The sequence below is a fragment of the Bubalus kerabau genome, chromosome 16 (genome assembly GCF_029407905.1).
Source record: "Bubalus kerabau isolate K-KA32 ecotype Philippines breed swamp buffalo chromosome 16, PCC_UOA_SB_1v2, whole genome shotgun sequence".
Classification (NCBI taxonomy): Eukaryota; Metazoa; Chordata; class Mammalia; order Artiodactyla; family Bovidae; genus Bubalus; species Bubalus kerabau.
The window spans coordinates 30,357,471-30,429,559 of NC_073639.1; positions in this window are offsets into that span (position 1 = coordinate 30,357,471).

The following is a 72,089-nucleotide window of genomic DNA, read 5'->3' on the forward strand; positions in this document are numbered from 1 at the left end:
GACTTAATTATATGCACTAATTTTTCCTTTTTCAGGCAAATATATCCAAACAACTGGAATTTTTAATGAGTTTGCAATGATAGGTCACTTTGTGTATGGAGATGTAGCTGCTTAAGTTTCCTATTGTCAATGAAAATCATATTCTATAGAGAAGGAAGCTAATGATTATAGGCTGATTTCTACTTGCCTGCTATGAGTATGTAGACTTTATAAAAATAGAAATTACATTTGCCTATGAGTTGTGTAGAGTAGAAGAAATTATTTGAATAGGGAGAGCCATTTTTTATTTATTTTTTTTTTAATTGAAGGTTTGATGGCTTTACCATTCATGAGAGATCAGAGCTTCTCTTTCTGTTGCCCCATCCTTACCACATTTCCTAAAGTTTTGGTGGCTGATGTAGAGAAGTATAAAAAAATACATCATGGCAGAAACATAGTACAAGAAATGTTTTATTTATCAAATGTCCAGTATACATTCTCTTGGAGGGTTCTCATTCAAGGGGTGACCTGGACACACAGGATCACTTATCCTCCTGGAGCTGTCACCTCCAGCTTACGACACAATTCCTGAGCCTCACTTCTGCCCACAGTCCTTTAGTTAACATTATACCAGAATTCTTGTTCAAAAGGAAAGGGTGGGTTGAAGAGAAAAGGCACATGACAGCTGATCAACTGACTCCCTTTACAAAATCTACGACAGCTCCAAGGAACTGTCCCATGTGTTTCTTGGACCAACTGTGTGTGTGTGTGAGCCTGAGAAATGTATTTTTGTTTATTCTGTTTTTGTCTGGCCACAATGATAACCAGAATAAAGCTGGAACTTTTGAATAAGGAAGTGAGGAAAATGGATGTTCAGTAGGCAGCTAATATCTATGTCCAAACCACATCAACAGAGCTGGTTGTTGCCAAGACACCTCCATCTGTAAAATTAGGCACCTTCCTCTCTATTACTGTTGATGTCATCAGTACGTTATTGTTTCTCAGGCTAGTGATGCCTGCTTTATTTCAGGAGCAGTCAACAATTCCAATTTCCTAATGTATAGTTTAATTGTTCATAGTTTAACCTTTTACCCACTTGTAATGACAGAAAAAGGGCTATTGATCTTTGTGTAGGAAAATGAAGACTTGTAGTATGTCCCAGAAAATCTGTTTCGAAGATCATAGTATTCAATATTGGTTTACACAAAACTAATATATTGGCTCCTTATGACTCTCCATCCACCTTCATGATGAATTTGAGTAGGGTAGAAATATTAAAAGTAGCAATGGCATAGCAGAAAGAGCTGGCAAAAGTCAAAGGCACATGTTGCCAAGATAGAAATTATAAAGGAAACATAAACCAGGCAACAACTTGTCCTTTTGACTTTTGTCTAAGTCCCTCTGAACTTCTTAGAGTCCCTTTCTGAACAACAGTCCTCTGCCACACATATCTGGATGAACCTACAGTTCTCACAATGGTCATCATTACAGTGTTTACAAGCTCTGATATGCCAGACGGTTACAATTTTCCCTTTTTGAAGCCTCCTATTCAGGTGTTGGACAACATAGACTAAACATAATTGTAGCAGCTCAACTAGATTTTGGTGTATGGCTGTGAATATCAATCTTAACTCAGCCTAAAGCAAGGCTGCTCAGACTTTACTGTGAAAGTCAACCACTCTGGAGATCTTTTTAAAACCTAGATTCTGACTCATTATGTCTTGGGTTGGGAAATGACATTCTCTGTTTCTCGTAGGTACCCAGTTGATATAGGTGAGCTGATGAACAGAACATCCATTGGCCTGGTCTAATTCAAGATACTTAATTGGGTCTTGGAAAATGTGTTTTGTCCCATTTATTAAGAGATAAACACCAGTTTTTTTTTTTAATTTTTAAAAATTCAGATGTTTTATTAAAACTAGTTGTGTTGGTTTGCTAGGGATACCATAAGAGAGACACTGGACTGTAAAACAACAAAAAGTGTATTTGCTCACAATTCTGTAGGTCAGAAGTCTGAGGCCAAAGTGTTGGAAGGGTTGGTTTCTTCTGAGGCTTCTCTCTTTGACTGCTCATGGCCATCGTTCCCCTGTATTTTCACAAGGTCTTAACCTCTGTATCTGTATCCTCATCTCCTCATAAGGACATTGGCCATATTGGATTATGGCCCACACTAATAACCTCATTTTAATTTCATTACTTCCTTAAAGAACCTATCTCCAAATAAGTCATATTCTGAGTTACTGGAGGTTACCTTATAAATGTAGGGGTACACATTCATCCCATCATCAGTATTATTCAACTTCCCTGAACAGACAAAATCAAACACAGTTTTTCCTTTTGAGTAATCTTTCTATAAGTCTAAAAATCATATGCGTGCATGTGTGCTGAGTTGCTTCAGTTGTGTCTGACTCTGTGCAACCCTATGGACTGTAGCCTACCAGGCTCCTTTGTCCATGGAATTTTCCAGGCACGAATACCAGAGTGGGTTGCCATGCCCTCTTCCAGGGGATCTTTCCAACACAGGGATCCAACCTACACTTCTTAACGTTTCTTGCATTGACAGGCAGATTCTTTACCACTAGCACCACCAGGGAAGTAATAAAAATTATATATTCTTTTCAAATTAAGTATTAATATTTTATAATTGCCTTATAAAATGCATATTTTTAGGTTTTGACTATTTTAATTGCTAAATGAATTTGTCAATATTATTTAAGTTTGAATTTTTAAATTCCCATTTATTCTTGAGCTTAAATCCATATGAGATTGATAATACCTCCCACTGTGAAGTAGTAGAAAGAGTCAGATTTGCTGTCAAGATAATCCTGCTGTTTCATAAATAGCCCATGGTAGGCATGTAACTTCAACTTACTAAACTTCATGATATGCACTTTCAAATTTGAAGTGGTATCTACCTCACAGAATACAAAGGAGTCACAAAGAGAGCATACACATGATAATAAAATAGTTATATTTTCAGATTTTGGTAAAGGTTGAAAGACATATTATAGAATGAAAAGAGAATGGGTTTTTTCCTTAAAGCACTTCTGTCTAAATGTGGATAAGTCATTTTACTCCTCTAAGCTACTGTTACGCTTTCTATAAAGTGAAGATCATAGTGCTTAACTTGCAAAGATTCTGTAAGTTTATGTAATTGACTTTATACATAATTCAGTTCAGTTAAGTTGCTCAGTCATGTCCAACTCTTTGCAACCCCATGAATTGCAGCACACCAGACCTCCTTATCCATCACCAGCTCCCAGAGTCCACCCAAACCCATGTCCATTGGTTGGTGATGCCATCCAACCATCCATCTTCTGTTTTCCCCTTCTCCTCCGCCCTCAATTTTTCCCAACATCAGGTCCTTTTCAAATGAGTCAGCTCTTCGCATCAGGTGGCCAAAGTATTGGAGTTTCAGCTTCAACATTAGTCCTACCAATGAACACCCAGGACTGATCTCCTTTAGGATGGACTGGTTGGATCTCCTTGCAGTCCAAGGGACTCTCAGGAGTCTTCTCCAACACCGCAGTTCAAAAGCATCAGTTCTTTGGTGCTCAGCTTTCTTTATAGTCCAAATCTTACATCCATACATGACCACTGGAAAAACCATAGCCTTGACTAGATGGACCTTTGTTGGCAAAGTAATGTCTCTGCTTTTTAATATGCTGTCTAGTTTGGTCATAACTTTCCTTCCAAAGAGTAAGTGTCTTTTAATTTCATGGCTGCAATCATAATAGATAGTCAATAAATTTTACTTTTCATACCAAATCATAGCTTTTCTTGAGAAACATGCTAGATCTTTCCATTAGAATATTTTAGACACTCTTCCAATTGTATTATATGTGTGTGTATGCTGAATGTGCAAAAACAAAAATATGAAAATCAAGATGATAAATATATATTAAATAAACATAGTAAAATTCTGAGATATTAATGCAATTCCAAACCTCTGCAAAATACAAAACTTTACAAAGATTACCTGAAGTCCTTTTTGGTTCAGTAATTATCAGGGACATTTTCTATTCTCTACTGACATGGGAAAGTGAGTGTAGCAGAAATCAAAGTGGAAAGATGTTTTGTTTAAAGTTAATAAACTAAATTAACTGAATTTCAAAATGAGATAAAAATTGGGTTGAGGTGGCTAACTTGATAGGATAAATTTTGTATGAGATGTAAGAACTTGAGCTGTTCTGTTTCAAAAAACAGATTATTCTTATAAATAAGGAATACAATAGGTAAAGAAAGATATAACCCAGTCAACTTATAATAACTTGTTTTGGAGGAGTGACTAGAATTATTAGAAAAAATATAAATATGCTTCGTTGTTTGGTGAGATCATAAGTGCTCTAGTTTCCTCTGCCACAAGCTGATTCCTCAGAGAAGAGGGTGGAAGATAAAAACCCTAGATAGGTTTGGAGGAACTGAAGATAAAGACCTTTCCTCAATATCTGTATGAAGGCTGTGGATATGTTGAGTTTTGAGAGGGATTTTCCATGTTAACATTGCACAGAAACAGTGGCAAAGGGAGTCTAACCAAGAGTTTTGAGACTATCTCCTTTCAAAACCTTTACTTCTAATGCTTTGTGTTTCCCCTACTCCCAAATGGAGTATCTGAATTTCCGATAGCACATCCCAGTTTAGAGTCATTGGATGTGTCAGAAAAGTAGTGAAAATATAAAAAAGACATAGATGAAAAGATAGGATGAGTTTGTTCCCATTGTGGGAGGGAGAGAGTGTCTTTATACCAAGGGACTCTATGACTTAATGTTATATAATAGACAGCTCTCCCTCTAAAAATTCTGTGTCAACTAAGGGAGAATTAGGACAAGTTAACTGAATACCTTAAGTATTGGGGAAAACCGAATTTACCTTACAATGGCTAACTTACAATTTAAGATACAAAAATGAGAGTTTTTTGTTACAGTAAGAAAAATTTCAGAGAAATAGAGATTATTACAGTTATTTATACCCAAGTTCATGTAACTGTAAGACTTTGCCTACTAAATCTTACAGTTAACTTTTAAATTATTATCTTCAATGGTGGATACTCTGTATTAGTCTGCTTCAGCTGACCTTACAAAGTACCACAGTTTGGGTGAGTTAAACTACAGAAAATTATTTTCTCACAGTTCTGGAGGCTAGAAGTTCAAGATCAGGGTGCTGTTAGCCAGGCTTGTAAATGACCAGTTCCTTTTTGTGTCCTTATATATCCTTTTCTCTGTGCATGTATAAAGAGATCTTTGATATCTTTTCATCTGCTTATAAAGACAATTATGTTGTATTTGGACCCCATGCTATGACCTTTTTTAACTTTCATTATCTCCCTAAAGATCAAATATCCATAGGGGTAGAGAAGATTAGAATTCAGTCCATATGAATACTCCGAAGATTTTAAGGGTAAATTCTAAAGAAAATTTTTTACTTGCCTGATATAATTTCATTAAGAATCTGCTGCTCTGAAGATTTGCTTATACCTCATATTAAATTTATGGTACATTGAAATATCAGTGAGTCAAGATAACTGACTGAAATATAAAATTTCAAGTGTGGATTTATTATAATTAGTAACATAATAAAATACAATAATTATTGCTTCTGTGAGTATTTCAAATAAAGTCAAACTTCCTTTTCAGATATAATTACCATCCTTGTAAAATATAAATGTTAGACTATATTCATATATGTTGAATTAAAAATAATTTAGGGGGTACTTTTAGGGCTTATAATGCTATTTCCTACCAGAATTTTACTTAGCAGTGTTTCTCCCATTTTTATTCCTTTTGAGTAGCTCTTTGAAACCATTATGTCACTCCTTTTTGAGTTTTATTCACTGTGGACAATACTTAATGACCAAGTCTATTGAAGAGACAGATGAAATAACCCGCCTAGCCAATGAAAATCTGCATTTCAGAGAATTCCCTTCTTTGAATTCTGAGTGTCTTTGTCAGGGTTCATAGTGCTTTTAAGAAATATTTAAGTTTATACTGTTCTTCTGAAGTTCAAAATATACTCTGTGGCTATCAAACCACTGACGTACTTTTCTATCAGTATATTGACATTTGAATTGTTCTTTTTAGATTTTGATTTTACATTTAAGGACAAGCAATGATTACCATTAGAATGCCCAAAGTTTGCCACATCTTCAGTTTTGCAAATATGAGGAAAGAGAAAGATCATATAGGACTGGAAGACTAAATTGGCCTAAAGCTATGGCCAGAGGGTAAGGTATAAAAACAAATTATCAAGAATAACACAATAGAGGTGACATTGGGGTCATTTATTTTTGTCAAATCTTTGTAACAGCCTACCTATGTACTATATTATAATAAAACCACCTTTTATGTTGAAATTGGTACTTAGCAATGCTTAGAGTCTATGATTACTGAACTTACAAATAGCAGGTTCTTGATAGCAGTGATTAATCTTAATTCCAAACAAAAAAGAATTAGTTATTTCTATCTGAATGAATAGAGAACAAGCATATTGTCAGACTTTGAAAATTTGCAGCTAAACTTGCCGTTGAATTAGTATATCTTTGAGAATTGTTTTATATATAGTGATAGTCACACCATCTTAATGCCAAAAGAAGGAAAAACATGCCCTTACATCTAATTTAGATCTGTTTGTCCTACTTCTTACCATGAAAACGTCAAATAGGAAACAAAAATGATTTTTATTGTGAACATCACATATAATAGAAAATTATAATACAACTTGCTGATTAACAATGAAATGACATTATGATCTTTGAGTACAAATTAAAGTTGTATAAATGAAGATGAGTGGAAGCCACCATACTGACAATAACATATCTTACCAATTAGTAATTCTGAAAGTCTGTTCCAACTGTGTACTATATTTGTAAGCAAGCAAAGTATTTGAGGTAATGAGAAAAATATGAAATTCAAAATCATTACACATGGTTTTAAAACCATTACATATTTTAAAAAGTACTTCTTGACGTGGGATCTGTTTTAAAATTTGAATTGCCATGGACTCTAATAAACCAGAAGAAAATTTGCTTAACCATTTCTTTCAACAATGATAATTTTCTTATTGACAACCAAAAATGATATAGTGGATATCATATATTTAATATCCTTCAAGTTACATGGGGATTGCAACATGCATATGAATCATGTTTTCAGAGTTTGCATACTAATGAAGAGAAAGCAACCTTGGAGATAGAGTACAGTACTAACTGTATGATGTCACTGAATGTCTTATCAGTTCATGGAGTATTAAAATTACATTGAGAAACTAAAATAAGTAAACAGTATAAGTGTTAAAAGAATAGACAGTAGATATCCACTTTAAAAAAAAAAAAACTGAACATTTAAATTTTCTTGGCCGGGTTCATGATATATTTGAAACAAAAAATTACAATATATATTGTCTAACTAAAGCTTATAAATATACCACTATAATCTTTTTTCTTAGAATTAAGATAGAAGATGAGTTTTGAAAATATATCTGATTATTTATTAGCATGGTTAGAAAAACATGATCTGTTATACAAATATCTTTTTTATTCTTGCAGTTTATTCTCACTTGAGAACACAGCAGTGATCATTCTGATAGGCTAAACAAACTTTAAGTATTGCTTTACTTCACTGTGTTATCTCCTTCAAACCATAGATCATTAGGAAATAAAGCAAAGAAGCTATATCATTAATAAAATATCCTAACACAATTGTGGTAAGATGAACAATGGCCCCAAAGATGTTCCTGTCCTCATCCCCAGAACCTGGGAATATGTTACCTAATATGGCAAGAGGGATTTTTGAGATGTGATTAAGAATCCTGAAATGGGGAGATTATCCTCCTGATGGGTCCTAAATGTAATCATGAATGACTTTAGAACAGGAAGGCAGAGTGTACTACTTTTTGTGTGGTCCAGCTTTAATGGGTGATAACCCTCCTTCCATCACTTCACAATAATTCATGAGCTGCAACCCTTCTGATGCCCACTTCCACAAGCAAACTTCAGGTCTTTTTCAAGCGAAAGCAAGTTGAATACATTGGTGCAGAAGCTTCATGACTTTCTGGCACACTCATCAGAGGAATCTGAAGAAACAAGTTCTCCTCCAAGACTTGTGATGAACCAAAGCACAGAGAGAAGAAATACAGCTCCATCCACCAGAACATCGACACAAGCTTCCCTAACCAGGAAACTTTGACAAGCCACCTGTACAAACCCACACACAGCGAGGAAACGCCACAATAAAGAGAACTCCACAAACTGCCAGAATACAGAAAGGACACCCCAAACTCAGCAATTTAAACAAGATGAAGAGACAGAGGAATAGCCAGCAGATAAAGGAACAGGATAAATGCCCACCAAACCAAACAAAAGAGGAAGAGATAGGGAATCTACCTGATAAAGAATTCTGAATAATGATAGTGAAATTGATCCAAAATCTTGAAATTAAAATGGAATCACAGATAAATAGCCTGGAGGCAAGGATTGAGAAGATGCAAGAAAGGTTTAACAAGGACTTAGAAGAAATAAAAAAGAGTCAATATATAATGAATAATGCAATAAGTGAAATTAAAAACACTCTGGAGGCAACAAATAGTAGAATAACAGAGGCAGAAGATAGGATTAGTGAATTAGAAGATAGAATGGTAGAAATAAATGAATCAGAGAGGACAAAAGAAAAACGAATTAAAAGAAATGAGGACAATCTCAGAGACCTCCAGGACAATATTAAACGCTACAACATTCGAATCATAGGGGTCCCAGAAGAAGAAGACAAAAAGAAAGCCCATGAGAAAATACTTGAGGAGATAATAGTTGAAAACTTCCCTAAAATGGGGAAGGAAATAATCACCCAAGTCCAAGAAACCCAGAGAGTCCCAAACAGGATAAACCCAAGGCGAAACACCCCAAGACACATATTAATCAAATTAACAAAGATCAAACACAAAGAACAAATATTAAAAGCAGCAAGGGAAAAACAACAAATAACACACAAGGGAATACCCATAAGGATAACAGCTGATCTTTCAATAGAAACTCTTCAAGCCAGGAGGGAATGGCAAGACATACTTAAAATGATGAAAGAAAATAACCTACAGCCCAGATTATTGTACCCAGCAAGGATCTCATTCAAGTATGAAGGAGAAATCAAAAGCTTTTCAGACAAGCAAAAGCTGAGAGAATTCTGCACCACCAAATCAGCTCTCCAACAAATAATAAAGGATATTCTCTAGACAGGAAACACAAAAACGGTGTATAAATTCGAACCCAAAACAATAAAGTACATGGCAACGGGATCATACTTATCAGTAATTACCTTAAACGTAAATGGGTTGAATGCCCCAACAAAAAGACAAAGACTGGCTGAATGGATACAGAAACAAGACCCCTAAATATGTTGTCTACAAGAGACCCACCTCAAAACAGGGGACGCATACAGACTGAAAGTGAAGGGCTGGAAAATGATTTTCCATGCAAATAGGGACCAAAAGAAAGCAGGAGTAGCAATACTCATATCAGATAAAATAGACTTTAAAACAAAGACTGTGAAAAGAGACAAAGATGGTCACTACATAATGATCAAAGGATCCATCCAAGAAGAAGATATAACAATTATAAATATATATGCACCCAACATGGGAGCACCGCAGTATGTAAGACAAATGCTAACAAGTATGAAAGAAGAAATTAACAATAACACAATAATAGTGGGAGACTTTAATACCCCACTCACACCTATGGATAGATCAACTAAACAGAAAATTAACAAGGAAACACAAACTTTAAACGATACAATAGACCAGTTAGACCTAATTGATATCTATAGGACATTTCATCCCAAAACAATGAATTTCACCTTCTTCTCAAGTGCACATGGAACCTTCTCCAGGATAGATCACATCCTGGGCCATAAAGCTAGCCTTGGTAAATTCAAAAAAATAGAAATCATTCCAAGCATATTTTCTGACCACAATGCAGTAAGACTAGATCTCAATTACAGGAGAAAAACTATTAAAAAATCCAACATATGGAGGCTGAACAACACACTGCTGAATAACCAACAAATCACAGAAGAAATCAAAAAAGAAATCAAAATTTGCATAGAAACGAATGAAAATGAAAACACAACAACCCAAAACCTGTGGGACACTGTAAAAGCAGTCCTAAGGGGAAAGTTCATAGCAATACAGGCACACCTCAAGAAACAAGAAAAAAGTCAAATAAATAACCTAACTCTACACTAAAGCAACTAGAAAAGGAAGAAATGAAGAACCCCAGGGTTAGTAGAAGGAAAGAAATCTTAAAAATTAGAGCAGAAATAAATGCAAAAGAAACAAAAGAGACCATAGCAAAAATCAACAAAGCCAAAAGCTGGTTCTTTGAAAGGATAAATAAAATTGACAAACCATTAGCCAGACTCATCAAGGAACAAAGGAAGAAAAATCAAATCAATAAAATTAGAAATGAAAATGGAGAGATCACAACAGACAACACAGAAATACAAAGGATCATAAGAGACTACTATCAACAATTATATGCCAATAAAATGGACAACGAGGAAGAAATGGACAAATTCTTAGAAAAGTACAACTTTCCAAAACTCGACCAGGAAGAAATAGAAAATCTTAACAGACCCATCACAAGCACGGAAATTGAAACAGTAATCAAAAATCTTCCAGCAAACAAAAGCCCAGGTCCAGACGGCTTCACAACTGAATTCTACCAAAAATTTAGAGAAGAGCTAACACCTATCCTGCTCAAACTCTTCCAGAAAATTGCAGAGGATGGTAAACTTCCAAACTCATTCTATGAGGCCACCATCACCCTAATACCAAAACCTGACAAAGATCCCACAAAAAAAGAAAACTACAGGCCAATATCACTGATGAACATAGATGCAAAAATCCTTAACAAAATTCTAGCAATCAGAATCCAACAACACATTAAAAAGATCATACACCATGACCAAGTGGGCTTTATCCCAGGGATGCAAGGATTCTTCAATATCCGCAAATCAATCAATGTAATACACCACATTAACAAATTGAAAAATAAAAACCATATGATTATCTCAATAGATGCAGAGAAAGCCTTTGACAAAATTCAACATCCATTTATGATAAAAACTCTCCAGAAAGCAGGAACAGAAGGAACATAACTCAACATAATAAAAGCTATATATGACAAACCCACAGCAAACATTATCCTCAATGGTGAAAAATTGAAAGCAATTTCCTCTAAAGTCAGGAACAAGACAAGGGTGCCCACTTTCACCATTACTATTCAACATAGTTTTGGAAGTTTTGGCCACAGCAATCAGAGCAGAAAAAGAAATACAAGGAATCCAAATTGGAAAAGAAGAAGTAAAACTCTCACTATTTGCAGATGACATGATCCTCTACATAGAAAACCCTAAAGACTCCACCAGAAAATTACTAGAACTAATCAATGACTATAGTAAAGTTGCAGGATATAAAATCAACACCCAGAAATCCCTTGCATTCCTATACACTAATAATGAGAAAACAGAAAGAGAAATTAAGGAAACAATTCCATTCACCATTGCAACGGAAAGAATAAAATACTTAGGAATATATCTACCTAAAGAAACTAAAGACCTATATACAGAAAACTATAGAACACTGGTGAAAGAAATCAAAGAGGACACTAACAGATGGAGAAATATACCATGTTCATGGATTGGAAGAATCAATATAGTGAAAATGAGTATACTACCCAAAGCAATCTATAGATTCAATGCAATCCCTATCAAGCTACCAACAGCATTCTTCACAGAGCTAGAACAAATAATTTCACAATTTGTATGGAAATACAAAAAGGCTCGAATAGCCAAAGCGATGTTGAGAAAGAAGAATGGAACTGGAGGAATCAACCTACCTGACTTCAGGCTCTACTACAAAGCCACAGTTATCAAGACAGTATGGTACTGGCACAAAGACAGAAATATAGATCAATGGAACAAAATAGAAAGCCCAGAGATAAATCCACGCACATATGGACACCTTATCTTTGACAAAGGAGGCAAGAATATACAATGGATTAAAGACAATCTCTTTAACAAGTGGTGCTGGGAAATCTGGTCAACCACTTGTAAAAGAATGAAACTAGAACACTTTCTAACACCATACACAAAAATAAACTCAAAATGGATTAAAGATCTCAACGTAAGACCAGAAACTATAAAACTCCTAGAGGAGAACATAGGCAAAACACTCTCTGACATACATCACAGCAGGATCCTCTATGACCCACCTCCCAGAATATTGGAAATAAAAGCAAAAATAAACAAATGGGACCTAATTAACCTTAAAAGCTTCTGCACATCAAAGGAAACTATTAGCAAGGTGAAAAGACAGCCTTCAGAATGGGAGAAGATAATAGCAAATGAAGCAACTGACAAAGAACTAATCTCGAGAATATACAAGCAACTCCTACAGCTCAACTCCAGAAAAATAAATGACCCAATCAAAAAATGGGCCAAAGAACTAAATAGACATTTCTCCAAAGAAGACATACAGATGGCTAACAAACACATGAAAAGATGCTCAACATCACTCATTATCAGAGAAATGCAAATCAAAACCACTATGAGGTACCATTTCACACCAGTCAGAATGGCTGTGATCCAAAAGTCTACAAGTAATAAATGCTGGAGAGGGTGTGGAGAAAAGGGAACCCTCTTGCACTGTTGGTGGGAATGCGAACTAGTACAGCCACTATGGAGAACAGTGTGGAGATTCCTTAAAAAACTGGAAATAGACCTGCCTTATGATCCAGCAATCCCACTGCTGAGCATACACACTGAGGAAACCAGAAGGGAAAGAGACACGTGTACCCCAATGTTCATCGCAGCACTGTTTATAATAGCCAGGACATGGAAGCAACCTAGATGTCCATCAGCAGATGAATGGATAAGAAAGCTGTGGTACTTATACACAATGGAGTATTATTCAGCCATTAAAAAGAATACATTTGAATCAGTTCTAATGAGGTGGATGAAACTGGAACCTATTATACAGAGTGAAGTAAGCCAGAAAGAAAAACACCAATACAGTATACTAACGCATATATATGGAATTTAGAAAGATGGTAACAATAACCCTATGTATGAGACAGCAAAAGAGACACTGATGTATAGAACAGTCTTATGGACTCTGTGAGAGAGGGAGAGGGTGGGAAGATTTGGAAGAATGGCATTGAAACATGTAAAATATCATGTATGAAACGAGTTGCCAGTCCAGGTTTGATGCACGATACTGGATACTTGGGCTGGTGCACTGGGACGACCCAGAGGGATGGAATGGGGAGGGAGGAGGGAGGGGGGTTCGGGATGGGGAACACATGTATACCTGTGGCAGATTCATTTTGATATTTGGCAAAACTAATACAGTTATGTAAAGTTTAAAAATAAAATAAAATTAAAAAAAAAATAAAAAAAAGAACGGGAAGGCAAGAAGGTCAGTGAAAGAGAAAGCAGAGTGCCAATAAGAGCAATGATTAGAGTGATATGGCCAAGAGCCAAGAAAGACAGCAGTCTCTAGAAGCTGCAAGAGACAGGAAACCTTCAGAAGGGATCAGCTTGTCAACATATTGAGTTTAGTCCCTTAAGACTCATTTTGGACTTCTGACTCCCAGAACTGTAATGCAAAAAATTAGGGTTATTTTAAATCATTAAGTTTGGAATTGAATTTGGGACAACAGCAATAGAAAACTACTACAGGAATAGACACATCTTTTTTTTTTTTTTTTATCCATTTGGTTATTTGGTAATCACATTTAATCTGTCTTCAGATGTAATCACTGCTATAACATATGTGAAATGTTTCTGATGGCATGTATTATTAACTAATGCTAAATATTACCAAAGCTAGTATGATAAGCAGTGGTTAAAATATTCACCTCAGCTCACAATTCTAGGTGCAAGACTGACGTGATACTCCATAAAAGTGGTGCTCCGTGAAGTGAAATAATGCATTATCCTTACAGAAATGCACCACCCTGCTGTCTCCAAACCGTAGATTTGATGATTTACTTCCCCAGTTCCTTGCACCAGGTTTTGTATCTGTCATGTGATACCAACTGCAAATAACAGCAAATATAATTCACCCTGGATTAAATATTAAGGATATTTTTATCTATCATAAGCTGGAAAGCAGTTACTCAGCGTGTCATCAAGAACTCTGATTCTTGCTTCCTCTCCTGTCTGCTGTCCACAGTGACAGCTATTGGCTAAGGCCGGGTCATCTTGTCATAATAATATAGTTATCAATAGTGAAATAGATTAAATTTTTTCTTGTTTTCGTGAGGAGTGCATAAAAGAGGGTACTTTCATGTCCTAATACAAATCCTAACAGAAGTCTTTCCTTTGAGTTTGACTGTGTCTACTTAGGTTACATGTAAACTCTTAAAGCAAAGACAGTCTTTAAAATAAGTCTTATATTGTGTTTGAATTAAACCTTGGTTTCTTATATAAATATTATCAAGAAGATATTAACATGGTTATCAGAGGCTTATCTGACTCTACCCCTGGAACTGGGGTTGCCACCTCTGAGCCATGTGGGCTGCTTAGAAAGAGAGTGATTTTCTGCCCAATATTTTTATGTTATAAAGGCAAGGGAAAGGAGGAAAAGATGTTGAAAATACAAGATATGGCTCACTAAAGCAAGTTCAAACTGAGATTTCTTCAAAAAGCCTTTTCTTTTCCCTGTATCACGATTCACTCACCTAGAACTGGGAATAATGTATTACCCTTAAATTCTAATACCTCATTCCTGATCTTATGCATGCATCTATTCCAGGTTCTTGTCCTATAGTATAAGTCCTCTTGCATGTGAATTGACATCACACCTCATCACATTGTCCTGTAGAGAACTGGGTCATGGGGAACAGGCAATAAGATAACTTGCAAGTAATTGATTTGTCCCATGGTCCAGAAACAGTGCATTCCCCTGTCAGGATCAATACATTAATTAACTTACAATTTCAAAGACAAATATAGGATACAGTTGCACAAATATGACCTTCTCAAAAAGGAAAGATTAGTGACCCTGTGAGTCAACGTAAACAGGCAGTTGATATGTTGAAAAGTGTTTCATCATTGGAAAATGCATTTTGGTCCACCTGTTGCCTGTTAAGAATTGGGAAGGCAGTTGGAGGCCAACAACAGAGGATAGGGTGGAACAAGGAGGCTGAATAGTGCTTTCGTTTTTTGCTCTTTTCTCTAAGCAGTAGGAAACAAGTCTAGGAGTTTTGAGAGCCAGTGGGGCTTTGGTGAACCCATTCATTTTCAAAAGTGGAGAAATTTCCTATGTGCCCCTTTATTCTTTGTTTTGCTTCTATTCTGATCTCAGGAGATTTAAGGGTTGGGGGTGAGACCAAAGTGTTCACCCAAGGAAGACTGAAGGCCCTATACAGTCATCCAGCTATGTTGGGACTTCAGGGATAGGAGGGATTCAGAAGTTTATAGTTCTGTTGAAACAGACAGCCAACTCATGGCTCTGCCCACCTGTGGGCATAGAAATGGATGATGGTGCCATGAAATATAGGGCAAGATCCTGATCATACATAAATCATGGTGAGAGGTAGAAAGAGCCCTTGAGCCTGGGCACTGCTTAGGTACTGGTAAGTGAACAGGTATCTAGGCAAAGAGGAAAAAATTCTCTGAGTCTCCTAGAGCTGTGCCCACAATTTGCCTCTAAACCTTCTCCCCTAAGCTCCAGTACTTTCAAATCCCCATCTAGGATATAAAAGGATTTCCTGGGAACTATGAATGTAACCTCAAGAATGCTGCACTCAACACATAAAATAGAGCAAGACTTGCAGGGAAGAAACAAAAGAGATTTAAATGACTGTGTTGATTTTTGCTTTTATGTATGACTGTATGTTGACTGTATGTATAGATTTGATGTTGAATATTATCTGTCTAAAATTATCCATTTCATAAGAGACTGAGGGAACACTTTAGACAAGGAGAAAGCTGGGGATAGATGACTGAGTTAATGGGACAAACTCACCTTCCTTTTGCCACCAATAGTTTTGTTAGGATTTAGTATGAGCTTCAGTCAATTTGTTGGACCCTCTGAATGTTGCGAATAGGAGGTTTCTGTGGTGATCATTTTTGCTGATGGGGGACTTTCACAAAGGAAGAATTTATGAAATGATGAAGCACCTTGGCAGGTAATCTTGAGTGATTTGGACTTGGGTTTAAAGAGGTACTATGTACATTCTTTTATGGCATGCAGCTTGTGAATGAACTCTTGTTAAACTGGGAGCCTCAGCCATAGAAGCCTGGTGACTTTTAGTTCATGAGTCAAGTTGAAGTCTATGACCAAGAATCTAGAAAATGTTCCCACTGCATGTGGTCTAGTGATGACCATGGCCGACTTATCCCCATCAACTTCTTGGCTTCACATGAGAAAGTGACAGTGATCTTTGAGGGGAAAAGGTGGATGGCAGTGAGAGGAGATTATCTCATAGTCTATTGCCTGATATAAAGCCTAAGATCCTGGTCCTTTTGGAATCCTTGACCCATAGAATTTCCACTGAATGGCAGGGGCTGAATGACTGATTTTTAGTTAAGCTGAAAACTAATCGTGCCTGCTATAATTATCTTAGCCTCGGTAGCACATATTCCAAAGTGAAAGCAGAGCTAGTCATCCTGCTCAGGAGACAGAACCCAGACTCAAACTTGGGCAGATCAAGGACACTCTTTTGGGGGGACATGTCTGTGGAGTGTGGTTGAACTGCCTGGGTCAGCTATGTAGATGCAGGGGTCTGTTTTCTGATGAGATCAACTGAAAGTGAGATAGTGATAGGGACACTTTGTTTCTGAGAGAGGGTCAATAACTTCAAAAAAGCTTATGACTTCCACCAAAGATAGCCCCCTTTATCTCTGGGTTGTGGTTGTTGTTGCTGTTCCGTCACTAAGTCATGTCCAACTCTTTGCAGTCCCATGAATTGCAGCATGCCAGGCTTGCCTGTCCTTCACTGTCTCCCTGAGTTTGCTCAAACTCATGTCCATTGAGTCACTGATTCCATCAGAATATCTCATCCTCTGTCACCACTTTCTCCTCTTGCCTTCAATCTTTCCCAGCATCAGGGTCTTTTCCAGGGAGTTGGCTCTTCACATCTGGTGGTGAACATAATGGAGCTTCAGCTTCAGCATCAGTCCTTTGAATGAATTTTCAGGGTCGATTTCCTTTAGGAAATTGACTGGTTTGATTTCCTTTCTGTCCAAGGAACTCTCAAGAGTCTTCTCCAGCACCACAATTCAAAAGCATCACTTCTTGGGTACTCAGTCTTCTTTATGGTCCAACTCTCACATCCATACACAACTACTGGAAAAACCATAGCTTTGAATATACAGACCTTTGTCAGCAAAAGGATATCTCTGCTTTTTTAATAATCTCTAGGTTGGGGAAGCCGTATTGCACATATCACATGGAATACACCCCTGATATCTTCTGGCATATATGCTAAATTCATAGACTCAAAATTAAGGGGAACAGACCACATCAATTAAAGTCCATCTAACATCTTGTTAGATGATAAATAAACAGAGTCCCTTGAGAGCTACCTTATCCTATTTAAATTTATCACCAGAAATAGCTATTTTGCATTAGTAATGTTGATCAAACATACTGAAACTAAACACTTATATAAAAGATAATCCCTGTGGCGGATTCATTTTGATATTTGGCAAATCTAATACAGTTATGTAAAGTTTAAAAATAAAATAAAATTAAAAAAAAAAAAAAAAAAAGAATGAATAACAGGAAAAAAAAAAAAAATAAAGAGAATATCAAATAAGGTCAAAAAAAAAAAAAAGATAATCCCTTTTCTTCTTCACCCTTTTTCTTTTCTCTTATATAGCTGGTTGTCTACATCAATATGCAATTGACATGCCATTTTTTTACTCGCCATTGTTATGGGTTGAATTTTTGTGCATCCCCTATTTATATGTTAAAACCTGTAGACTGGAAAAAATGCACAATATAAGAGCAGCAAGTTTCAGTTTTATTCAAGGACTTAACAAGGATTATAGCCCAGGAGATAGTTTGTCAGATAGCTCTGAGGAAGTGCTCCAAAGAAGTAGTCCCCTACTAAGATCCAGTTTGTGTGTGTGTGTGTATGTGTATGTGTGTGTATGAATATATGATTTGGGGGGTCCTAGGAAATACATGTAGTCAAATATACATCTTGGTAAAAGATTATTGCTAATCACCAAAGACCCTAGACATCTCAAGTTAACGATTTCAGTGTTTTTCTATGTATGGGAAGATTCAAGCATCTAAGGTCTTTGAAATTCTCCTTAGATATGCCTCTTAATTCTTCAGGGGCCATATACCCCAAATACAGAACATTTCATTAGATTTTTCTACATCCTGTATTCCCCTCAGGGTGCACTGTCCATGGGTGACTTGCAGTATGTTGCTACTTAATCCTTGTATAAATAGATGTTGAGTGTTATACTTTCTCTTCTTTTGTTTACAAGCTCTGCCCACAACATGATACTATTTGGGGACCGGGCTGGGTTTGGGGGACAATCTTTGGCGAGATTATTAGGTTTAGATGAGATCGTGAGGGTAGGGAGTTAATGCTTTTGTAAGAGCAGGAAGAGAAATAAGAATGAGCTCTCTCTATATATATAGGCACAAAGAAGAGCTCATATGAGCACACACTGCACTGGTGGCCATCTGAGAAGGCAAGAATGAAACCTATTTCACTGGCTCCTTGATTTTGGACTTCTCAGTCTCCAGAACTGTGAGCAATATATTTTTTTTTTATCATTTCTATATTATCATTTTTATGGTATTTGGTTATTGTGGTCCAGGCTAACTAAGACAGTTACCTGTTGCCATAATCTCTTTGGCTGTCTTTTCCTCTCCACTGATGACATCGTTTTCAATTGAGTGGTATTGGTTCACAATAACTGGACAGGGATTTTTATATAGATGGTATTTATGTCTAAATCAGGTTATATTAGTTAGGTTATAGCATTAATAATATAACCAAAAATTTGATTCAAATTCTTGATAATTTTGTGGAAATGTGTGTGTTTCACTGTTACTGAACTCAGACCCAATTGCTTGCTGCTCAAAGGTTAATGTGAGTGTTGGTTGGAAAGGAAAGGTTTATTTATTCAGGAGGCCAGTAACCTGGGGAAAAGGTGGAACTCATGTCCAAAAGACAGCTCCCCACTGCTGATCAGGGGGCAAGAGCTTTTAAAGGGGAATTTCAGGGATGTATAGGCAAAGAGTGGCAGCTCTATGTAGAATAGCACAGTCAGCTCTATCATCTTGGTATTGGTCATGAGGTGGTCTGATTATCGTCATCTTGATTGTTTTAAATACAGTTAATCTTCAGCTCCAGGGTCGGTTTGTTTTAATTTTCTTGAGGCCAGTTCTTAGAATTGTGTAAGGTGGAGTAACATGTCATGGCTACAGTCTGATCATCATTGAGTTAACTTTGTCCACTTGGTGGGGATTTCAGTATCTGCAAAACAGCTCAAAAGACATGGTTCAGAATATTGTCTGTAGCCCTTGATGAGGAACTAAAGGTAATGACTAAACTCTTATTTAATCTTGTTTGACTGCTTTCCTTTGTGTTTGCATTTTGTGGCTTCTCTGATTAAATTTATTCTTTGGCTAATTATTTTTTTTTAACAGATAAGAGGCAGGTGGATGATATGGAATGTGGTTCTATCGTTGGAAGGCCCAATAGAGTCCTGCTTGGTTTTATCACTATTCAGAAAATATTGGCTTTAGAGCTCTAGCCATATGCTTCAAAACAGCAAGATTCTGAAATTATAATAGCTATAAGCTCTTTTGAAGTGTTTTTGGAAGTTTACTTCTTTTTAGATTTGTTGTTAAAATATAAGTTCACAAAAGCAAGAGTGTTTGTGTGGTTTTGGTGCTCTTTTGATTTCACGAGTTTATTCCTTTCTTATTTGTTTCTTCATTTTGAAGCCTGTCTTGTATTCTAATTATATTGCAGTTGTTTACATTATTCTTTGATTATCCTTGCATTGAAAAACTGGGTGGCCAATTACTAATGTTTGTGTTCTTCATGGGATTATACACAGGCTTCTGTCCTCTAGAGATGCTCACTGAGTGATTAGATTGGATAAAACCAAACAACAATATGAGTTTCTCAAATTATACTTGTATATTCATAGGTTTAGTGTGAAGAAGAGTCATGTGTTTATTGATTTTAAATAAAAGCATTTTATCATTAGAAACAGAATTAACATGTTTTGCCATGATTATAATCATCTACCCAAATGAAACTATTGGTAGCTTGTCTGATTCAGATAAGAACAAATGATTATGAAATATTTTGATGTATTATACAGCTACTTAAAAAATGAACAACACTATTTTTGGTTTAATTACAAATTTTGACAATATATTTTTTCTTTTTCTCATAATTGTAACATAGTACTTTCTTTTACTCTCATTCAACATAATCTAAAATGATTTTAATCTTAATAACTTTCATAATAACTAATTTTGGAACCTATCTGTATCATCCTTCTCTCTTCATTTCCCTAACTTGGGGTGATATTAATTTTTGTCACTCTTTGACTTCTCAGTGGCATTAGATGATTCAGCAATAGACAAATGGCATTTATGGATGCAGTCAGTTATTGCACATGAAATATGTCTTCTTATTTTCAAGAATGATAGTTTCGTGTGTTTGCATGCATTAAAATGTTGTAGCAAAAGTAAATCATCCACTATAATCAGCCTTCCACATCTTTACCACATACAACTACATAGAAATAGATTTATACACTTTTTAAAGTATAAAAAAATTGAGCTCACTGAGCCAAAGCCATTGTAGTGTTTTTATTCTATTTTGGATTAGTTACTTTGGTACTGACACTAAGGAAATAGTACAGTAAGGTACTTGTAAATCTAATGCAGGACACTTAAGCTGGTTTTCTACCTTGGAGATTTTGCCTCTCTATTGAAACTAAAGAGGCAAAAAAAAAAAAAAAAAAGTCTAAATAAATGTGAGCTAAATAAATTTATGAAGGCATGTCAATTGACTACAGCAATCCAACATTGCTACTGTCGGGGGAGTGTGTAATTTCCTTGGTTCTGTCTCATCACGACAAAAATTTGAAGTGACGGGCCAGTGTTAGAGCACTTGGACAGACCAGTGTTACAGCTCCGTGTGACAGCTCGGTTTCATTTAGAAAATAAAGGAAAATACATCCTCGAGGCATGAGGGCATGCTGACCCAAAGGGTGTGAGGAAAAGAGAGAGCAAGGGAGAGAGAGAGCCCCGGCCCTTTGGCTCCTGTTTTTATATGTTTTTTCCTCCTCCCCTGGACCTGCCCTATGTAAATTGGGCTAGCCAGGAGTGCTGTTTGTTCTACCTGAGGTCCTCACTCCAGTCCTCAGACCTTCCCTTGTTCTATTTTTGTGGGCTTTTCCCTTCCTTGTCTTTTAGCCACTGCCATTCTAGGCTCCTTCTTCCTATTCTACCTACCTAACATTACCAACTACACACCTCTATGGTTATTTAGGAAACATAAAGAAATCTGAGAACAGTCAAATTGGGACAATTTCTTAGTGGCCCTGATTTATGGGTTAATATGGAAAACTGTGTGGGTATAAGATTTCAAAAAGAAAGTGGCTATGAGGCTAATAAATCTCAGAAATATCTACAAAATGCTTTTTTTTTTCCCCAAGAGTTTCACTTTCATGGGAACATACAGTTACAGAAATTAAATTATACTACACAGGAGCACTCAGATTAATAAAAGTTTCAGATATCTAACAAAAAAGGGCTCAAAAGACTTAGATTCCATCCTGAAACTATCAAGTGTTCTTGACCAGACTTGACTTTGAGGAATAGTGGTTCTATACTTAGGACATATTTTAAGTCTTTTCTGGTAACTAAATTGAAGAGCATCTTCAAAGCTATGAAGCTAGAATCAGAGACAGCACAAATTCCAGTATAAGAGCATTCATTAATGACTCTGAAAGAATCTTACACATTAATCTATGAGAAGCAGAAAATGCACCAAAACCCCTTCAAACTGATATTTTAAAAATATAAAAATAAACTACATAACATTTTGACAGAAAACGAGAATATACCAGAAAATGAACACGTGAAACATGAAAACAATAGCTTAATATTTCAAAATAATCTTAGGATAAAGCACTAAACACAAATATGTTACTGCCAAAGATGGTTTTGATTCTCAGCCAGTGGAGAGAAGAACACAGCAGGCTAGTGTCTCAAGAACCATTCCCCCCTCACTCTGGAGGAGCACAAGAGACTTTATGTAGCCTGGGTCTCATGACTTTAAGGTAGATGATAAGGCTTAAAGTAATGACGGTCTTGCATTCTTCTTGTTTTGTTTCAAAAGTCATAGCTGGAGTCAGGTAGCCTGGTGATTGGGTCCCTTTGTCTCTGGGTTATTGTACTGTGGTCTTCTTTCTGAAATGCAAAAAAAAAAATACTAAAGGAGCACAGTGAAGGTCCAGGATGTAATTAGCATAGAGTTAAAGGGTAATAGATGCAAGATGTAATTCATGCAGAGCTGGGGGGTGGGGGGACAATAGGTGCAGGATGTAATTTACATAGTGTTAGGTTAGTTTTGAGGAAAGTAAACTTAGACTACGGATTAGGAACATTTAAAGTAAAAACTAGGAGTGATCTGACCTTGTCACTGTTCTCTTTATCTTTGCTCTCAGAAAAGGGAAAGAAAAGAAAAACGCATTTCTGAAAGAAAAATTCATTCCTCTTTTTTTCCTTCTCACTACAACAAGTAGAAAATATTATCAGTGGTATAGGTAGCCAGAATTCATACACCTGCTGTATCAAGTGATTCAAGTGATCAAGTGGACAAAATTTAGTAAGATTATAGAAGACCTGAAAAAATTAATTATTATATATATATAATATCCTAAGACTACGATAATGACAATATGCTTTGAAGTGCTAGGTAGGGGACATTTATCAAATTTAGTCACAAATTAAGTCAGAAGTAAAGCTTAAATATGTTAAAACCAAAATGTCTTTTCTGAATACAATAGAATAAAAATAGATATTAACGAAAATTACTGTTAAAGATCACTTGGTCAACATGGAAATACAAAATAAAATTGCATAATTTCTGTAAGACTGTTGTAGCCATGCGTTCCAGGAAACAAACTCACTCAGAAGGACAATGCAGATAGTGGATTGCAGTTTACTATACAGGCGGGCCCAAGGCAGAGTCTCCTCTTAGCCAAGGATCCCAACCAGTTTTTGTGAAAACCTTATATACCCTAAGTGTACGTGCTCAAACCCATCTCCCCAAATTCTCTGAAACTAGTCTGAAAAAAGGAAAAGAAAGATACAAAGTTAATCCGTGATTCATATGCCTTAAACCCATGATTCGTATGCCTTAAGCCTAGGTAGTTAACAGTTAACAGTGGACAGTTATCAATAGGCCTGTGGTCATACCCCAATAAGCATAATAGAATTTATGATTCTATTCAGTTACATGGATAATTAGGGTATTCTTTTAGGTGATGGAGAGTCTAGGTATGAGACCTGGGGCTCCTCCATCCAGCGGGGGAGTCTGGTTTTCCAGTTGATATGTCGTTTGCATGGATACTGGGCATATAGCTCCAAGTCCACAGTCCGGCCCAAGATGGAGCCTGTTCTGTCTGTTTCCTCCTTCAAGACCATGTTAAAGATGAAACCTGTTGGCATCTATGTGATGCAGTTGACACTATTTGTATTTATTCTTCAGCTTCTTTTTCTCTACCATTGTTGGCATAATTATTGGCTGAAAAGCACCTGGCATACGATAAGGATTCAATGACTGTTTGTCAGTTCTCAACTTTTTACCTAATGGAAAGTAGAGCAAAAATGCTTTTAAAAAAAGTTTAAAATAAGGCCAACAATAAAAGGACATAGCTACCAGAGGATATCTCTTCCATGAAGCTGCTCTAGTTACGTTATAATACTTACCATGAGGAACAGACTTGTACAAAAAACACATGTATGAAAAAAATGATATTTTGATATATTTTAAATTGGTCTGGGAATAAAATAGGAGTTGTTTTCCACATTGATCTAATTTTAATACTAATTTGAGAAAGATGAATTAAAATAAAATAATTAAACCAAAAATGTAAAATTAAATTTAAGTGTATTTTTATCAATTTAGGGTGAGAAATGTTTTCTAAAGAAAGACATGAATCCCAAGAATCAAAATGAAAATATAGATACATTTTGTTACATGAAAATAAAAATGTAAAAGGCAAGCAACTTTTACACGCAAAGGAACAACAAACAAAAGCCTCATTGGAGGCTGGAGGATTACAGAATAGCTGATAAATATTGAAAACTCTTAATAAGGACTGAACTTGCACAGTTTAATATAGAAAAAAATTCAGAATAGTGGCCAGATGTTAACAGACAGTTCACAAAAGGGAAATTCCCAGGGACAAGTATGTATCTAACACGGGATTCAAAGTCACAGGGAGTCAAAAAATAAATGAATAAATAAACCACTCATTTTACAATTGTTCTCACAGCAATGCTAGTGAATATAAAAGTTTTTCATATCCATTGTTGGGAAAAGAGAATATGCATTTTACCTCTCAATAGACTAATCAGAAAAAAGGCAATTAAAATTAATTAATTCCTTATCCCATATGTTTCACTATTTGTTATCTTCATTTGTTTGTTCTAGTAATAGAGGAGAGTTAGGGAAATATGCATGAGGGAATTTGTTGCAATGTTTTTAGTCACAAAAACAAATCAAATTGTGTTTTATCCATAATAGAAAAGAATAATTAGCTATTAAAAGGAATTGGATCTGTAGGTAGAAATATAAAGGAATGGCCAATTATTTATTAAGTGAGGATGTGTGGTAATATTCTTATAAAAGCAGGTAATAATAATAATAAAACTGTTATAATTACATAGTGAATATTTGCTCCTCAGACTTGTTATTGTGGATTATCCCAAAATGTGGAATTTTGTTGAGAAGAGAAAGCAGAAAATTACAATGTATAATAATTTTCTAACATTGACACATTTAGATCAAAATCCATATATCTCATTCTCTAATTTTGTTGCAAAATATAAATTTGTAACAATGCATAGAAATATCAAATGGAAGAGAAGGAATAAGCTAACAAGCCACTACCTAAAGATAGCTGTGTTCTCATCAATTGCTTACCTATAACTTCTTAACATAAAGATTTAAGGGACTGTTGTATTCAAGCTACAAGTAGGTACTTCATGCCATGATTTTATAAAATAAAATATCTTTATTTTTCTCTTTTTTCCTTGATTTTCAAATTCAGAATTTTATAAAAAGTGGTACTGATTTGAGAGGATTTGGTTAAAATCACACTATTAAAATTAGATAAGCTACTTATAATAATAGTATGACTGATAATCATTATGGAAGCATAATGGCACTTATGAATACTTATGATAGGCTGATAAATCTTTAAGTGAGAAGGAGGTAATTTTTCACATATTTGTACACAGAAATGACTGTGTCTGTGATGTGACTAAAGCATGTTGGAATGAACAAACACAAACTGCACTTTTCACCTGAAGTCATTGTCCTGCAATAATACTGATCCCATTTCTGCCTCATAGAAAAAGCTTAAGGTGTAACTACTTCACTATCCTCTAACATCTTCCAAATGAAATCATTGTCCAAAGATCAGCATCAGAATTGAGGCACCATGAACACTGACTAAATCAGATTCTGCATTCTAACAAGATCTACAGGTGATTTGTATTAATATTAACATTTCTTAAGGACTAATCTACAGTCCTCTAAAGATGTGCATTTTGTCATCTGAAAGCATAAAATATTTCATCCTGTGTTATTAGATGTTAAATAAATATCAAAACAAAATAAACATACAGGCTAATAATACTAGTTTTACAGTTTAAAAGTTTAGCAAAGTATATAAATATTACTTTTCATTCAAATACATCATGACATTGAAGTATTTGAATGAAATACTTCATTGAATGAAATACATCATGACATTCAAATACATCATGACATTGAAGTAAAAAAATGTTTTCAAATATCAAGGCAAAAGGAATTATTACAGCTCTTTGGGATAAAATATCTAGTAGAGTAGAATTAATATTAAAAAATCCCCAAAGAGGAATGATTATTACTCAGAATATGTTATGATTGTCAACAAACTATATATTTTAACTAAATTCAAAACTCTGAGTTTTCCTATAAGATATATAATAAAAATAACAAGTTTAATTTTAGTAACAAATTTTTCTAGTTGTTTGGAGCCCAGGTTACCTATTGGGAATACAGATTGATTTAGGAAATTTAGTTTATGTCTCTTAAAAGACAGCAGCACATTTAAGTTTTCATTACAGTTTTTTGCTTGTTTTTTTATTTTCAGAGGTACTGAAGATTGCATTTATACTTTCATTTCTATTGTGTATAAAATATAATTTATATAATTCATATTAGTACTACAGAAATACTCATTTTCCTTCTAATACTTGTTATAGTGACCAAAGCATAATAGCATCATTAAATTTGATAACTGATTGTATTATTATTTATATTTCTATAATGGTAGAGTATTAGAAATCCACTTAATATTCTTCAACTTTGAATCAGTGTTTTTTGTGTGATTCTAGAATAACAAAATGGCTTAGAAATCACACTGATACTGTGCTCTCTTTTGTATGACAACTCTCAGGGAGGTCAGGGTTGCATGATCCTTGGTCTTCATGAAAAAACACTTCCTGAGTTATGCAAAGTATGATTTTTGCACACAAATGTCAAGGCCTTGTAAGCTACTATGCTTCTTAAATGGGTTACGACTGCCTACAGTCTGAGAAAGCACTGGGGCTCTCCAAGTGTATTGTCATATGTTATCTGTGCCCAGCAGTTCCAGAATAGGAGTATCCCCAAATATCCCTCTGTACCATCTGATCCTTATTAAGACAGTAGAGGTATAAATATCAATAATGCTTCATTTTGACCATGGATGCCATGTAGAACAGTAAAAGCACAGTGGCTTTCTCTGCACCATCCTTCATTCAAGAACCTTTTCTATCTTCATGCTAGTACCAACCACGTCTTTCCAGTTGCCTGTTCTCATAGTGACCCAGCAATTAACTGCCTGTAAATTTTGGAAGTTCCCTATCCCCCAGTAGGGAGCCAGAGTCCTGTCTTCACTGAACCTTCCCTGGGATGTTCTCCATATCCAGCACACAGCTTAACCCTCAAGTACCCACCAACTCTGGCTTCCCTGGTAGCTTAGCGTAGAGAATACACCTGCAATGCAGAAGACCCCAGTTTGATTCCTGGGTTGGGAAGATACCTTGGAAAAGGGATAGGCTACCCACTCCAGTATTCTTGGGCTTCCCTGGTGGCTCAGCTGGTAAAGAATCCACTTGCACTGTGGAGACTGGGTTTGATCCCTGGGTGGGAAGATCCCCTGGAGGAGGGCATGGCAACCCAATCCAGTATTCTTGCCTGGAGAATCCCCATGGGCAAAGGAGCCTGGTGGGCTTACAGTCCATGGGGTTGCACAGAGCTGTACACGACTGAGCGACTAAGCATACCACAGCACCCACCGACTTCCATTTTGAGTTGTCATCCCTCCTCCAGCACTTATATCCAGGTTCTTTGGCATTTTTTTAAACTGGGAAAGAAAGCTCAAGAAGAGAATAAAAGTTAATATCTAGAATATTTTCTCTCTCAAGTAAAATGTTGCCAATAATCTATTGAAAGAATGGAAATCAAGCATATGAACTAATCTTTGAGCCAAAGGTACCTCATAATGCATAGTATATAAGTGTTTTACCTAACTTCTACTTAAATTATTTATCCATATGAGAAAATGGTTTTGAAAAACACTTTTGCTCTATATAGAACTTCATTGATTGGCCTGTCTTCTAGGTCTGCCTCTGCTATATTTTTTTAAGATTGTTAAAAAAACATTTATTTCTGAAGAGTTCACATGTGTGTAGTAGGAAACCAACAAACATAAGAAGCAAAAAAAAGCTATTAAAAGCTCTTTTGTTTTAGAAATACCCCATGACTTTATTTGACCTTAATTTTTTCCATTTGTAAAACAAACAGTTAATTGATCTTAAAAGCTCCTTCTAACTCTACCACTTTATAACTTTATCACTATTATAACAAAGATGTTGACATATATGTGAGATAATTCAGGCAATAATTTGTGCAGGCTTGGATATAGGACAGCCGCTACAGTGGCAAAACGGATTTGCAAGTTACAACAGAGCTGGGTTTAAATAATGTGTCTGTGATTGCTCATGCCCCCTTGTGCAAGTTACTTTAACTCTCTGAGATTTATTTTCTTCATCTTTAAATTGGCTAACCAACGTCCCAGAAGAAAGTTCTGGGAAGAAAATAGGTTAAATGTGTAGCGAACAACCCAGTACTTTGGGCCACAGTAACCGTTCAGTCTCTTTCGAGTTCTAAATGATTGGGCCTTTTCAGTTTCCAAACTGGTCTAGAATTTGAGTGATGCAATTGAATATTGCAGTGACAAGATTTGTATTTAATCCCTCAGGTGTGATTTTCCTATTGGACTGTAGAATACTTTGCCTTTAGAAAAATCTATGTAGATGTAACAGGTCATATGGTGGGAACTTTGATATAATACATATAATTATACATATGTTTATTTGTATATATACATATACAAGTATATTATTTGTCTTTTGTCATCAGGACTTGTGCACAGATTTTTGGGCTGTTGTTTTATTTCATGTGTAAAACCTCATGGGTTATATAAGTTTATTATAGGAAAGGTCCCTTCTTTTACATGAAAGTAATTAGATGCTCAGAAGGTTACCATGTTCAATCTTTTGGTTTCACCTTCCTGAAATTGGAAACAGAATATTGTTTATAGAGGTCCTTCACTCCTAAAATTGCATTCTTGCATTTATGCTGGTATCTAGGGAAAATGCAGGCACATTGATTTAACTTGGTAGGAGAGAACACAACATTTTTAAATGTAATTTTTGTGTTAATGTAAATACACCCAGAGGACCAAAGGCTGATCTACACTATAAATAAATTTAGGTAGGCAAGATTCAAAATTTAAATACCTCTTTGATTACCCATGGGTGAAAAGTCTTTAGTTTGGGTTTTAAAATATGTATCTTAAAACATTTTAAACAATAACTGTGTTATAAACAAAACATACTAAAATTGTCATTATTTGAATAATCTGTATGGTATATCAAACTCCCCTAATTTTAAATAAATTTGACATTGGTTTATCTGATATATATATATATATATATATATATATATATATATATATATAAACAACACTAATATGATTAACCCTTAAATAGTTGCTCTAAAATATTTATATTGGCAAAGTATTCAGAGCAACTCAGTGATGAGGATGAAGGAAAAACTTGGGTTTAGCAATTTATCTTTAATTCTTGAACTGATTTCATGAAAATCCTCTATCTATACAATAAATGGGACAAGTAATAAGTTAGTAAAAATATTAATTGTTCAATATAGAAAGAAAGATGAAAGTACTCAGTTATATAAGTACTGTTTTTTTGTACTAAATTCTTGCCAGCCATTTGGGCCCAAACATTTGAGTTTTTATAGTTATTCATCAAGAAGACTTAAATATTCAGTATGTAGTTGGTATAACAGGAGAGTTTGCTGGCCTGAATAACTTTAAACTAGAAATGTATCCTTAGTTTTGGTCTTCTTTCTTCATTTCCATCATCAAAACTAATTTTAACTTGTCTTGATATATATTGTTATGTATAGAATAATGCTATGTGGACAGAAAAAAAAATCCTTTAGGGGTTTATAATCCTATGCAGTGCTGTTGCATACACAGCTGTGCAAGACAGAAAATTATCAGAGGATTTCACAAGGTACATAATATGTAAAGAACAAGGGTCTCTGTAGAATTTAATGAGATATTTGGTCTTATTTGCCAGTGCTTGCTAAAGAGAAAATGTCAATATATGATATTCAGTTACAGAGGGATTTGTGATGACTTGCATTTATCATTATTTGTGCTTTTGTTGGATCCATTGGTATAGTATTCTTTTTTCAGTGATTCACAATGAACCTGGTAGTATGCATGTGAGCAGTCCTGAATTTTTTTTTTTAATGTCATGTTTGAGAGTTCCTCTGTAATCAGTAATGGACTTTTTATAATATGAAATAAAACTGGAGTATAAATCTTGAAAATGACATCTGAAAAGAACCCAGATAGGTTGGTGAAAAACAAATGGCATCTAATGTATTTTTCACATTGACTGTGGCAGTGATTTATTATGTTGTCTAAGATGCTAAATATATATCATAAATCCCTCCAATGGAAGTCTTATTGTGTTCATTCATCTCCTCCATGAGCCAACATTTCCTCTTTTCATAAACTTCATTGTATTATGAAAAGAATCATTATTTTTAAGTGCTATTTAAATCTGGTGATTTTACAATGATGTAAAAACCCAATGAGATTTAAAGAAAAAAAAAAAAAAAACCCTCAGTAGAGAGTTACCCAACTTGAAATAAATGTTCAAGATTTGCTCTCTGTGGGGAAGAAAAAACAGACTAAAATGTATGAGAGCTCATTGTCATACTGTCAGTTCCACCCTTGATGATACATTCACCTAACAGAAGGTTGAAAGAGAAAGATGAATGAGTGTAAAATAACATGTAATATCTGTATATTATACAGTTTAAGTTCAGCAATATGTTATTTTTGTATATATTCTAATGATAAATTTTATCAGCAATTTTATTAGTGACCATTCTGCTAATATTTCAACTAATTTTTCAGTGTTTCAATAAGATGCTATTAAAAAACATGAAAAATAAACACTAATAAGCACAGAACACAGCTTAGAGCCATGGATTTATTATTGTATATCTACTTGTCTACTAATGAAAGAAAATAACTATTTATATCAGAGAAAATGTAAAACATGTTTTTGGAGCTTGAGAGTAATACATCCCAGGAAACTTGTTATATAATCTGTTTTTTCATGGAGATAAGATTTTATAAGAAAAGAGGAACTAATTATCACTGAATAAGTGGATTCAAGAATGTCCAAAGTAGTGTCTGAACTTGCGTTTGAATCTTTTATCAAAGAACATTGCTATCAGAAGTTTGCCTCACTTGTGCATTGTTAAGTTTTCTGCCAAAGAAATGTGCTCAGCTTGTTGTATGACTTTTAATATAACTTATTATTACACACAGTGAAAATGTTTATAGAACTTAAAAGCACTGCTTGTCTTCAATCTTATTTCAGATTTTATAATGACATTTTAAAATTTGAGCGTGCTCATGATAACATGAGGTACATAAAAGAAAATGGGTGTGAGCCGAAAGAAATATAAATTAAAATGAAGTATAAAAATAAAAATGGATGGTTAGAGCAAGAATAGTGTGAAAAAATATCTTACTAAAGGGTTTGGAAAGGTAATAAATTTGAATTTGAGTCCTGAATCCTAAGCTTTCTATTAAAATATGTTATTTTCCAGATTTTAGTATTCTTAACTGTCAACTCATGTGAAACAATTAATTCTGAAATTAAATGCAGTAAAAATAGACTACTATTCATGGATTGATTTTTAAATATAATTTTAAAGGTTATTTTTCATTTACAGTTATTACAAAATATTGGCTATATTCTGCATATCAGACAATACATCTTTGAGCCTGCCTTATATCCAATAGTTTCTGCTTCCACCTCCCCATTCCTGTGTGGCCCTTTCTCACCCTCTCCACTGGTAACCACCAGTTAGCTCTTTAAACCTGTCAATCTGCTTTTTTTCTGTTATATTCACTGATGCTGCTACTGCTAAGTTGCTTCAGTCATGTCCGACTCTGTGCGACCCCATAGGCGGCAGCCCACCAGGCTCCGCCGTCCCTGGGATTCTCCAGGCAAGAACACTGGAGTGGGTTGCCATTTCCTTCTCCAATGATATATTGAATATATTATATTCACCAATTTGTTGTATTTTTTAGATTCCACATATGAGTGATATCATTCAGCGTTTGTTTATCTCTGACTTATTTCACTTAGCATAATGCTCTCCAAGTTTATTCATGTTGCTCCAAATGATAAGATGTCATTAGTGATGGACAGGGAGGCCTGGTGTGCTCCAGTCCGTGGGGTCACAAAGAGTCGGACACAATTATGAAGTGATTATGGCTGGGTGGTACTACATTGAATATACATGTTTATACCAGATCTTTATCCACTCATCTGTTGATGGACACAAGTTGCTTCCATATCTTGGCAATTGTAAATAACACTGCTATGAACATTGGAGTGCATATATCTTTTCAAAGTAGTGGCTTTGTTTTCTTCAGTTATATACCCAGGAGTGGAATTGCTAAGTTATATGGATCTTTTTTTTTGAGAATCTAAGCTATTTTTAGTTTTTTGAGAAACCCCCATACTCTTTTCCATGGTGGCATGCTGATTTATATTCCATCAGCAATGTAGTAGGGTTTCCTATTTTCCACACAGTTGCAAACATTTGTTTGTTTGTTTTTTGATGATTGGCATCTGACATGTGAGGTTATATCTCATTGTGGTTTTGCTTTGCATTTCCCAGATGATTAGCCATATTGAGCACCTTTTCATGTGCTGGTTGGTCATATGCCTTTCCTCTCGGAAAAGTGTCTATTCAGTTCTTCTGCCCATTTTTAAAGGAAGTTGTTTGTTTGTTTGATGATGTTGAGTTGTATGAGCTGTTTATATATTACTGTTGTTCAGTTACTCAGTTATGTCCACTCTTTGTGACCCTATGGACTGCAGCAAGTCAGGCTACCCTGTCTTTCACTGTCTCTCAGCGTTTGCTCAAATTCATGTCCATTGAGTCAGTGATGCCATCCAACCATCTCATTCTCTGTCACCCTATTCTCCTCCTGCACTCAATCTTTCCTAGCAGCAATATCTTTTCCAGTGAGTAGTTTCTTCACATCAAGTGGCCAAATTATTGGAGGTTCAGCTTCATCATCAGTTCTTCCAATGAATAGTAAGAGTAGGTTTCCTTTAGAATTGACTGGTTATATATGTTGGATATTAATGTTGATTGATTCTTGAATGGAATGTAAATTTAGGAAGATTTCAGATTGAAATGGAGTGCTCAGCTTCCACATGAAACTTTGCAGCAAAAGACTAAAGAAATCAAATGAGTTGTGAGTAAAAGTATATCTTACAGGAATATTTACAATACTTTAAAATATATTCATATCACTTCAATCTCAAGTATTTGTCTTGAAATATGTTTTCAAAAGTTTACACTACAGAAACACTTGTGAATCAAATTTAACATGTTTATATTGCTTATCTATATTTTGTTGGCATTCATTTTATTATTTGAATTAGGAATTAGAGAATAATTTACGTGACACAGCTGCTGATGTCATGATGCTCACAATTGAAAAAACCAAATTGCTTACATAATATAGTATAACAATATACCTGTATTACTTAATGTTTATTTTATAAGTGAAAGATGGCATGTAATTACAAGCTAGAATCCTAACTAGCTGTAATATCAATTGGATATATCTATAGAGAATACACAGATCAATTTGATAGAATATATTAACATGCAATGAATACTTGGTTAAAATGTTTTCTCTAAAATCCAATTCGTTGGTGACAGGAAACATTCATTGATTCCTGAAAAAAGTTTTGAAAAAATATATATTTTAAAATACAATATCAAAATAAAATAATAATAGTAATAAAATAATAAAATAGAATGAGAAAATATTTTACCAACGGTTTAGTACTATTATTGCAGTGTCAAAGATTACGTGGCCTTAGACTATGGAAAACCAGAGAAAATAATATCTTTCAAGTTCAGTTCAGTTCAGTCACTCAGTCATGTCTGACTCTTTGCAACCCCATGGACTGCAGCACGCCAGGCTTCCCTGTCCATCTCCAACTCCTGAAGCTTGCTCAAACTCATGTCCATCAAGTCGTTGATGCCATCCAACCATCTCATTCTCTGTTGTCCCCTTCTCCTCCTTCCTTCAATTTTTCCCAGCCTCAGGGTCCTTTCCAGTGAGTCACTTCTTTACATCAGGCGGCCAAGTATTGGAGCTTCAGCTTCAGCATCAGTCCTTCCAATGAATATTCAGGACTGATTTCCTTTAGGTATGACTGGTTGGATCTCGTTTTAGTCCAGGGGACTCTCAAGAGTCTTCTTCAACACCACAGTTCAAAAGCATCAATATCTTTCAAACTTTAGAAAATAAGTACACAAGAAAGACACACAAAGCCTTCTTATCCAAAAAAAAAAAAAAAAAAGGTCTTCTCATAGTTTCTTTACTCAGATCTTGTAAGAGCTGGCAAGAGTGACATTCAAACCTAACTCTGAAACATGGAGTCTTGGAGATACTATCAGTGTAAATTAGAGCCAAATACAGAAAGAAATGTTATGTCAAAATATCACTAGATGAATAGTACATAGTATTTATTGTCAGTGAAAGTGCAAGTTAATTATTGGAGGTTGCTAGAAAATTTATCTGTATCAGGTCTAATTTCTCTTTTCTCTAGACACTCAAGTTTTTAAAATAAATTTTAGTGCTCTCAACCAATGAGTCAGGCAAAACAATTGTGACTATAACAATGGATATGATGTTGGATCTGTATTTATACTCAGTGTATTTTTGTGTTTTGTGAGATTTCTGGGCATTACAAACTACTGTCTTAAAAAATGGAGAAGGCAATGGCACCCCACTCCAGTACTCTTGCCTGGAGAATCCCAGGGACGGGGGAGCCTGGTGGGCTGCCGTCTATGGGGTCTCACAGAGTCGGACATGACTGAAGCGACTTAGCAGCAGCAGCAGCAGTCTTAAAATTACACCCTTTAATAAATGCTGCCAAGCATTCTGGGAATCTGAATCTCAACTGAAAGTGGCTAGCAAATGTATCTATTAATACAGTTATGATCGTCTGAGTTCATTTTCAAAAGTTAATGGCCATCTTCCCCCCTCCCCCCATCAAGTAATATATAAATGCGTCATACTAAAACTGAAACTCTAAACTTTCCTATTTCAAATTAGAAAACAGTAATCCATTTCTGTTACTTTAAAAATCTGAAACTCTTCATTTAATCTGAGAATTTAAGGTAAACTATCAAAAATAAATAATTTCCAGTTCTGTGAGATGGAAGACCTAGACCGCAAAATATCATTTTAGAAAGTTACTTCTTGCTCAGGAAAGAATTCCTACACAACTGTGCATCAGGCGTTTTGCATCTTACTGCTCAGTAAAGAGTTAGATTTCATTTTGCACTTAATCATGTCCTGGGCCATGATCTCTTCCCCACCAACCCCCTTTTCATTCCATACGCAAAATGCCATTTCTCTGAAATGGGCCAAACCTTGTTATTTTGGTCCAATATGTCAGACACTTTGTTTATGACATGTTATTTACTTTGGTAAATAAAACACATTGTCTTCCCTAAGGTTTAAATTGCAATGCTAATTTTATTTAAGGTAAATAGTTCAGAGGACAGGGCTAGTAATTAATTTTTTTCTCTGGTAGTCTTAAAATATTCATGTTTCTTATACTCTGACCTACATTTTTACAAAAATGCAGTATTTTATACAGGATGAAAATTAAACATTGGTGAAAGCAAGCTTCACATGAGGCTGCATACTTTTATTTGAGATACCAGCTCATCACTGAGGCTGGACCTACCCTGATGCTGCACCATTTAAATTATGTATTCATGACAGCAGTGTCCTCCAAGAAATCAATATAACTTCTCATTTCTTTCTAGCAGTGCATACTCAGGAACATAAATGTTGTGATAGAAGTCATCCTTGGTAGAATGTTGGGGAAGAGTGAGGCAGTCAGAAGGCCTCAGCAATGGTCTAAAAAGAAAACAGTGTTATTTCAGATAGAATAATAGAATACTGCTCTACCATTCTTCTCACTAAGAACTGAAATATTCCACTGCAGAGTTATGTTTGGATGAAGCCAAAGAAATGTGTATATATTTATTTTGTATATGTGTATACATGCACACACATTTGTCCAAATGGATGAATAGGGATTAAACTTTCCATGATATTGTGTACTTGTGATAAGTTCTATAAACAGTTTGATGTTGTAAATTATAATGTAACCAGAATTAGTATCCTGTTCAGATGTTTTATGCTTATTTGCATAATTTAGAATACAAAAAAATAATACATTTTACCAGGGCTCATTTTTTTAAATATGTAAGTATGGATGTTAAGAGAGTAAGCAAAAAAAAATATTTTCAGTAAGTTCAGGAGAGATGTCTAGATGTAGAACTCTTATACTGCTACTTATGTGGGTATCTATATACGAATGATAGATAGATGATAGATAGACAGACCTCAGTATTTTCCTGCAACATGAAAGAAAAGGAAAGAGAAGCATTGAATTAAGTCATCTGCCTGGCTTTTCCTACAAGACTAGGCTGAAGGAGGCCAACAGTTTGGATCTCATGAACTTTGAGCTTCGCCACCAGAAATGAAATACCTCTTTTTCTCAGCTACCCTCTGAGGAAATTATAATCAGCCAGGTTTGACTCATGGGGTCTGCCTTCAACTAGTTACTATGATTAGGAGGTAATCAAAAGCACAGCTTCATTTTAGAATAAAATGTTGGATTCAGAAGGAAGCAGTTTGACAAAAAATAGAAAATAAAAAATGGGGGGACGTGGTGGTGCTATTACTTTCCAGAAGAATAAAATGGTGCTGGGTATAAAAGTAATCTATTCCTATTAGAGGCATGTAAAGCTGATAGGGAATTCACACATTAGAAAACCAAAACCCTTAATTAATAGTTAACTATCAAAACCTACCCACTTAAAGTAGTATTCTCTCCACTGATACTGATTTTGATTTTCCAGCTTTTCTCTATTCATGTGTCTTTCTCTTTCTATTTTTCTAATAGTAAACAATTATTTCCAATATGACTATAGTGATAAATATCATGGCAGGTATAGTGTACCATGGTAGGCTGAGTAATGACCTTCCAAAAATACCCACATCCTAATCCCTGAGATTTAGGGATATATTTATTACAGCATATGACAAAAGGAACATTGCAAATGTGATTAAGTTAAGGATCTAGAGACAAGGAGATTATCCAGATGGGTTCAGTGTAATCATATGAGTTTTTATAAGAGGGAGACAGAAGTGGTCAGTCAATAGTAAGAGATGTGAGCATAGAAGAAAGAGATTGAAAGATGCCGGAAAAGAGCCATAAGCCAGGGAATGTAGATAGTCTCTTGAAGCTGCAAAAAGTATGGGAGCATTTTCTGAAGCCTCCAGAAGGAATACAGCAGCTCACACTTTGAGTTTAGACTTTTGGCCTTCAGTACAGAGAGAGAAAAAAAAAAAATGTGTACGGCTTTATGGCTCAGAACTGATGGAATTTGTTACAGCAGAGTTAGAAAATGAACACAAGTGTTGCCATAGGAGGTTCATAGAGACAGACTTCCCTTGTGGTTTAATGGTGGGAGATTGTACTGGAAAGACAGTTGTAATTGAGTAGTACTTTGAATGGCTTACAGGATTTCATTTAACATATATTGATTGAAGGGTCCATTTAGACCTTAATAATCAAAGACTGTTATGTGTGTTACTATTTTTGAATGATGAATGATACAGATTGGCTATCGGTAGAGTTCAATATGTTGCTTGAGTGAATCAATGCAGTAACGCAGGAATACATTGGAGTCTTGTCATGAAATAATACAAGCATCTTGAAAACGGCAATCAATATGTCTTTGAACATTAGACTACAGACAGAGAGCACAAATAACTTTGTAAACGATGAGAGTAGAAGACTAAACATCAAGACCCATTTACTTATCAAAATCACATATCTGGGTCTTAGTTTTCTGAGAAGACAGACCTAGTTGTTCTGTATGGCATTTTTTCATAGAAAGGAGAAAGATAATGAAGATGTTTTGGGCCTGGGACTAATTAAAAGGTTTCACTTTAGCTAACATTAGTGGAAGAATGTGGAGAAGGCAATGGCACCCCACTCCAGTACTCTAGCCTGGAAAATCCCATGGACAGAGGAGCCTGGTAGGCTGCAGTCCACGGGGTCGCTAAGAGTCGGGCACGACTGAGCGACTTCACTTTCACTTTTCACTTTCATGCATCGGAGAAGGAAATGGCAACCCACTCCAGTGTTCTTGCCTGGAAAATCCCAGGGATGGCGGAGCCTGGGGGGCTTCCGTCCATGGGGTCACACAGAGTTGGACACGACTGAAGTGACTTAGCAGCAGTGGAAGAATGTGACTGAGAATATTTCTAGGTCTTTAATGGGTATGTGGTTTACCCTGATGGCTTGCTAATATACAAATTTTGAGTCAGTAAGTGTAGAATGTGGTGCTGAGAGTTTCCATTTCTGTCAAACTCCTACATTATGCTGAGGATTATGTTAAAGGTTTGCCTTTTTAGTGTCTGTTTTATTGTCTGTTGTGCAAGCTTTGAGTCCCATTTTTTATGTGTTTCAGGAAATTCTTAGAGTCCCAGGAAGTTTGGGAATCATAGCACTAGAGAATTTAACCCATGTTTTTGACCTACTAATTACTAATCAGGAAAAATTGCTTTAAAAGCATTGAAACATTTATTACCAGCATAGACACTAAGCAGTAACTGATCAAATTGTGTATGCTCTGAAAAAATATACTGAGCCTGCAGTTTTTTTGTTGTTGTTTCCTTTCAGGTCTAAGGAGAAAACTTAATTAAAGCTAGCAAAAAAAATGTGAGAGGAAAACTGTCAGTAGAAACAAAACAATAACACAACTGAAGCAAATATAAGTTGCTACAGCTTTTAAAAATGATTTTAGATTGTGATATTAAAACTTTTAATTAAACATTTGTGTTTGTGTGTATGTACATGCGTGTGCACACATGTACACACACACACAAACCCTCATACCCAATGACTATTCTCAAGAATTTAAAATTAGGGAAAAAAGCAAAAGTATGCCGCTGTGTTTTATTTTTTCTGTATTTAGTGCTTTTAAAATATGTGCAAGTACTTACTGATTAATGCAATATATGAAAAAATACTTTCAATGTAAAATAATTTGAATTCTACCTCTTCTTGGTTATGGAAAGAATGTACAATACCCTGCAGTTAACATAAATCTTTATGGAAAATGGATATTGTGTTATATGTCCAGGCACATAACACTGGAGGGAATGTTGAATAAGTGACTCATCCTTGATATAAAATGGCCTTTTCTTCTTCCTGTGAATGATGATATGTGTAGCATGCTTAAGAGGATAAGTACTTAAAAGCACAGTTTTATTTGTGCCCATTATTTTGAAAGTCTGTCTTCTTTTCTATTACAGGTTAAAAATGGAAAACTAAAGTGTAGTTTTGTTTGGCCTAGAATTTTTAATCCAGAAGTGATATTTTATAGATTAATCTTTAAAGTATTTTAGAACCATGTCAGTGTTTCTTGAGTGCTTCACTTATATTTAAAAAAAATAGCATAAAAGATCATCCATAAGAATAGGCAATTTCCTTTACTTACAGTTTGGTCTACTTCCAGATGCTTTAATGTCTTATATTAGCAGTCCTGTCCAAGTCATATCAGAATCACAAATGGGCACATACAGATAAATCATTTAAAGTAACTGCACCTAAGAGCTCTTCTCTGGACCACTAAAATACTAATGATGCCAAATATTACACTACCATATTGACTTTCAGACAAGGAAACCACATTTTTAAATTTAATTATTATTCTTAGTATCCCTAGCAACTTGGTAAGGATCAGTGGTATTAGATACACATTTAAACTGGAGAATCCATGTCAGAAAGATTAAGTTTATCAGCATCTTTAGCAGAAGCAAATACAACAGCATCTTACACACCAGATTGTACCCTGAACCAAATCATTCTGTCTTACCAAAAAGAAATCCAGAAAATAATTTTATCTAGAGATATTAAAATGCACTGAAAAGTGTCCTTGGAGAAACAGTTTTCTTTTTGAATAATGAAAATCACAAGACATTTTTTGTGACAAATTTTTCTGGATGACAGATGTATCCCTGTAAACATAAAAGCAACCTTTCTATGACAATGGATATTCTAGGGTTTTAGTGGCTCGGAGGTGAAGAATCCACCTGCCAATGCAGGAGACACAGTTCGATCCCAACAGTCCATGTGATCACAAAGAGTTGACAGGACTGAAGTGATTTAGTCCGTATGTGTGCATCTTAAGGAGAAAATATAGTATTAATGAAGATGGTGGTGATGATTGTATTAATGATGATTTATTGATATCTACAGTGTTCCAGGAGAAGGCAATGGCACCCCACTCCAGTACTCTTGCCTGGAAAATCCCATGGATGAAGGAACCTGGTAGACTGCAGTCCATGGGGTCGCTAAGAGTCGGACACGACTGAGCGACATCACTTTCACTTTTCACTTTCATGCATTGGAGAAGGAAATGGCAACCCACTCCAGTGTTCTTGCCTGGAGAATCCCAGGGACAGGGAACCTGGTGGGCTGCTGTCTCTGGGGTCGCACAGAGTTGGACACGACTGAAGTGACTTAGCAGCAACAGTGTTCCAGGCACTATACATGTTTTTGTTTGGATTACTTATTTTTCATGTCATTCCTTTAATATTCCTATCATTATAACTCACACTTACAAATGATGGGACTAATTTATGATAATTTATACCCTTCAAGGTACCGAATCATTAAATAATATATTTCAGATAGCAGCTAAACAGTGTAATTTTATGTACTTTTGAGAAGCTGTTCAAAAATAAATTTGGAGTATTTTCTGACCAAGGAAACAGACATTTGGTGTTACACACTTTCTATATATCTAGAAACCTCTGATAAGATGCCTGAGGTTAGCAGCATTATTTTACCCAAAATCTCCAGTTGTGTGTTCTAGAGCAGAAGCTAAAATCAGAGGAAAATGGTAAATGAAATAAGTGATATTTTTCCCTCGTAAATAGGAAAGTGAACATTCCAAGGAAGAAGATTCATGGAGGAAGAAGTCAGATTAATTTCACTATATGTGTATATATATTTGAATGATACTGGAAACATAATATTACTCTTACTAAATAATTACCAAAAATACAAAGATGTTAAATCTAGGAGTTTGATAAATTCCAGAGCAGTCTAACTTTGTATTAAACAACATGATCTAAACCATTTCTATTTCTGCTTTCTGTCAGTCAATATTTTGTACTTTACTGTAGAGGTACCATAAATCATGTTACAGGTGGTAAATTTAATAGAAATTTCAAAAAATTCACCCAATGTAAGGGGCATTTTGTATCCATTTATTTGTCAGCCCAAGATTCTTACATAAAATTCATAACACATAGTTGTAATTTGTTATATTTTTTAAAAAATTGACAGCTTTTGACATATAAAAATAATTAATTGGTAATGTTGCTATCTTTTTTTTCAAAAATGAATAGCTATATTCTTACTATGTTTAAATAAACTACTTTCCATGTAAGAATCATTTTATTATTCTTGAATTTTTATTACGTTAAATACCAATTTGAAAACAAGGCATCTGAAAGACTTCTCCCAGGATGTTTAATAAAACAAAGTAATAATAATAACATGAAGAATTCAAAGCATAGTGCACAATTATATAAATATGGAGAATTTTCTTATTTTTATAAAATCAAAAGTTTATATTACTTCTTTTCATAATTCATAAGAAAGTGAATGAAGGCAAAGATTTTGCACATATCTTTAACAAAGATCAGGTCTACATTCCAGCCCCAGGGCCCAAGATCCAGTTGAGAATGAAATGTGAGCACTGAAAGCTTGTTCTTGTCTTATCCTGGACAGCAGGTTTGTAGTTTTTCTGATACTTTGAATATTCTAAAGGACTATTGAAAGGACTATTCTATAGTCTAAAGGACTATTCTAAAGGACTAATCTCATTGAAGACGAGATTTTCAAAGGTAGTTATTTGTTCTCTTTTCATCAGACACACTAATATACAAACCAGAGAAAGTTTAGAAATGTTGGTTTACCTTATCAATGAGTATCTCTATTTAGGACTTACAGTAATGATTTGCAGAAGTTTTCTTCTGTTATATAAAGAATCTTTCCATCTCTTCTATAGTAACCTATCTGCAATTCTCTAGTGTTTGTTAAACTCAGTTTAATGGATTATGAAGTAAAATACAATTAGTTCTTGGAAAAATAGTTTATTTTCTCTTCAAGACAGAGGTTCTATTGGTAGTCCTTGCTACCTATCAACAGCAGTATCAGTATTAGAAGAAATGGTTTGTCCCAAAGAGCAAATGTAACTCAATATTAACCAAAAAAAGGTATAAAAGGCCCCAGAAAAGCCTATTATACTGCAGTATTGATTGTGGGAAAGCACATAATTGGCTCCCTTGAAAACCTTATCAGATTACATATATTAGCTCACATAAAACTTCCAATTGGGGCAAGATCTAGGAAAGAAAACATTTTCTCAAAGCCATTTTTATAGTTAAAATAGTAAAATCATAAACTTTACTATTATTAACATAGTAACTCATCAGCCCTATCACAAGAGCGTGTTTCAGGCAAAAGTATATTTAAATATTTTCTAAAATTTGTCTTTTAAAAATTTGTTTACTTATTTTATTATGATAATTTTTTCTGATAAGCAGCTATGCAGATTTTATTTCACATTTTTTAGCATGAATATGAGTAAAACCCAAGTTTCAAAACATTCAATACACACAGGAATGTGGCACAAAAATTCATTTTTAAAGATTTTTATTAAAGATACTCTTTCAGAGACTCTTCCATAACATATAGAATTATTTTTTAAATAGTCAAATAAAACGATTTTTGTGTTTTAATTTTTTTGATATTAGGTGAATTTTGCTTTGTGTCAAGCTTCCACTTACATCTCATCCTAGCAGCAGCTTCTAAATCACTTTTTGTGACTGTTGAAGTCACTCAGTCATGTCCGACTCTTTGCAACATTATGGGCTGTATCCTACCAGGTTCTTCCATCCATGGGATTTTCCAGGCAAGAGTATTGGAGTGGGTTACCATCTCGTTCTCCAGGGAATATTCCTGACCCAGGGATCAAACCCAGGTTTCCTGTGTAGCAGGCAGATGCTTTACCGTCTGAGCCACCAGGGAAGCCTGTTAGCTGAGCATGAAAAAGCATCATTTATGGCAATGGTTATGGGAAGCTGGCTCTAAGAATATTAAATCTGATATATCATGGATGCATTTAACTTTTTGGGAATGTTCTTAGATGTAAAGCACATGAAGAGATGCTATTTCATTTATAGGGGGACAATGTATCATTCTCATTGCTTTAAAGTTCATATGTATGTGTAAATGCTTATATATCATAAATAATTACAGATAAACTTTGTGTAAGAAATCGTGTTACTTAATGTATTTTAATATCCTTAAATACTTATTTTTATTAATAATATAAATTTCTTGAAAGACTTCTTTCACAAATATTGCCCAAGAACACTACTTCTCACTGCTGCTACTGCTAAGTCACTTCAGTCGTGTTCGACTCTGTGCGACTCCATAGATGGGGTCCAGACTCTCCCGTCCCTGGGATTCTCCAGGCAAGAACACTGGAGAGGGTTGCCATTTCCTTCTCCAGTGCATGAAAGTGAAAAGTGAAAGTGAAGTCGATCAGTCGTGTCCGACCCTCAGTGACCCCATGGACTGCAGCCTTCCAGGCTCCTCTGTCCATTGGATTTTCCAGGCAAGAGTACTGGAGTGGGTTGCCATTGCCTTCTCCTAGGACTTTCTATTTTATGAATACTCAGAGATTTGACAAAAAAAAAATAGTCTTTTATATGCTTACAATGAATAAAATAATGAATAAAAGAGAAGCAATGAATAAAAGTAAGAGAAAATATAAACTATCAGCATTTTAAAAGATCAAAAATGAAACAAGGGAAATGACCCAAATCAATCAAATTAGAAATGAAAAAGGGAAAGTTAAAACCAACACCACAAAATACGGAGGACCATAAGAGAGTATTATTAATGTAAGCAACTGTATGCCAATAAGATGGAAAGTCTAGAAGAAATGGACAAATTCTTATAAAAGTACAATCTTCTAAGACTAAACCAGGAAGAAACAGAGAATATGAAAAAAACAATTACAAGTACTGAAACTGAATCTGTGATTTTTAACACATTACTAATGCGGGACTTTTTGCAGAAACTGACACCTGTGGCCTGTGATTTGTTATGTAATTAAATATTGAAATGTCTCCAGTCAATAACATTTAGGTAACAAAAGACATATTCATATGTCTCTGGTTAATAAGTTGTTACAACTCCCAACAAAAAAAAGTCCAGGACCAGGTGGCTTCACAGGCAAGTTCTACAAACATTTAAAGAAAAGTTAACACCTCTCTTTCTAGAACTAATCCCAAAAATGCAGATGAAAGGATATTTCCAAACTCATTCTCTGACATTACCATCACACTGAAACCAAAACCAGACAAAGATACCACAAAAAAAGAAAACTATAGACCAATATCATTGATGAATGTAGACACAAAATCAACAAAATATTAGCAAATTGAATCCAACAATACATTAAAAGGATCATACATCATGACCAAGTGGAGTTTATTCCAGGGTTGTAAGGAGTTTTCAATATGTGCATATCAATTAGTGTGATACGCCACAGTAGCAAACAGAAGAATAAAAACCATATGACCATCGCAAGAGATGTAGAATTTTAATAAAATTCAACATCTACTTATGATAAATATTCTCCAGAAAGTGGGTATATAAGGAATCTAACTTAACATAGTAAAGATCATATATGGCAAACCCACAGCTAACATCATACTCAATGGTGAAAAGCTGAAAGCATTTCCTCTAAGATGAGGAACAAGGCAAGGATGTCCACTCTCACCACTTTTATTCAACATAGTTTTGGATGTCCTAGCCACAGCAATCAGAGAAGAAAAAGAAATAAAAGAATCCAAACTGTAAAGGACATAAAACTCACTATTTTCAGATGATATACTCTATGTGCTGCTACTGCTAAGTCACTTCAGTCGTGGTCGACTCTGTGTAACCCCATAGATAGCAGCCCATCAGGCTTCCCCATCCCTGGGATTCCCCAGGCAAGAACACTGGAGTGGGTTGCCATTTCCTTCTCCAATGCATGAAAGTGAAAGTGAAGTCGCTCAGTCGTGTCCGACTCTAGCAACCCCATGGACTGCAGCCTACCAGGCTCCTCTGTCCACGGGATTTTCCAGGCAAAAGTACTGGAGTGGGTTGCCATTGCCTTCTCCATACTCTATGTAGAAAATACTAAAGACAATACCAGAAAACTACTAGGGCTCATCAGTGAATTCAGTAAATTTGCAGGTTGTAAAATTAATACACATAAATCCCTTGCATATCTATATACTAGCAACAAATGATCAGAAAGAGTAGCTAATGAAACAGTTACATCAAAAATACTAACTAATACTAATAAAATACTAACCCTACCATATGAGGCAAAAGACCTCTACTCCAAAATCTAAGACACTGATGAAAGAAATCAAAGGGACACAAACAGATTGAAAAATATATTGTGTTCTTGGATTGGAAGACTCAACATTGTCAAAATGATATACTACCCAAGGTAATCTACATATTCAGTGCAATCCCTGTCAAATCACTAGTGGCATTTTTCATAGAACTAGAATGAAGTAATTTAGAATATGTATGGAAACACAAAAGACCCTCAATAGCCAAACTTGAGAAAGAAAAATGGAGCTGACAAAATCAGGCTTCCTGATTTCATGCTATGCTATAAAGCCAGTAATCAAAACAATATGATATTGGCATAAAATCAGAAATGTAAATCAATAAAACAAGATAGAAAGCCCATAAATAAACTGACACACCAATGGCAAATTATACTATGACAAAGGCAAGAATATACAATGGAAACAGACAGTCTCTTCAGTGCGTGTTGCTGGAAAAATTGGACATCTACATGTAAAATGAAATTAGCACATTTTCTGACACCATACACAAAATAAACCCAAAATGGATTGAAGTACTAAATCTGAAAGTGGGTACTATGAAACTCCTAGAGGAAAACAGGCAGAACACTCTTTGACATAAATCACGGAAATATCTTTATGGATCTGGCTCCTAGAATAATGTAAATAAAAACAAAAATAAACACATAGGACCTAATTAAACTTAAAAGCTTTTGCACAGCAAAGGAGATCATAAACAAAATGACAGCCTACCAGACTGACAGGAAATATTTGTAAACCATTTAACCGACAAGGGATTAATCTCCAAAATACACAAACAGCTCTTTAAGCTCAATATAAAAAACAGCAAACAGCCCAATCAAAAAATTGGCACAAGATCTAAATATACATTTCTCCAAAGAAGACATACAGATGGCAAAAAACCACACAGAAAGATGACTCAATGTTGCTAATTATTAGGGAAATAAAAATCAAAACTGCAGTCAGGTATCACATTGGTATTCACATTGGTCAGAATGGTCATCATCAAGATAATACACGCTGGAGAGAGCATGAAATAAAAGAAACTCTCCTACACTGTTGGTGAGGATGTGAATTGGTACAGTCACTGTGGAGAACAGTATGGAGGTTCCTTAAAAAAACTTTAAAGAGGGTTGCTGTATAATCCAGCAATTCTCCTCTTAGCTATACACCCAGAAGAACCATAATTTGAAAAAATGAATGCACAACAAAGTTCACTGCAGCACTGTCAGCAATAGGCAAGACATGGAAGCAAAATAAATATGCATCAATAGATGAATGTATAAAGAACATGTGGAATATATAAATATATATGGTGGAATATTACTCAGCCATAAAATAAATATATACATATTTATATATAAATATATGTGGTGGAATATTCAGTTCAGTTCAGTTCAGTCACTCAGATCAGATCAGATCAGTCGCTCAGCCGTGTCCAACTCTTTGCGGCCCCATGAATCGCAGCACGCCAGGCCTCCCTGTCCATCACCAACTCCCGGAGTTCACACAGACTCACGTCCATCAAGTCAGTGATTCCATCCAGCCATCTCATCCTCTGGCGTCCCCTTCTCCTCTTGCCCCCAATCCCTCCCAGCATCAGAGACTTTTCCAATGAGTCAACTCTTCACATGAGGTGGCCAAAGTACTGGAGTTTCAGCTTTAGCATCATTCCTTCCAAAGAAATCCCAGGGCTCATCTCCTTCAGAATGGACTGGTTGGATCTCCTTGCAGTCAGGGACTCTCAAGAGTCTTCTCCAACATCACAGTTCAAAAGCATCAATTCTTTGGTGCTCAGCTTTCTTCACAGTCCAACTCTCACATCCATACATGACCACTAGAAAAACCATAGCCTGGACTAGACGAACCTTTGTTGGCAAAGTAATGTCTCTGCTTTTGAATATGCTATCTAGGTTGGTCATAACTTTCCTTCCAAGGAGTAAGCATCTTTTAATTTCATGGCTGCAGTCACCATCTGTAGTGATTTTGGAGCCCAGAAAAATAAAATCTGACACTGTTTCCACTGTTTTCCCATCCATTTCCCATGAAGTGATGGGACTGGATGCCATGATCTTCATTTTCTGAATGTTGAGCTTTACACCAACTTTTTCACTCTCCACTTTCACTTTCATCAAGAGGCTTTTTACTTCCTCTTCACTTTCTGCCACAAGGGTGATGTCAACTGCATATCTGAGGTTATAGATATTTCTCCCGGCAATCTTGATTCCACCTTGTGTTTCTTCCAGTCCAGCGTTTCCCATGATGTACTCTGCATATAAGTTAAATAAACAGGGTGACAATATACAGCCTTGACGAACTCCTTTTCCTATTTGGAACCAGTCTGTTGTTCCATGTCCAGTTCTCACTGTTGCTTCCTGACCTGCATACAGATTTCTCAAGAGGCAGGTCAGGTGGTCTGGTATTCCCATCTCTTTCAGAATTTTCCACAGTTTCTTGTGATCCACACAGTCAAAGGCTTTGGCATAGTCAATAAAGCAGAAATAGTTGTTTTTCTGGAACTCTCTTGCTTTTCCCATGATCCAGCAGATGTTGGAAATTTGATCTCTGGTTCCTCTGCCTTTTCTAAAACCAGCTTGAACATCAGGAAGTTCAAAGTTCACATATTGCTGAAGTCTGGCGTGGAGAATTTTGAGTGTTACTTTACTAGCGTGTGAGATGAGTGCAATTGTGTGGTAGTTTGAGCATTCTTTGGCATTGCCTTTCTTTGGGATTGGAATGAAAACTGACCTTTTCCAGTCCTGTGGCCACTGCTGAGTTTTCCAAATGTGCTGGCATATTGAGTGCAGCACTTTCACAGCATCATCTTTCAGGATTTGGAATAGCTCAACTGGAATTCTGTCACCTCCACTAGCTTTGCTTGTAGTGATGCTTTCTAAGGCCCACTTGACTTCACATTCCAGTATGTCTGGCTCTAGGTGAGTGAGCACACCATCAAGATAATCTGGGTCATGAAGATCTTTTTTGTACAGTTCTGTGTATTCTTGCCATCTCTTCTTAATATCTTCAGCTTCTGTTAGGTCCATACCATTTCTGTCCTTTATCGAGCCCATCTTTGCATGAAATGTTCCATTGGTATCTCTGATTTTCTTTAAGAGATCTCTAGTCTTTCCCAATATGTTGTTTTCCTGTATTTCTTTGCATTGATTGCTGAAGAAGGCTTTCTTATCTCTTCTTGCTATTCTTTGGAACTCTGCATTCAGATGTATATCTTTCCTTTTCTCCTTTGCTTTTTGCTTCTCTTTTCACAGCTATTTGTAAGGCCTCCCCAGACAGCCATTTTGCTTTTTTGCATTTCTTTTCCATGGGAATGGTCTTGATCCCTGTCTCCTGTACAATGTCACATCGCTCAGTCACGTCCAACTCTTTGCGACCCCATGAATAGCAGCACGCCAGGCTTCCCTGTCCATCACCAACTCCCAGAATTCAGTCAAACTCACGTCCATCGAGTTGGTGATGCCATCCAGCCATCTCATCCTCTGTCGTCCTCTATTCCTCCTGCCCCCAATACCTCCCAGCATCAGTATTTTCCAACAAGTCAACTCTTCTCATGAGGTGGCCAAAATATTGGAGTTTCAGCTTTAGCATCATTCCTTCCAAAGAAATCGCAGGGCTGATCTCCTTTAGAATGGACTGGATGGATCTCCTTGCAGTCCTAGGGACTCTCAAGAGTCTTCTCCAACACCACAGTTCAAAAGCATCAATTCTTTAGCTCTCATCTTTCTTCACAGTCCAACTCTCACATCCATACATGACCACAGGAAAAACCATAGCCTTGACTAGATGCACCTTTGTTGGCTAAGTACTGTCTCTGCTTTTTAATATGCTGTCTATGTTGGTCATAACTTTCCTTCCAAGGAGTAAGTGTCTTTTAATTTCATGGCTGCAGTCACCATCTGCAGTCATTTTGGAGCCCAGAAAAATAAAGTCTGACACTGCTTATACTGTTTCCCCATCTTTTCCATGAAGTGTTGGGACCAGATGCTATGATCTTTGTTTTCTGAATGTTGAGCTTTAAGCCAACTCTTTCACTCTCTTCTTTCACTTTCATCAAGAGGCTTTTTACTTCCTCTTCACTTTCTGCCATAAGGGTGGCATCATTTCAGCCATAAAAAATAAAATAATGCCTTTGGCAGCAACATGAATGAACATAGAGGTGATATCGTACTAAGTGAAGTAAACCAGAGCAAGACAAATACCATATATCACTTATAAATGGAATTTAAGAAAAGCTGATAGAAATGAGCATATGTACAAAACCAAAATAAACCTACAGGTGTAGAAAATAAGAGTTACAAAAGGGGAAAGAGTTGAGAGGAGGGATAAATTAGAACTTTGTAAAAAAAACAAAAAAACCTTTGTGATTAACTTATACACACTACTACATTTAAAATAGATAACCACCAAGGACCTACTCTATAGCACAAAGAATGATACTCAATATTTTGTAATAATGTATAAGGAAAAAGAATTTGAAAAAGACTACATATGTGTACACACACACACACACACACACACACACACACACATATCTGAATCACTTTGCTGTTCACTGTAAATTAAACACAACATTGTAAATCCACTATTTATGCCAATGAAAAAGTAAAGTTTTCTTAATTACAGAATGCAACATATAGTCAACAAATGTATATGGTAACTTCACTGTATTAATGTATATTAAATTTTCTTCAGTAATAAGATTCTAACAGATCTTAAATGATAATGTAAAGTTTTTTTTAAAGTCAATGTATAGGGTTAAAAAGTTATTGTGTGTCATGAATATTTCTTACATGAAAATAACAGCATAAGATAAAATGGCTGTTTATTCAATACTTTCTGTGTAAGTATTTTAGCAACTACTTATTATTAAGAAGTAACACAAAGGTGAATAAAGGTATATATTATAACCAAAATTTGTTTATTCCTGGGAAATACTATGCTTTTAAGTTAACTAGGTGAATACTATATTTTCAGTTGAGTTACACTTTTAGGGCTTCCCAAGTGTCTCAGTGGTAAAGAATCTGCCTGCCAGAGCAGGAAATGTGGGCTCGAGCCTTGGGTTGGGAAAATCCCCTGGAGGAAGAAATGGCAACCCATTCCAGTATTTTTGCCTGGAAAATCCCCTGGACAGAGGAGCCCAGTGGTCTGCAGTCCATAGGGTCACACAATGAGCATGTGTGCATACTTTTAGAAAATAGTTTTTTATAATAGTATTTATCTGCTCACAGGGGGTTTTAGACTTTCAGAAAATAATATACTTTTTATGTGTTCACTTTGATTATTTTCCTCATAATAAGATTATAATTTTAATATCAAGAATACAGTCTAAACTTGTAATGATCATTAGTATATTTGTATATATTTCAATTAAATTTTATGCTGAATTGCAGAATCTGTTGTCACACTTTGGAAATATCCACATAAGTACATATTATATTCTTATTAATGTGTAACTTTCTACTCTTCTATACGTAAAATACTTAGGTTGAAATATCACTACAGGGGAGCTCAATTCTTGAAGACTGATACATTAAAATACTATTCTGGGGAAAACCTATTTTGCACCACTCAATTAAATAGGGAAAATACTTGCCGTATAGTTTCAACTTTTGATAATATGAAAAAGAAATTCTGGAATTGAGGGCAGTGGCCTATAAACATTCCTAACACTCTCATAGAACCAAAAGTACAAAGAGCATGTTTCTTAGCAGCACATAGATGTGTGGAGAATAGAGTATTTTAAGATCCTGTGTTGTGTATTTAAAATAGATTTTGCTCTGCATAATAAATCATTATTGAAAAAATTTGTCTTAAAGAGTTTCTTTCTAACCATTCATAACACAAGTACTCATATTATCTTGTTGCAAAGATTTTATTGCTAGTTTTGTTTATGCTTACAAGCATCCTTAATAATTTTAGAAAATAGCATATGACAAGATGTAAAGTATAGAAAAGAAAAGCATTTGCAATGACATATTTGAAGTGTTGAAATGATTCATTTTATAGAAAATGTTGTAATGTGTATTCATTTTTATATATTTCTGAATATCCCAGATGAGGATGAGGTTGTAGATAAAAAATAACAACAATGAAATAACAATTTATCAGCTTTGTAAACATTGTAACCTACTTAGTATTACTTAGATCAATCACTATATTTATACTCAGGCTTTAAACAGAAATTCTAAAGACTAAAATAACAAGACACTTCATGATTTGTTCCCTACTTAAAAGGTGGGAGCCCAGAGACAAGGCTTTATAAATTTATTTTCCCTCCTCAGTCAAGAAAATAGTGGGGTCAAGGGAATATACATTTTTAGATCTGTTGTAGGGTATATGGTCTATAGTCAAGACTCCATAGATCTTCCCTGGGAGTAAAACCTAAGATTAAGGCCCCGTCTCAGTAGCATTGAAGGAGTTAACAGACAATTTCATCAAAATATCTTCAGCTTTCTAGTATGATATAGGGGTTTTACACTTGTATATATTCATAAAACTTATATGCAGAGTACATCATGAGAAATGCTGGGCTGGATGAGGCACAAGCTGGAGTCAAGATTATTGGGAGAAATATCAATAACCTCAGATAAACAGATGACACCACCCTTATGGCAGAAAGTGAAGAACTAAACAGCCTCTTGATGAACGTGAAAGAGGAGAGTGAAAAAGTTGGCTTAAAACTCAGCATTCAGAAAACGAAGACCATGGTATCTGGTGCCATCACTTCATGGCAAATAGATGGGGAAACAGTTGAAACAGTGAGAGATTTTATTTTGAGGAGCTCCAGAAACACTGCAGATGGTGATTGCAGCCATGAAATTAAAAGACGTTTGCTCCTTGGAAGAAAAGTTATGACCAACCTAGATAGCATATTCAAAAGCAGAGACATTACTTTGCCAACAAAGGTCCATCTCGTCAAAGCTATGGTTTTTCCAGTGATCATGTATGGATGTGAGAGTTGAACTGTGAAGAAAGCTGAGCACTGAAGAACTGATGCTTTTGAACTGTGGTGTTGGAAAAGACTCTTGAGTGTCCCTTGGACTGCAAGGAGATCCAACCAGTCCATCCTAAAAGAAATCAGCCCTGAATATTCATTGGAAGGACTGATGTTGAAGTTGAAACTCCAATACTTTGGCCACCTGGTACAAAGAAGTGACTCATTGGAAAAGACCCTGATGCTGGGAAAGATTCAGGGTGGGAGGAGAAGGGGATGACAGAGGATGAGATGGTTGGATGGCATCACCAACTTGATGGACATGTGTTTGAGTAGACTCCAGGAGTTGGTGATGAACAGGGAGGCCTGGTGAGCTTAAGTCCATGGGGTCACCTAGTTGGACACGACTAAGCAACTGAACTGAACTGAATATTCATTTAAGATTCAAATGTAAAGCATTAATTATTGGCCTCATCCTTATACAAGCTATCAACCAGAAAAAAGAAGTCTGAAACAAATGATCAGTATGGAAATACTGTTTTCATTTACATTGTTCATTTCAGTTCAGTTCAGTTCAGTCGCTCACTCGTGTCCGACTCTTTGTGACCCCATGAATCGCAGCACACCAGGCCTCCCTGTCCATCACCAACTCCCGGAGTTCACTCAGACTCAAGTCCATCCAGTCTGTGATGCCATCCAGCCATCTCATCCTCTGGCGTCCCCTTCTCCTCCTGCCCCCAATCCCTCCCAGCATCAGAGTTTTTCCCAATGAGTCAACTCTTCGCATGAGTTGGCCAAAGTACTGGAGTTTCAGCTTTAGCATCATACCTTCCAAAAAAATCCCAGGGCTGATCTCCTTCAGAATGGACTGGTTGGATCTCCTTGCAGTCAGGGACTCTCAAGAGTCTTCTCCAACACCACAGTTCAAAAGCATCAATTCTTTGGCACTCAGCTTTCTTCACAGTCCAAATCTCACATCCATACATGACCACTGGAAAAACCATAGCCTTGACTAGATGGGCCTTAGCTGGCAAAGTAATGTCTCTGCTTTTGAATATGCTATCTAGATTGGTCATAACTTTCCTTCCAAGGAGAAAGCGTCTTTTAATTTCATGGCTGCAGTCACCATCTGTAGTGATTTTGGAGCCCCCAAAATTAAAGTCTGACACAGTTTCTACTGTTTCCCATCGATTTCCCATGAAGTGATGGGACCAGATGCCATGATCTTTGTTTTCTGAATGTTGAGCTTTTAGCCAACTTTTTCACTCTCCTCTTTCACTTTCATCAAGAGGCTTTTTAGTGCTCTTCACTTTCTGCAATAAGGGTGGTGTCATCTGCATATCTGAGGTTATAGATACTTCTCCCGGCAATCTTGATTCCATCTTGTGCTTCTTCCAATCCAGAGTTTCTCATGATGTAATCTGCATATGTTAAATAAGCAAGGTGACAATATACAGCCTTGACAAACTCCTTTTCCTATTTGGAACCAGTCTGTTGTTCCATGTCCAGTTCTCACTGTTGCTTCCTGACCTGCATACAGATTTCTCAAGAGGTTGGTCAGGTAGTCTGGTATTCCCGTCTCTCAGAATTTTCCACAGTTTATTGTGATCCACACAGTCAAAGGCTTTGGCATAGTCAATAAAGCAGAAATAGATGTTTTTCTGGAACTCTCTTGCTTTTTCCATGATCCAACGGATGTTGGCAATTTGATCTCTGGTTCCTCTGCCTTTTCTAAAACCAGCTTGAACATCTGGAGTTCACGGTTCATGTATTGCTGAAGCCTGGCTTGGAGAATTTTGAGCATTACTTTACTAGCGTGTGAGATGAGTGCAATTGTGCGGTACTTTGAGCATTCTTTGGCATTGTCTTTCTTTGGGATTGGAATGAAAACTGTCCTTTTTCAGTCCTGTGGCCATTGCCGAGTTTTCCAAATTTGCGGGCATATTGAGTGCAGCACTTTCACAGCATCGTCTTTCAAGATTTGAAATAGTTCAACTGGAATTCCATCAACTTCACTAGCTTTGTTCGTAGTGATGCTTTCTAAGGCCCACTTGACTTCACATTCCAGGATGTCTGGCTCTAGATGAGTGAACACACCATCGTGATTATCTTGTTCATGAAGATCTTTTTTGTACAGTTGTGTATTCCTGCCACCTCTTCTTAATATCTTCTGCTTCTGTTAGGTCCATACCATTTCTGTCCTTTATCGAGCCCATCTTTGCATGAAATGTTCCCTTGGTATCTCTAATTTTCTTGAAGAGATCTCTTGTCTTTCCCATTCTGTTGTTTCCTCTATTTCTTTGCACTGATCACTGAGGAAGGCTTTCTTATCTCTTCTTGCTATTCTTTGAAACTCTGCATTTAGATGCTTATATCTTTCCTTTTCTCCTTTGCTTTTCACTTCTCTTCTTTTTACAGCTATTTGTAAGGCCTCCTCAGGCAGCCATTTTGCCTTTTTCCATCCATGGGGATGGTCTTGATCCCTGTCTCCTATACAATGTCGTGAACCTCCGTCCATAGTTCATCAGGCACTCTATCTATCAGACCTAGTCCCTTAAATCTATTTCTCACTCCCACTGTATAATCATAAGGGATTTGATTTAGGTCATACCTGAATGGTCTAGTGGTTTTCCCTACTTTATTCAATTTAAGTCCGAATTTGGCAATAAGGAGTTCATGATGTGAGCCACAACCAGCTCCTGGTCTTGTTTTTGTTGACTGTATAGAGCTTCTCCATCTTTGGCTGCAAAGAATATAATCAATTTGATTTCGGTGTGGATCATCTGGTGATGTCCATATGTAAAGTCTTTTCTTGTGTTGTTGGAAGAGGGTGTTTGCTATGACCAGTGCATTTTCTTGGCAAAACTCTATTAGTCTTTGCCCTGCTTCATTCCATATTCCAAGGCCAAATTTGCCTGTTACTCCAGGTGTTTCTTGACTTCCTACTTTTGCATTCCAGTCCCCTATAATGAAAAGGACATCTGTTTTGGGTGTTAGTTCTAAGAGGTCTTGGAGGTCTTAATAGAACCGTTCAACTTCAGCTTCTTCAGCATTCCTGGTTGGGGCATAGACTTGGATTACTGTGATATTGAATGGTTTGCCTTGGAAACGAACAGAGATCATTCTGTCGTTTTTGACATTGCATCCAAGTAGTGCATTTTGGACTCTTTTGTTGACCATGATGGCTACTCCATTTCTTCTGAGGGATTCCTGCCCGCAGTAGTAGATATAATGGTCATCTGAGTTAAATTCACCCATTCCAGTCCATTTCAGTTCACTGATTCCTAGAATGTCAACGTTCACTCTTGCCATCTCTTGTTTGACCACTTCCAATTTGCCTTAATTCATGGACCTGACATTCCAGGTTCCTATGCAATATTGCTCTTTACAGCATTGGACCTTGCTTCTATCACCAGTCACATCCACAGCTGGGTGTTCTTTTTGCTTTGGCTCCATCCCTTCATTCTTTCTGGAGTTATTTCTCCACTGATCTCCAGTAGCATATTGGGCACCTACTGACCTGGGGAGTTTCTCTTTCAGTATCCTATCATTTTGCCTTTTCATACTGTTCATGGGGTTCTCAAGGCAAGAATACTAAAGTGGTTTGCCATTCCCTTCTCCAGTGGACCACATTCTGTCAGACCTCTCCACCATGACCCGCCTGTTTTGGGTGGCCCCACGGGCATGGCTTAGTTTCATTGAGTTAGACAAGGCTGTGGTCCTAGTGTGATTAGATTGACTTGTTTTCTGTGATTATGGTTTCAGTGTGTCTGCCGTCTAATGCCCTCTTGCAACACCTACTGTCTTACTTTATATTGTTAGACCACTTTTATTTGTTTATATTACTACTCTATACATTTAACTCTATAGTTTCCTTACGTAAGACTTCTGTGCAATATTATAAATTGTTCGTTGACTTATTTGCACCGAGATGATTGAAATTTCTTTTTGTAGGACCTCAAAGAAAAGCATTAACAAAGAGCTGAATCAGTAAGTTACAATACCAGTAGAACATAAATAATAATAGCAACATAAATTGAGAGCTTAGTGTACTATTCATATCACATTCTCGGTCATTTATTCACTCCCTAAAATTCCATAGTGTAAAAAGGACTGTGTTATCACCATTTTAGATACAATGAAATCAGAGCTCATAAACGGTATCTTTCTGATAACCACATATTAAAACAAGAAGTCAGGGTTTGAACTCAGAAGGTCTCAATTGATTACTCAAACTTTTAAATAATAGCAGTTAATTGAAGATAAAACAAGATTAAATAGAATCAGTGATCTGATAGAGTTAATTATTCTACAGATCATAATAATTTATAACTTTTCTATGAAAATGATGCATTTGTATCTGACAGACAAGCTTTATGCCATATGAGTAATGCTGCTTTGTTAAATACCCAAGTTGTTTACAGTGTTTTCAGGAAAAAAAGGTTTTATTCTGTTTCTAGAGGAAAACTCAGGCAAGCTTCATGACTTTTCAGGTTACCTTTCTGTGGACAAGAATCTATATTCCTTTAAGTCATTAAATGACCTTTAATTTGATCTCGAGACGTCCACTTCCATGCAACAGCATCAGCCTGTCCCTCATAGGTCATCTGTGATCACGGACAGCTATGCAGTCAGCCTTTCCTTTCTGCCTGGCCTCCTCTGTTCCCTTGCCAAGTGTGATTTCTGACCACGTTGGTGAGTTAAAGGAAACATAAAAAATTACTTTTAGCCAGCACTATTTCTACATCTGCTTGCAGTGTTTGGGCCCAGAAGTGTTTATATATCTCCCTTTTGAGGGTATTTTACTGGCTTTTTAGGAACTATTCCCTGCTGATGACCTCTTAGCTCTAATTCACTTGAATGAGTGATTGGACTCAGCTCTGGTTAGTGGCTCCCCACCAAATTCTGCTTTCTTGCACTGGCCTACTTCATTTGAACTTTTCTGTTGAAGGTCACGGTTTTCTCAGGCTGGCTGGCTTTCCATCTGGCTCATGTGAAGTGCTGAAGAAATACTCCCTGGTCTCTCTTTGTGCAAATGCAGTCAAGAAATTTTGTAACAGCTCTTGTTTGTCTGCTTCCAAAGCCTCTAGCAGTTGGTCTCTTATTTTCTCAGTGCCCTGGGTTGGAGTCAGGCACCTGTCCACTGTGACATTCCAACTTGACTTTTTAAAGGGCCCATTAATGCTATTTTCATTTGACTGGAAGTGAGGTAGAGGCACTCCCAACCTTTCCCACTTGATAAGGTTATGTGATTTATGGAATACCACTTGCTCTCTCCAGAGAAAACTTTCTGAGCAAAGGTTTGCTGAGAAAACCTCAACCTATTTATGTCCTCCATGTACATGGCTGTGACTTACAAGAGTCATGATCCAAGGACTTCTCCATTTATTGTACTTGAAAATATTTGCATGGTGGACTTTAGAAAGTGGGATGTCTTCATACCTCAACCAAAACTGAGAGAAAAATAACTCCATTGAACCACCCCATTTTTCATTTTGAGTTGGTAATTATTACTTACCCTACTTATTTTTTCTTGCTCAACAACAGCAATAAGAAATAAATTGTCACCTAAAAATGCACATTCTTAAATAAAAAGGCATGTTCACATGAAAGGACACAGGTCTAGTCATTTTATATAGACCTATAGGCAAAATAAATCAAGGTTTTGTAAGAGCTACTTATTTGTTTCTGGAATAAAAAACATGAGAAGAAAGTGTTAAGGGAATTCATTGAAAAAATATGTATAGACCAGACCAGAAATGGCTACACATGCGATGTCATCTTGAGATCAGTGAAGAAGCATAGAGTTTTAGGGGTAGACTGTTGCATCCTTTTTGTTATATTGTTTAAAATATCCTAGAGCATAATGGATAATAGTAGAAGAGGAAAGACTGGAAGCAGAGGAAAATGTGGAGCAGGAAGCAGGGTATTCTAATTGAAAAATACCGAGGAACTAAATTTCAGTGGTAGTGGACGATTGGGAGAGAAAGACCTTAAAAATATTTAAAAAGTTGATTTTATAGATTTTTGAAACAAACTAGATGTGTTTGGTGTTAGACAAATTATATAATAATTTACTTAATATGTGTATTTTTTCATGAGATGCAGAAAGGTACTCTTCCCATTTTCATTTTTTTCAATGAATAACTCTGAATTTTATGTTATAATAAAAGCAGTTTATTCTTATGAATGCCTTCAGTAGATGTAGCAGATGCTATGAATGTCTCACACCCAGAACCCCCCCACATCCCTTCATCATACCTAAGTTCACCTGCAGAAGCTTGTAAGCTCCCTAAGCTTCTCTACTTGAGGAGCTTTGTCTCTGGGGGAACTTGATCCACCTCAATGTGGTAACAGCCTGGACAGGTGGAGTCCAATGTTGGGAGAGAGGGGGAAGTTAATGCCATTCAGGTCCCTCAGTGAGATGATGCAATGTTTGTTCTCAGAAATATCTCCCAAGGATTGAAATCAGTTAACCCATAGCAATAACTTCATCCATATATCTATCTGTATTAGCTTTTCCCCAGTCTCATCTAACTTCTCTAATTCCTCACTTTTGCTTCTTGGCATCATCAGCCAACTAAATTACCTACACCCAAGACCTTTTTGAAGGGCTTATTGGGCAGAAATTCCAAATGAAGACTGGTATTAATTGTCATTTTCTTGTTATAAGTTTCTTGATAGATATGAAAATAAGATAAAATATAAAAGTTATTACCACTGCAATATCATGGTAAAAGTAAATTAATAGAACAATAGAAAAATTATTTGACTTAGATTTGAAATCAGTTTATTCAGTGACTTGTTATAGTGTAATACACTTGTTTTTTAAGATTATTTTTCACTATATCTGAAATTGCTTCTCATGCTTATATTTTAATATTAGGTATAATCACATCTCAATGCCTGTGTTTTAGAAAAATGAGGATTAATAATATGAAACAAATGAAGAGATTTATTAATTTGGTGAGTGATAAATTTAAAACACAGCTAGCTTTCGATATATTCCTTATCCAGGAACTTTGGTAATATAAATATTAATAACATTGTTGGTATTGAATTTTCTTTTTTTTTTATTTTTTATTTTCTTTTTTTTTTTAATCATTTTATTTAATCTGCTATTAGTATGGGCTTCCCTGGTGACTCAGATGGTAAAGAATCTGTCTGCAGTGAAGGAGACCTGAGTTTGATCCCTAGGTTGAGAAGATTCCCTGCAGGAGGGTGTGGCAACCCTCTCCAGTATTCTTGTCTGGAGAATCTCTAGTATGAACTATAAATTTATCTCACATTAATGTTGTAGTGAAATAAATAAGCTTTAAAATGGCAAAAAAAAACCCAAAACACCATAGCTTATAGTGTAACCAAGGAAATATCAATTTTAATGATGATTATTAGAATTATAATATGACATTTAAATTTCTGAAGTCTATCAAAAGTTTTCAATGGGGCTTTTACAAGCAATTCAAAATTTCATTCAAATTTAAGTGTCCACAGTTCTTAGTGAGAGCCCACTAGGGGCCAGAGTGGCAGGGGAAACAGTTTCCCCAAATGTCTCCCAATATGCCCACATATATGTCAGTTTTGGACTGTGAAATAGACCTTGCATTTCATCTTATTCTCTGCTTATATACACAGTAAAAATTCACTTGTTGTTCCAAAATACAGTTCCACTGACTTTCATAGGGTTTTTTGTGTTGCTTGTTTTGCTTTATCTTTTTATTTTTTTAAAATAAGAATTTCTATGATTTTCATCATCTTATTGGTATGAGGAATTGATGAAACAAATGATTCTTGCCCCCATTACAAGTAGAATGGCCCATTTTGTTGAGTTAATATGATAGCAGTTATTATTTGTATCAACTTGGTTACCCTGTAACTGCTTTGGCTTATAAATGATTTACAAACTTGTCAATGAAACAGAACAATTCAGTAAATCAACTGTCAAGATTAAATTCATCAAATCCCTTTGTTTTAATAGCTGATTTTAGAAAATTATCTCATTAAAACAATCTTTGCTCTCCTTAATTATATGGTCCCAGAACATTAGAGTTTTAAAGCTATATTTTTATAAACCTAACCATGGTTGCCTATCAAATATTTTTCAAAACTTCTCAATAATATTTTCTTTTATTTCCTTTTCTTTGGGGGATGCTGTAGAGGCATAATGCAGCCAATAGGAAATTATTTGTCAGCCAAACCACATTCCAATCTAATTATGTCCACCTGGTACATGGAACCTCTCTATACATGTGGTAAGAGTGGTGAAATGAATGTGCTGTCTTTTTTAATGCAATCAACAGTGATGTGGAAATGTGATTTTTTGCTTGCTGCTAAGTTTTATTAAATGCAATGGAAAAACTAACAAGGTTTTCAAGGATCATAGAGAAGATAAAAACAAAAAATATGGCAAAATCCTTCATAAAACCCACTGAGCATTCCAAATTTAGAAAGACACATCAATGGTGTAGAAAGAGGCAAAGTGCCAAATTTTATCAAAAGGAAGTTTACAATTTTTGAGCATGATATATGATGACCTATTCAAGAAATATATATATATATATATATATATGGTTGATTGCTTCAAATGTTATTCACTTAAGGAATAAGAAGCCCAGTATTTTTCATCAGCATCCTGGATGTCGATTCTGCTTTTTGCATGGGACATTATTTCACCTGAAAGGTGTTCAACAGCATACAGACATCTGTGTTGTGCTGCAGAGTACTGAGAGTCCAAGTGGTCTGGCAGGCATTCGAAATGATTAGCAATAGAAAAGCTCATTTGGAAAAAGAGAAACAGTCATGGAGACTTGAGCTCAATGACTTTCCTTTGCTTCTAAACTTCTGGGGTTGGGGGAAGGTCTTACTTTTAAACATAAAAAGAACACACCATAAGAAAAAATGTTGATCGTTTTGATTCATTTGGTAGTGAGTACCAGCTCTCTGGCTCTCTCTTAAAGGATGACATCTAAAGAGCTCTGAAATATGACCAATATAATGCTTTGCAATCTTTCCCCAGTTATGATCTATATACTTTTGTCATTAAATTATTTTGTTATTTGCTCAATATTTTTAAAGCCTATCTTGAAGTTCTCAGTATGTTAACATTGTTCAGAGTTTCAGTTCAAAGAGTTGTCTCCAAACTCTGTCAGTCTTGCCCATTTTAGTTCTGATTACAGTCTGCAATTATGACTCAATGCTACAAGTCTTCTCAGATTTCACTATGTGATATTCATTGATTTAATCATTATCTATTATTTTATGATTTCTTCTAGTGCATATTTTCTGAGCATGTAATTTCTGTAATGGTTTCCTGGCAGACTGCATTGTTCAAAGTATTCAGCACTACTTTCTCAGAGAAGATAATGCATACTAACCATTCATCTCAAGCATCATCAGATGACTTGCTCTGGCCAGTGAAACGTGACACTTGTCACTGCTGAACAGAAACCTTAAGAGCCGATTCATGGTTGACAAGTTTTCTTTTTGCTTTACGTTGGTGATAAGAAAATGCTCTAAAGAGAATTACTCTATCAACCTGGATCCTGAAAAAAACACAGTGAGGAATAAATTGAAATCACTATGAACATGTAGAGTGGATAAGAATAAACCTTTATTGTGAAGTAGTGAAATTTAGAGTTGTTTGATACCGCAGCATAATTTAGCCTATTTTATCTGAAACAGGACTCACTATTTTAAGAGTTAAGAGATTCTGGGGTGTTTCTTTGACAGGCAGGATGATGTAGCAGGGAAAGACAAAAAAAGCTTGTATCCAAATCCTGCTTCCTTTTTTTGAAACTTATTTGTTCTTGTACAAATCACTTTATTCTTTGAGCCTCAAATTTTGTCTCTGGGTAAAAATTATAATAATATGTCAGTGTTTCTAGGGAAAAAGTTGATTCATGCCCAGTCCCAGTTTTATTCATTCTAAAATGTAATTGCACGATTGTTTTAGCTATTAGAAATGTCATAAAGAAGTCTAATCTCTTGTGTACCAATTTAGTGAGAATATGGTAGACGGATTTTTTTCCTTCTTAAATTCATGTTCGCTGTCCTGTATACTTTATGAAAGGGATAACATGTAATGAAAAATCCTGGCTGTTATTTATACAGTGTTGTAAATATGACATCACACGGGTTACTGCCTTTCACAGTAGAATCCTCAAAGGATAGAAAGGCAGACTGAACTCAGTTATGGTGACAACCCCTTTGGCACTCAGCAGTATTAAGTGAAAGAGCAGTAAATATTAAATGGGACAATGCAAAATTAAGTTTTAAGGGCCAAACTTTCTTCTTGAGGAGAAAGGAAAAATATTACTGTTTCATCTAACAATGTGTAACAATCTGGCAGATTTCAATTCAAATTTCTTCCAAAAATAGTTATAGTTGGTCTTTTTCATTTAACAAACAACAGATATGAAAATAATGCCAACAGTAATTAAGTAGGAACTATAGATGAATAAAGAAAGAGTGCAGTAAATTGGATAAGTAAAGTACTTGATCAGCGGGATTTCTGTTATTTAGTTCCAACAATTATTTCCTTCAGGAATAAAAAAAAATCAGTGTCTCTAGATAGTTCTGATTTTTTCAGAGTTAACTAGAAATCTGTATATTTACAAATGAAATTTTTTAAAAAAATATTGTCAATAATGTAAATGTACATAAGGTGTATTTCAGTAATGTGTTCATTTAACAAAACATTAGACATATCTTCAAGTGGACAGTTTATAATCACTAGTCTCTAAATTTACAATTACCAGTTAATGGAATTATATGAGAACATTTAATTCTAAAATAATAATTCTCTTCAAAGGGAGCTTCAGCGAGGCTAAGAAAACCATTGCTGATATGTACTTAAAAGATAGAGGTCTAACATTACTTTCCAGTATATGATAAGTCCATTATTTTTTCCCACTCCATGATGTTAACATCTTAATTGAAGCTATTATCATTTCTTTGCAGAGCTAATGTTTCTTACTCCTTTCATATTTGGTCATCCCAAACTTTTCTCACACCAATCATAAATATATTTATAAAATGTAAACCACTTTACACTACCCTTTTCTCCAACCCTGTACTTCCTGTGCTTTGCAAGTAGAATATTAAAATACTTCCTTTTGCATGAGAAGCTTTTTTCTCCTCATCTCCACTTCACCCTGTGAACTTAACCGTGTATCACTTTTCTACTCTCACCTTTACTTTTTTTCTACTCCTGAAAAACATCACATTTTTCTGCTAGGGACTTTGCCAAATTTGTCTAATGGGACATTATCTCCCAGAGGTTAAAGTGGCTGATAACTGTTCATTATTTAGTTTCTGATTATTCAAAAGGAATTTAGCAAATCATTGATTCAGAATAAGCACTGTCATATTAACTAGATCTGTGGCTACCATATTTTGTCTTTATTCAGACTTATTTTGCTTTTAATTTCCAGTCTCTATCCATAAAAATGTAAGCTCATGAGAAATTTTTCACAGCTTTGTTCAAGATAGAAGACTGAGAGGAGTATGTGTGTGTGTGCATGTGTATTATCTAAGCACTGAATAGAATCTCATTTTGGTTAGTAGTTCCTTCCATATTGATGCCAGAATTAAATATGCACATCCAATACTCAGTCTAAATTTCTTTACCCATTAATCATTAATTGAAACCACTTGTTTAAAAAGTGCAGTTTCTTCTCTTTTAGAACATTTCTCTTTCATTTTGCCTTACCTAATGTGTAGGAATTTATTTGATTTGGCGAGGTTTCTTTTCATCTACTGATACTTAATATTATGCAGAACTCATGTGTTATCAGGAATGACAAAATGAAAAGTTCTATGTGAAAATACTTTGCTATTTGTTACTGGGTATCATCTGTCTCAGTATTTCAGAATATTTATAATTTTGCCCCACAATTCTGGCAACTATTCTATAACCACTTGAGAAAGTAAAGGGAAAAAAAAATGTTTGTGACTTAGTCTGGAGGTTTTGATAAAATTAACGAGGATTTATGGATTTGGCCTCTGCATTAAAAACTCACCGAGGTTTTTTTTTTCTCTTAGCCAGAATATGAGAACATGAAAACAAATGACCTTTTTGAAGAAAAGCTGAGGTCGTTGTAGACAAATCTAATGGGAAGGAAGAGAAGCCTTGTTGACTGTTTTGATATTTTCCAATTAAGAAGTTAATTGCAATTGTTAAAGTCACTGCAAAATATTTCTGTAAAGTGAGAAATTTTAAAACCTTAAGCATTTTTTTAAGTGCTCATTTGAGCTAGAGACAGCCTATGTCTTTCCATGTTGATTCTATTGAGCATCATGTAAAACATAAAATCTCAGTTTTCTCTTGTCAGGTCAGTCTTTATCTTCTTCATAATTTTCAAGATACTGTACCTAAAATAAACTCAAGTTTCTTTCCTATGAGAGTACTTCTCCTTACCTTGCTTTCAGTTGATATGTAGGATTTATATGATTTTGCATATTAATGAAGACATGATGTGTTGTCAGTGTTTTATATATGAAAGTATCTCAGTCATACAAATAATTTATGACTATTCAACTGTACCCTACATGATAATTTCTAGGCGACTATTATAAGGAAGGAAAGTACAAGGAATAGGAAGTCTATGTATGATAAAGTACTGAAAAGTTGTGGAAAGCAAAGAAGAGTATAGAAACATTGTTTTACTTTGCATGTAATGACAAATACATTTCTACAGCAGTTAAATGACCTATAATGTCTTTAGGAGAAATCTAAAAAGATAAGAATTTAAAAAATACTACACTGCTTTACCTCATATTTTTTTTTTAATTTTATTTTATTTTTAAACTTTACATAACTGTATTAGTTTTGCCAAATATCAAAATGAATCTGCCACAGGTATACATGTGTTCCCCATCCTGAACCCTCCTCCCTCCTCTCTCCCCATTCCATCCCTCTATATTTTTAAAAATTGTAAACAAGACTACTTACATTAGTCATCACCTCATTTAGTATACCCACTTAACAACTACCTAGGAAAAAGGGGAAAAATATAATTATATGTGTTTCTCAACACATTCTTGAGATTCTATATGGAAATCTGAAGAATTAAAAACATTAAGATATATTTGACATAAAAATAAAGAATGTCTAGGAATGATTCCTTTAAGATATTTAATTAATATCTTAAATTATTAAATATATATATAATTATATATATAAATATATAAATTTATATAAATTTATTAATATAAATTATTAAAAATAAAAAAAAGGAGTTAATCTTGAGGTTTTTTCTACCATCTGAATATTGATGTTCTTGATTACAATGGAAGGTAGCCAGACTAACAAACTCTGTTGGTCAGGATACATATTTTCATAAACATCTTATAATCTTCAGAACTTGACTAGTAATGATGTTTCTTGACACCTATTTCATTTTCCTATGCAATTGGCTTTAAAAAAACAATTTTGCCTAATTGCTAGATTCACTGTGGACCACATGTATTTTGGCTTGAATTGCAGCTGAAGACTATGAAACCTAAACCTCATCTGCAAAGTATGTGATTTTCTGTGTTGCTGCTGCTGCTGCTGCTGCTAAGTTGCTTCAGTCATGTCCGACTCTGTGCGACCCCATAGACGGCAGCCCACTAGGCTCCCACGTCCCTGGGATTCTCTAGGCAAGAACACTGGAGTGGGTTGCCATTTCCTTCCCCAGTGCATAAAAGTGAAAAGTGAAAGTGAAGTCGCTCAGTCATGTCCGACTTTTAGCAACCCCATGGACTGCAGCCCACCAGGGTCCTCCATCTATGGGATTTTCCAGGCGAGAGTACTGAAGTGGGGTGCCATTGCCTTCTCCGTCTGTGTTAGTTAGGAGCAAAACGAGTTTAACTCTAAACATCATCATCCCATAAAAGCAATGGGTAAGATCACCCCTACATAGCTAGAATATGAAAAGGTAGCATTTCACCTTTAGTGAAGGAAACAAGTAAAATCTCATATGAAGAATTTATAGAAATGACAATTCTCTTATAAATTCTCATTATATGGGAGCCAGTGCCCCTGAACAACTCAACAGCTCAAAGGGTAAATAAAAAATACTCTATAGTTAATATCCTATCACAGGTTTCAGAATCATGATTTGGGAGTGACTGAGTTCAGGTGAAAATATTAAGGATACATTAAACAAGGAAGGAAGGATATTGTTGGACTGGTTACCAAAAAATGGATTTGAGTTCCACTCTGGAAAACACTCTGGTACAGCTATTTTCCAATGAATGAGTGTCTAAGATGTTCACATTATTTCCACCTACAGTTAAAGTTGTTCCGAGTATATATTTACATAATGTGATATGATTTCTATAAAAAAGTTCCCATATATAGAATTATTTAAGATTCCTTTCAAAAATTCATAGCAATGCACCCAAGCAATGGATGAAAGCTTTCCTGTCCCCTCTAACATTGTCAGTGGTGCTATTACGACTACATGACTCTGTATTTTTAGGATCTGCCTATATGATCAGTAGAAATCAGTGTGAGCAGTAGGAAATCAACCCTGAATATTCATTGGAAGGACTGATGCTGAAGCTGAATTTTCAATACTTTGACCACCTGATGCAAAGAGCTGACTCATTGGAAAAGACCTTGATGTTGGAAAAGATGGAAGACCGGAAGAGAAGGAGACAATAGATGATGAGATGGTTGGATGGCATCACTGACTCAATGGACATGATTTCAGCAAACTCTGGGAGATGGTGAAGGATAGGGAAGCCCGGCGTGCAGCAGTCAACGGGGTCATGGAGAGTCGGACAAGACTTAGTGAGTGAACAACAACAACAAAATATGATCAGTCAACATATGTCACTATTCTTTCATTTACAAATTCTTACTTATCAAACTTTTTTTTAATATTAATCATATGGATTTTTCTGTTTAATGATATCTCATATTAACTAATCAATTAACTATCTTTTTGTGATCAATTTGAATATTAAAGAGTAAAAAGATCTAAGTGTAGGAGCTAAAGCTGTAAAACTTCTAGATATTTGTCTTCATGATATTGGTCTTGACAGTGATATAATTGATATGACACCAAAAACACAGAAAAGAACAAAGAAAAAGTAAATAGGTGTTATACAACTATATAAAGATTAAAAAATTCTACACAGCAAGGAACCAATCACGAAAGTAAAAAGACAACCTGTGGAACTCAATAGCAACAAAATAAGCAACCAAAAACTAATAATCCTAAGAACCTGAACTAGATATAACTTAAAAGGAGCAATGGCTAACATGTACATGAAAAAATAATATTTGATGTCATTAATCATCAAGTAAATACAAATAAAACCACAATGAGATATCACCTTCACACCTTTTCAGGATCACTGTTATCAAAAAAGAACAAAAGATAACCAGTATAGTTAAAGATGTGGATGGACTCTTGCATACTATTGGAATACAAAATGGTGCAGTTGTTATGCAAAACAATATGGAAGTTTCTGAAAAAAAATTTTAAACAGAACTATCATATTATCCAATAATCTAACTTCTGGGTATTTATCCAAAATGAATGGAAATCAGTAGCAAAGAGATATTAGCATTCCCATGATAATTGCATCACTATTCACAGTAGCCAAGATGTGGAAACAAATGTCCATCAGCAGATGAATGAATTAAAAAAGAAAGAAAAATGTGGTATGCATACATACAATGGACTAATATTCAGCCTTTAAAAACAAGAAAATTTAGTAATTTGCAACATGGATGAACCTATAAACATTATGCTAAGTGAAATAAGCCAGTTATCAAAAACAAATGCTATATGATTCTACTTATATGAAGTATCTGGAATAGTCAAAAGTCAAGGAAACAAGGTACAGCATGGTGGTTACCCCAGTCTCAGTGGAAAGGTAAATGGGGAGTCACTCATTAACAGGGACAAACTTTCAGTTTAGTCAGATGAATAAACTCTTGGGATCTACTGGGTAGCATTGTGCCTATGGTTAATGATAATGTACACTTGAAATTTTGTTGAGAGAGTAGATCTAATATTACATGTTCTTTTGTGTTGTTCAATAGCTCAGTATCGTACAACTCTTTGAAACGCCACGGTCTGTGGCAAGCCTTGTCCTTCAACATCTTCATCTGTACACTTGAAATTTTATTGAGAGAGTAGATCTAATATTACATGTTCTTTTGTGTTGTTCAATAGCTCAGTATCGTACAACTCTTTGAAACGCCATGGTCTGTGGCAAGCCCTGTCCTTCAACATCTCCAGGAGCTTGGTCAAACCCATGTCCATTGGGTTGGTGATGCCATCCAACCATCTCATCCTCTGTCGTCCCTTCTCCTGATCTTTCTTAGCATCAGGGCCTTTTCCAGTGAGTCAGCTCTATGCATCAGGTGGCCAAAGTGTTGGAGTTTAAGCTACAGCATAAGCCTTTCCCTTGAATATTCAGAGTTGATTTCCTTTAGGATTGACTGGTTTGATCTCCTTGCTGTCCAAAAAACTCTCCAGAGTCTTCTCCAACACCACAGTTCAAAAGCATTAATTCTTCAGTGTTCAGCCTTCTTTATGGTCCAATTCTCACATCTGTATAAAAGTACTGGAAAAGTCGTTGCTTTGACTATATGGCCTTTTGTTAGCAAAGTAATGTCTCTGCTTTTTAATATGCCATCTAGGTTTGTCATAGCTTTTCTTCCAAGGAGCAAGCATCTTTAAATTTTATGGCTGCAGTCACCATCCACAGTGACCTTGGGGCCCAAAAAAAATAAATTCTGTCACTGTTTCCATTGTTTCCCATCTCTATGCCATTAAATGATGGGGACCAGATGACCTGATCTTCATTTTTTTAATGTTGAGTTTTAAGCCAGATTTTTCACTCATCTCTTTCATCTTCCAGAAGCTGTTTAACTCCTCTTTACTTTCTGCCATTAGGGTGGTATCATCACATAGTTGAGGTTATTGATATTTCTCCCAGCATACTTGATTCTAGCTTGTACTTCATCCAACCTGGCATATCATATGATGTACACTGCATAGAAATTAAATAAGCAGGGTGACAATATACAGCCTTGATGTGCTTGTTTCCCAATGTGGAAGCAGTCCATTGTTCCATGTCCAGTTCTAACTGTTGCTTCTTGACCTGCTTATAGATTTCTCAGGAGGCAGGTAAGGTGGTCTGGTATTCCCATTTCTTTAAGAATTTCCCACAGTTGGCTGTGATCCACATAGTCAAAGGCTTTGGTATAGTCAATAAAGCAGAAATAGATGTTTTCCCTGTAATTCTCTTAATTTTTCTGTGATCCAACGGATTTGGCAATTTGATATCTGGTTCCTTTGCCTTTTCTAAATCCCGCTGAACATCTGGAAGTTCTTGGCTCACATATTGTTGAAGCATAGCTTGGAGAATTTTGACTATAACCTGCTAGCATGTGAGATGAGTGCAATTGTGCAGTAATTTGAACATTCTTTGGCATTGCCTTTCTTTGGGACTGGAATGAAAATTGACCTTTTCCAGTCATGGCCACTGCTCAGTTTTCCAAATTTGCTGATGTATTGAGTGCATCGCTTTCACAGCATCATCTTTCAGGATTTGAAATAGCTCAACTGGAATTCCATCACCTCCACTAGCTTTATTCATAGTGATGCTTCCTAAGGCTCACTTGACTTTACATTCCAGGATGTCTGGCTTTAGATGAGTGATCACACAGCTGTGGTTATCTGGGGCTTGAAGATCTTCTTTCTATGTATTCTTGCCACCTCTTCTTAATATCTTCTGCTTCTGGTAGGTCCATACCATTCCTGTCCTTTATTGTGACCATCTTTGCATGAAATGTTCCCTTGGTATCTCTAATTTTCTTGAAGAGATATCTAGTCTTTCCTATTCTACTGTTTTTCTCTATTTCTTGATTACTGAGGAAGCCTTCCTTATCTCTCCTTAGTATTCTTTGGATCTCTGCATTCAAATGGGTATATCTTACTTTTATCCTTTGCCTTCTGCATCTCTTCTTTTCTCAGTTATTTGTAAGGCTACCTCAGACAAGCATTTTTTCTATTTATATTTCTTTCTCTTGGGGATGGTCTTGATCACTGCCTCCTCTGCAATGTCATGAAGCTTCATCCATAGTTCATCAGGTACTCCATCTATCAGATCTAATCCCTTGAATCTATTTGTCACTTCCACTGTATAAGGGATTCAATTTAGGTCATACCTGAGTGGTCTAGTGGTTTTCCCTACTTTCTTCAATTTAAGTCTGCATTTAAGTATGACATTATATTATATATTCAATATATCATCAGTTCAGTCCAGTCGCTCTTGTGTCCGATTCTGCAACCCATCGATTTCAGCATAGCAGGCTTCCCTGTTCCTTCACCATCTCCTGGAGCTTGCTCAAACTCATGCCAATCATGTCAGTGATGCCTCCAACCGTCTGGTCCGCTGTTGTCCCCTTCTCCTCCCGCCTTCAATCTTTTCCAGCATCAGGTCTTTTCCAGTGAGTTGGCCCTTCACATCAGGTGGCCAAAGATGTGGAGTTTTAGCTTCAGCATCAGTCATTCCAATGAATATTCAGGGTTGATTTCCTTAAGGATTGACTCATTTGATCTCCTTGCAGTCCAAGGGACTCTGAAGAGTCTTCTCCAACACCACAGTTCTAAAGCATCAATTCTTTGGGACTTAGCCTTCTTTATGGTCCCACTCTCACATCCATAAATTACTCTGGAAAAACCATAGCTTTGGCTATATAGGCCTTTATCTGCAAAGTAATGTCTCTGCTTTTTAATACACTGTCTGAGTTTATCATCGCTTTTCTTCCAAGGAGCAAGCACTTTAATTTAATGGCTGCAGTCACCATCCACAGTGATTTTGAAGCCCAACAAAATAAAGTTCGTCAATGTCTCCATTGTTTCCCCATCTATTTGCCATGAAGTGATGGGACCACATGCCATGGTCTTATTTTTTTGAATGTCGAGTTTTAAGCCAGCTTTTTCACTATCCTTTTTCAGTTTGATTTGAGGCTCTTTAATTCCTCTTCACTTTCTACCATAAGGGTGGTGTCATCTGCATATCTGAGGTTATTGATATTTCTCCTGGCAATCTTGATTTCAGCTTGTGCTTCATCCAGCCTGGCATTTCACATGATGTACTCTTGCATATAAGTTAAATAAGCAGGGTGACATATACAGCTTTGTTGTATTCTTTCCCAATTCTGAACCAGTCTGTTCTTCCATGTCCAGTTCTAACTGTTGCTTCTTGACCTGCATACAGATTTCTCTGGAGGCAGGTAAGATGGTCTGGTATTCCCATCTCTTTGAGAATTTTCCACAGTTTATTGTGATCCACACAGTCAAAGACTTAGCATAGTCAATGAATCAGAACAGTATGCATATTTTTCATATGAGTCTTTCATGACAGACTTTTTAAACATATTCTTATGTCATTGTATTTAAACTGTAAATTTCAAATTTCACCTTGCAGCTCCTGAATTTTATTGTTAAATTTATTTATAAACATTTTCAGTTTTTGTTGCTATTATAAATGCAGTGATTTTGCTATAAAACTAATTAATGGTAAATCTTCTTTTTTCTAGACCTTGATTTTGTGATGTATATGATTTATCATCCACGAAAACACACTGTTTTATTTTC